At 40.8% G+C, this 72,089-nt stretch overlaps 1 protein-coding gene across 6 annotated transcripts; it reads right to left on the reverse strand.

Annotated features, from left to right (window-relative positions):
* Nucleotides 1–2,294: 2,294 nt before the first annotated feature.
* On the reverse strand, nucleotides 2,295–41,140 carry nags (N-acetylglutamate synthase). 6 transcript variants are annotated; one of them, XR_011883861.1, is made up of 10 exons: nucleotides 40,632–41,140; nucleotides 29,937–30,211; nucleotides 27,641–27,854; nucleotides 23,517–23,609; nucleotides 20,027–20,207; nucleotides 14,588–14,759; nucleotides 11,206–11,388; nucleotides 8,677–8,914; nucleotides 4,082–4,163; nucleotides 2,295–2,704 (listed from the first exon to the last, which is right to left on the reverse strand). XR_011883861.1 is itself a non-coding variant. In XM_072249215.1 (8 exons), exons 1-8 carry the CDS (start codon nucleotides 40,962–40,964, stop codon nucleotides 2,659–2,661), a joined length of 1,497 nt encoding a protein of 498 aa, XP_072105316.1. In that variant the 5' UTR covers nucleotides 40,965–41,140; the 3' UTR covers nucleotides 2,295–2,658. The 6 variants fall into 6 exon arrangements, 3 of the variants coding, with proteins under 3 accessions (XP_072105316.1, XP_072105314.1, XP_072105315.1); XR_011883863.1 differs by lacking the exon at nucleotides 8,677–8,914 and having other exon boundaries at nucleotides 4,082–4,150; XR_011883862.1 differs by lacking the exon at nucleotides 8,677–8,914.
* Between the last annotated feature and the right edge of the window lie 30,949 nt (nucleotides 41,141–72,089).

Below are 72,089 nucleotides of genomic sequence, written 5' to 3' on the forward strand. Positions count from 1 at the left end.
ACACTACCTTCCCTCAAGGTCCTAGGGAATATCCTGTCTGGACCTGGAGACTTATTCACTTTTATATTCCATAAAAGTGCCAGTACTTCATCTTCTTTAATCAGCATAGTTTCCATAACTTCCCTACCCGTTTCCCTTATCTTACACAATTCAATATCCTTCTCCTTCGTGAATACCGAAGAAAAGAAATTTTGTTTAGAATCTCCCCCATCTCTTTTGGCTCCACACATAGCTATCCACTCTGATTCTCTAAGGGACCAATTTTATCCCTCACTATCCTTTTGCTATTTATATAACTGTAGAAACCCTTTGGATTTATTTTCACCTTACTTAACTTGAGCATGACTTAAGGATTGAGGGCGCCCATTCAGAACAGAGATGCGAAGAATTTTTTTTAGCCAGAGGGTGGTGAATCTATGAAGTTGTTGCCACGGGCAGCAGTGGAGGCCAAGTCACTGGGTGTATTTAAGGCAGAGATTGATAGGTATCTGAGTAGCCAGGGCATCAAAGGTTATGGTGAGAAGGTGGGGGAGTGGGACTAAATGGGAGAATAGATCAGCTCATGATAAAATAGCAGAGCAGACTCGATGGGCCGAACAGCCAACTTCTGTTCCTTTGTCTTATGGTCTACTTGCCAAAGCAACCTCATATCTTTTAGCTTTTCTAATTTCTTTAAGATTCTTTTTACATTTTTTGTATTCCTCGAGCACCTCATTTACTCCATGCTGCTTATATTTATTGTAGATATCTCTCTTTTTTCAAACTAAGTTTCCAATATCCCTTGAAAACCATAGCTCTCTCAAACTTTTAACCTTTCCTTTCAACCTAACAGGAACATAAAGATTCTGTACCCTCAAAATTTCACCTTTAAATGACCTCCATATCTCTATTACATTCTTCCCATAAAACAAATTGTCCCAATCCACTCCTTCTAAATCCTTTTGCATCTTCTTAAAGTGAGCCTTTCTCCAATCAAAAATCTCAACCCTGGGTCCAGACCTATCCTTCTCCATAATTATATTGAAACTAATATTATTGTGATCACTGGACCCGTAGTGCTCCCCAACACAAACCTGTCACCTGACCTATCTCATTCCCTAACAGGAGATCTAACACTGCCTCTTCTCTAGTTGATACCTCTATGTATTGCTGCAAAAAACTAGCCTGCACACATTTTACAAACTCCAAACCATCCAGCCCTTTTACAGTATGGGCTTCCCAGTCTATGTGTGGAAAATTAAAATCTCCCACAATCACAACCTTGCGCTTACTACAAATATCTGCTATCTCCTTACTATTTTGCTCCTCCAATTCTCGCTCCCCATTTGGTGGTCTATAATACACCCCCATAAGTGTTACTACACCTTTCCTATTCCTCAATTCCACCCAAATAGCCTCCCTAGATGAGCCCTCTAATCTATCCTGCCAGAGCACCGCTGTAATGTTTTCTCTGACAAGCAATGCAACACCTCCCCCTCTTGTCCCTCCGATTCTATCACACCTGAAGCAATTAAACCCAGGAATATTTAGTTGCCAATCACACCCCTCCTGTAACCACGTTTCACTAATAGCCATCACATCATACTTCCAGGTATCAATCCATGCTCTAAGCTCATCCACCTTTCTTATAATGCTCCTAGCATTAAAATTAATGCATTTAAGAAATTTTCCACCTCTTACTCTCTGATTATCGCTAACAGTGCAAACAACTTTACTATTTTCTTTTTCTTCCTTCTCCCCTACATCTGTTCCTACACTCTGGTTCCCCTCCCCCCTTGTATCCAGTTTAAATCCACCGGAGCCTCTCTAGCAAACCTACCTGCAAAAATATTTGTCCCCCTCCAGTTCAGATGTAAACCGTCCCACCGGAACAGGTCTCACCTTCCCTGGAAAACTGCCCAATTATCTATAAATCTGAAGCCCTCCCTCCTGCACTATGTTTTCAGCCACGTGTTGATCTGCGCTATCTTAGTATTTCTAAACCCGCCTGCACATGGCACTGGTAGCAATCCTGAGATTGCTATCCTGGAGGTCCTGTCCTTTAACTTGGCACCTAACTCCCTAAACTCACCTTTCAGGACCTCCTCACTCTTCCTATCCACATCATTGGTCCCTACATGGACCACGGCATCCGGCTGCTCACCCTCCCTCTTGAGAATACCGAGAACTCGATCCGAGATATCGCGGACCTTGGCACCAGGGAGGCAACAGACCATCCGGGATTCTCGATCTCTTCCACATAATGAATAATAAATCAATGAAGCAAAGCTATTAAAAGTATAGATTGGAGTAAATTTTATTAGAGCAAGATGCAAAAAGTGCACAAATAGAGATAAGCACAGTCTTAAGAGTACAAAAGCCAAGGCTTGCATCATGTTTTACAAAGAAAAACTTGGAAAAATTCAGGTCAAGGGAGGATTTGTGGAAAGACAGAAAGTTAATGGGAGAGAGAATGAATTAATGTTTCAGGGTATCCCACTTTCAGGATTAGTGTAAATGGCAATCTCAAATTTCAATGAAATTGGTAATCTACCTAATTGATAATCCAAGATGCTGGCATCCTTATTTAAAAGGCCATCTGTCACTCCGGAGATCATTCTTCATATATTAAACTCCAGCATCACCTCTTTTGCTTGATGGTCTGGTAGGCTGAATGGCCTATTTCCATTTTGTTTGACCACGGTGCTGTGATCCTTCTTCAGAACTTGGAAAGTGAGAAAACAAGTTATTTTTGTGTTGTTGAGATTCCATTTGGCTCATTTATTAATGAGGGCAATTAGAAAGAAAACAGACCAAGGAACACATTAAGGTTGTTTAATTACGATCAGAGCTATTGCTCAGACGTGTAACCAAAAGAAGAATGTCAGAAATGCCCAGCAGCTCAGGCAGTGAGTAGAGAAAAATTGACTTGTTATTAAGATCTATTTGTCATATTGTTCCATATTTTATGGGAAGTTCCTGTGCACAAATTAGATATGATTCTGACACTAAATGATGATTACAGAAGTACTCTGCTGGCTGCATCTGTTTTGTGGAAAAAAAATCCCAATTCTTTTGGTGCTGAACTATACATTTCTAGCAATTTGGTCATTTTTTTTTCAAGGGAATCTTCATTTTTATGTGGTGATTGATACTTGGAGCTGTCCTTTTCCACAGAGTGTAACAGAATTACAGATTCAAGAAGGCAATAGTGCAGTCCACTCAGTCACAACTGTGGCATGAAAATAGTGAAAATAACTCCCAATCATTATTGGATACTTTGTGACCTTTCACCTTCCCACTATCTTTCCACTTGTGTATACTGACACACACAGTTAGCATTGCCACCTCTAGGGTGGAAATGATTTTTGAGACAGTAAGTGAGTGTAAGCACAAAGTATTATTAGTATTCCTTTTCTCCACTTTCTTAGTTTTTAGTAAGATGCACTTCCAATTTACAGATTAGGATTACAATCTGTGGGTCCTGGAAAAGAAATAATGGCAATTCCTTTTAGAGGCTTTTGTGCTCCATTTTATGTGCTAGCCTCTACTTCACCTAAAACTGAACAATTCCCTTAAAATAAGTAAGGACCAAGGTTTTAAAAAAAAATCACTATGAAGCAGCTAAAATGAGATCTGTTCAATATCGTGTAAATCCAGGGGATATGCATTTAAAATCTTCATTGAAAGAATGGAAAATTAGAGAAATCATTTTCCACATCTATTAATACTGATAGAATTCACAATTTTTTTAAAAAAAGGGCTGGATTTTTTTCTAATTGTGAAGGGCAAGGTCATAGGATTGAGATGTAACAATTTCAGAAAGCTGGTACAGATGGCAGTATCTTCTCTTTTACAATGCAATAACATTCTGGGACTTATAACCATTTAGTTAAAAAAATTCTTGATGTTTCATCTAATGCCTACTTAATTGTATTTTCCCACACATTTTTGAAGCATTCTTCCAGATGATAATAATGATTGGATATAGTATATATTTCATTAGTTTTATTATGGGTGGTGTTAGAGGGAATATTCAATGGAATGAAAGAATTATAGCAAGTGTATTTCGGACAAGAGAAAACAGATGTTTCTGACTTACGGAGAAACCGGCTTATGGACAGTTCTCAGGAACCCCTACGTAACCCGGGTTCTGCCTGTGTCTTTTGTTCTGCAATTAAAGACTGAAGAGTAAGGAAGGACATTAATTGGCAGTTTTGTAGGTCTAATCATATTGGCAACCTTCATAAAATCATAGTAAAGCGGGTGCTGTGCAATATTGGAGAGATTTTTTTAAAAAATCAATAAATATTTTTTCACATTTCATAGTGTCCATTACATCATGTCAGTCATGGGCTCTGGTCGATACTTAACTGTACCCAATTTTCTGTTTTAAAAAATCAGCACTGTTCCACATATCAGTTTATCCTTAATATGTGTTGCATAACAATGGTATTAAATAAAATCTATCCAAACTGTCCATTGCTATAATGCTGTGTTGAATATCTTCATTCACTAGATTAAAATATGGAACTGTAAACCAGTACTTTGAACATAACAATTTAAAATATTTGTATGTGTTTCTGCCTTGAAGTGAGATGTAAAAAAAATGACTAGTTTAAAAAAAATAGGCTTCTATTATTTATTTCTGCCACATTCTTGTTGCAATAATTTCATTTCTTTTGATTTGTACATTGAATGCAGAGAATTTAGACAGGGTTTTTGTTCTTGAGTGTTTGGCACTGTTCCTTACAAACTACACCTGTGGCTGCTGGAAAAGAAGAGACTCTGGCTTGGCTATCATACTTTAGATATTCAAATTAGCAGCCACAACAACCAAACAATATCTATGACAATTAATGGTAGGGTGGTTGTGAGCATCTGTGATTCCATTTACAGGAAATTGAGTACTTTCAGAACAATGTTTTAATGGCCTATGTATGGCAAAAACAACATTTAAGTGAAGAGGTCCATAATTTGAGGCAATGCAAATGAGTGAATTAGAGCTGTCATAATGGGTTTGGATACTGAACTGAAGAAAAAAAAAGTGAGATATCAAACAGTAAATTTCAGCCATGTAAACTGAAATTTCAGTGAAGCAATAACCAAAGAAGCCTGTGGTAGAAAGTCACTCTTGTCATCAGAATACCAAAAACACCTCTTTCTAACTTTGTCACTTCATGTAAATTACTTAAATACAAGAAAATTGCTCTGTGGTACAAGGTACAGAATTGCATACATTAAGGATTTATACCTTGACAACTTTCATTTTATACCACAGTGTACAATCTGCTTGTCATACATTCAAATGGCTATGTGAATGAACTGTTTATGTGGAAGCATAACCAATATTTAGCACAAGTTCTATGAGGCTAAAATCTGAAAACATTGGCAGAATAAAGCCTAGGATGTAGTGGTTCTTGTTTTTCCAAAAACGGGTTTTTTCTTCCATTCAAGACATCGAAAGATGATTTTTTTTTATTTTTAAGAAGAAAACTGGCAGTTTTAGTTATAGTAAAGAATAATGCAAAATCAAGCCTATAGAAAGGTATATTGGTAGAATAAAATACGTGATAAGAAACAGGAAACAGCCAGGTGTATCAGTATCATCTTTATTCATGTATGAGACCCTACCAGCAAATGATTGCTACTTAGTCACAGGGATTATTTCAATCAAAGACTATTATTCATGTACACTTTACAAGCAGGACAGTGTTCACAGCTAGACTTAAGGTATATCTCTCCCTTCTTTGCCTCAAGAGAAAAGGGGGCAATTGTAGGTTTGTTTCCATCTGACTATGATGGAAACAGTACAGCACTAATTAAATGAGCTATGTGACTCAAGTGGATTACACGTAAATGTATCCAAGCAGTGATTCACATACAGGCACTATGTTAATCTGGCCAATTTCCAATTTATTTTGTAAAGCAATTGTGTTTTTTTTCTCCAATTCCATGATATTGATACTTTTATTGTGGTACATTGAAGAAAATTATAATTTAGTCTGGAAGCACTTAGACAGAGGAGCATACAAATAAACATTTGTCCAGTTAAAATAAATGCGAAGGTTGATTAAAATATTTCATATAAGTAATTTATATTTGAAATAATTGAAATATTTCTGAATTTAATTTTCCTGAGATGTATCTGTCATTTGGCATGTAACTCTAATGTCTGTCAATATTTAAGTGATGTTATCTGTTACCTCCATGAATGTTTTTCAAAGTCAGTCCATTCTATGACTTATGGCCTTTTTATGTTTATTTTACTGTCTTGTGATACTGGACAAAAGTAGATTGCATCATATTATCAGAGATGTGGTGCTCAGTAATTTTACCTCTCACAAATCACAAATGGCATTGAATGACCCTAACCATCATGCTAACAAAATTACTTGAGGTTTCAATTTCTTTGCTAAACACACAAAGTATTGGCGACTAGCATTCTGCTTTCAATTCCATTAAATTCAATAGAATTGAGTGTTCAAGGCAAAGAAAAACCAACACCCAAGAATTATATACATATTAAGCATGGCTATCCATAGTCAATTTTCCCTTTGTGTATCTGAAAAGAATTAGGGCAGATGCATCCAATTTAAAAGAACTGACATTTGGAGAAACAGACCATTGGTTTTGTTACATTTTTAATACTATATAGCCACAGGTTATCTATTAACAGTGACCCACTGGAATCCACCATAATTTATAAAACTAGATAATAGCAAATTTATCTCTCAGCATTTTACAATTCCCAAATGTACTTTATATGTGGATATTAGATTCATAGGGTTATAAAACAGAGAAACAGGCCCTTTGACCCAAATTGTCCATGTCAACCAAGGTGCCCATGTGCAGCATCTGGCCCACATCCTCTTAAACCCTTCCTATCGACGGACCTATTAAAATGTCTTTTAAATGGTGTAACTGTAACCATCTCTACTACTAACACTGTTTCTGGCAGCTTGTTTCATACAACCCATGTTGGTAAGAAATAGCCCAAAGAACATTGTAGCAGTAAATACTTTCCAGTTATAAAAAATTATAAGGGTTCAACATTTCATGTTACAAAAGTAGTATAGCATTTGATTTTTTAAAGAATAGTTATATAGGAAGAAATTACATGGTTTATGCTGAATCCTATTTTTACTATATTAATGGACCGAATCCACATAAAAATAAATGCACCATTAATAGGGAGAATAGCTATAGAACTAGATTTTACATTAGAAGCAAATTCTCATAAATGTACCCATCTATGATCAGTGTACTAATACATAAATTAAGTCACTGCTATTACCACTCTAAGCACTCACTATGTTATTATTCTAGTATCTTCCATTAGATTACTAAAATATAGACCCTCCCTTCTCCCATAATAGATTTCCACTGTAGTGGTGTTTGTGATGAAAGCCCTCAAGAATTCAAAATTCAAAATATTATCACAAGGAGGTATCAGAAAGGAAGTATTTGGCAATTTCATTCATGCAATTAAAACTATGTTTCAATATTTTACAATCAAAATTTAAGACTTTGAGAAGGATTGCAGATACATAAAGACTAATTAAAAAAAACCATGAATGCTGGATCTAAAGTTGCCTTGATTCCAGCACTTGTGTATTCTTCCAAATATTTTACATTATATAACCAGTTTTGGCTCTGGTAATGGATTATCTGTACAAAAGCAGGCATGCAACTCAATAGTTTCAAAAGAATTTGCTTTTTGTTGAGAATACAGAATGTATAAAGCAGGCTGATCATGTTTCTAGGAAGTGATGATGAAAGATTTCCATCACCATGAAAATGGAATAAAAATGTTGCCACAATGAACTGAAAATCTGGCACAAACTGTTTAAATACACAATGCATCTAGAATTATTCTAGGACATTTATATAAGTTAACTGATGTTCCAATCCTTAATGCTAGACCACTTCCATTAAGAATATATAAACATGATGATATTTAGCTTCTACTTATAGAGCAAGAATATAGACGAGAGGCTGTTCCTTTGGAGAAAGGACATTTCAATTGATCATCCTGTGATCCTTCCCAGGCGGTACCTTTTTGATAAATGGCCCTTGTTCCCCATTCCCTGAAGCAAACAGGACCTTCCAGTCTACTTCTATCCTCTCTGACATTAGAAGGAGCAGCAAAACTAGATAGTGTTGTTTCTGAACAAAGCCAACTGTGCCTTTGAAAAGTACCAATGAAATTTGATCATCTGGGATCAGCCATTCTACACTCCCCATATAACTTTCCACCCACTAATGTCAGAATATAAAATAGGGTGTGAGAATGTCCAAATTAACTCGTAATAGACTGTACTTCGTGTTCAATCAGCCTGACTCCCCCGCTTTCAAAAAGAAATACTCAGTTGTTTTCCTGAACAATCTGATTGAGAGACATTTTGTCAGGTAGCCTATGCACTCCTTTCCCATTATAATAAATCTGTTTCAGTTAAGAAAGTTTACTTACTACTTTGCACTATCCTACCACTAAAGATCACAATCCTGTGTAGTTAGCTTTTAGACCATCACATTAATGGGAGGTTTCATCTGTTTTGGTTTTATTCACTTATGCTTTGCCAACTTAAGTGGAAATTTTCCCTCTTTTACCATTAGTAGTATTTGAAGGTGAACTTTTACAAAAGGAGGAGCGATTGCAACCATAATCTTTGCTAAAACTGAAGCATGTCTAACCTTAAAGTACAATTGATTCTTTGGACATAGATGGAAAAAGAATCCATTAAGTGAAGAGAGTTAGTTTTCCGTCATAGACGAGGTTTGCTCATTTACAGGCTCCTTTGATTTGATAAAAGAATCAGGTAAATTTTCTGCATAGTCCACCAGGCAATAAGAGTCACGCATATTTGATAGGCCATACCAAAATACTATCCATTGTCCAGTTGCAAAGCTTCCATCACATTGCTTGAAATACCTGCACAAGTGAAAGGCATCTAAAATTGGTTGTGCACTGAGTGACAATGGTAGCAATAAATTACAGTAACTCTTTAGGAAAAATATACATAAAGAGTAAAAAAATAGCATAAAGGGGTAATGGAATTTTTAAAAAAAATCAACACACACACACACACCACTATTGTGTAAGCCCAATGAGGATGTTTTCAATAAAGACAGGCATTTAATTTAATTGGGAAAAAAGATACATTTTAACTGAACCAACTAATCATGTTCTAATCAAGATAGAAAGAATTCCATGAATTTATAGCTTCAAATTTTTGCACTGAGGGATGCAGACAATCAAAGACGACGCAGTATCTACTGAGCCTATTCAACCATGGTGCCACTAGGGGCCTCTGTAAGTAGCCACATATTGGACTCTATGCTATATTGAATGCGAGAGCACGTGCACAGGTGGAGAAGCACAGCGGATCCTACTCTTAGTAATTAAAGCCCAAGACCTGTCTTAAGGTGGTTGTACAGATGGCAGACAAGGTTAGCCACAATTAAAAGAAAAATTGACACTCATTGCCATGGGTCATATACACTGAAACAGCAGTTGAACAAGGAACAAGCTGGCTGCTGGGAGTAAGGGTGTTTATTTTAGCTTAAGTATGTGAAAATTGGGAGAACACAAAACCTCTTTGTCCAGACTGATTTAACAAAGGCTGGTTTCAGATTAAGAACCCAATAGAGTATATAGATCCAGAAGCTGTCCAGACCTTTCTACTAAACTGAAAACATGAACATTTAGTTTTGCATACTGTGGTGTAATCATTTTACAAATAGGCCAAAATCTCAGAGCAGGTGGTCATCGTTTACATCTGTAAATTAGTTTCTATGGTATTTGGGATATTGGGTTCTCTCTTGGCTCTCAATTCCCTCTTATCTTTGCTAATGTAGCTGTACTTTATGCAAGTACACATAACAATTGGAGAATAACAGCAGCAGAATAAAATTAAGATATTAACAGAAGTATAAGACCATAAAATATAGGAGCAGAATTAGGCCGTTCAGTCCATCGAGCCTCTTCAACCACGTCAGCATGTCTCATCCATATCCCTCTCAACCCCATCCAAGACCATAAGAAGGTCTTATGTGGGGTTGAGGGGGAAATGGATCAGACATAAAGTAAGGAGAATGCTGACAAAAAACATCTGTGGTAATAAGAAGAAAGATGGGAAAGATATAAGGAGAATGGTAATTGTTGAATTGACAAGAGGTACATAGACATATGTCAATCTATGCATACAAAAACAGGCTCTGCAGTTTTCATTATTTGCCGTCCCAAATTTGTATAGAATTTTACATGTGGTATATACACGCATGTATTTTACGTCAAGCTACTGTTTTAATATTTAAACTTAATTTGAAACCAGATTTCTAAGAGAAATGTCCATCTGCTTTTAGCAGTGAGTTGTTGTATTTCTCATGGGTGTGAGCTAAAGAGAGCCAGAGAGCTTAGAACTGTAGAGGGTGAGAAAGTGTGACTAGCTGGGGTCTGGTGAGGTGGCTAGCTGGAGGGGTGTTGAGGTCAATCCCAAAGTACAATGAGTGGGGTCTAGAGAAAGTAACACAGCATCAGTAACACAGGGTTACTGATGGTAGCTGGAGGCAAACCAGACACCTACCTGGTCAATAGCACAGGAATGCATAGAATGGCAGCAACTGTTCTGAGAATCTATGTTGCTGGGTCTGATCTTCCACTCAGAAGGCTCTAGTCCAGGTGTGTTTTTAGTGTTAAACATCCGTTAAATCAGTTAAACTCATAGAGTGAGCTGGATCATGGAAATCAAATTTAGTTGCACTGGCTTTGAAGACATGTTAAACTCTGCCTACTCTCACACTTCCAGCGTACTTGCAACTGCCTTTCTGAATATGGTGGATGATATTGTAAAGCAACATGTGTATATGATCACACATAAAATTCCATTCAAACTAAACACTCAGGCTGCCAAATAAAGAGTGCTGTTGAACCCTATTTTATGTTATAATATATGGTTGAAGAAGTTTTAAGTTGATGTCTACACCATAAATCTATATTGCTTAGTTTGTATTAAAGAGTGCATTGGTGTTTGAGCAATGATAAATCCTGTTCTGCTTGGAGCTGTGTTACTTAAACTGACGAATCTCTAAACAAAATAATGGGCAGCTATCTGTAGGTTCTCTGAATAAAGTCTGGGTTACCTGAAACCATTCTGGTATGTAAACTTTGTGGCTGATGATTTTTAAAATAATATACAGTCAATATATAAATTACGAATTTACCAAGGATTGATTCTGTTTGTTGTCCTCGATCTCCAAAAAAGTGCCTCAAAGTCCTGCTGAATACATTCCCACAACATCAGACTGGTCCCTTGGCCGCGTTTACTTGTACTGACAACAAATTTATCAAGATATGGCATCCCATTCAAGACAGGTTCCGTGGTGATAATTGCAGCAGCACTGTACCTATGGGAACATAGAGAATAGCTGCATGAGCAATTCAAACCCATTCTTATGCTATAATTTATTGCAGCAAATCATGCCATATGCTAGAAGAATGCAGTCAAGATTTTGTCTACAAATCAATCTACTAATAACATGCCTAATTACATTTAAACAATAATTTGCCATAATTCTGCCTTTTTGAAGAATATTGGGACTGTTTTAAAGTCTGTCACTTTGCATTCCATGGAACAATTAATTATGTTTTTCTTTCTCTTTAGAATTTTCTCTACCACATAGCAAAGGTGATCTATGAGGATATCTGCAAAGCTGTGTAAGAGCAGATATTATGTCTGTCTGTTATGGGAATAATCAAATATACTGAATCCTTCCAAGTCAGTCTCCACACTGAGTCAACTAGTCTCAGATGGGAAGACAAAGGGGTCATCGCAGATTGGCCTCAATATGCCTGAGCTATTTGAAGGAGTGGGGAGTGGAGGTGGGGGAGGAAGCAACTATGGTCCTCATTTTTGATGGTCTTTTAGAAATTGTATCAGTGTAAATATTACGTGAGTAGGGGACTGCACTCAGTGGCAATGTAGTGTAAAACTGGAAAACGTATTTGACTTAATGACATAGCATGTTAAATAAATTCAGGGAAATCTGCCAACTGCATTGCATAAAATGACCTTGGCTTAAATTTGCTGATCCAGGCAGGTAAGGTATGCTAAACTGGCAATGTGTGATAGGTTGCCAAGTGTTCTGAATATGGATCCAGCATGGAAAATTCCATTGTGTATGAGCTCCAAGATATCTCAGGTAGATTGGAAGGAGGTAAAAGGGATAGAGAGGCCCAGCTATGGGAAATGCTGAATGATTTTTGGGGGAAGGGGTTGGGTAGGGACGTCTGAGCTTGAAATGGGCTTTGGGGGAATTTGGAGGTTATTTATCACCCTCAATGTACATTGCCCTCAGGACAGCTGCAATGGGGAAGAGATGGTCCCCAGTGCTTTACAGACTGTGGATTTGCTAAGTCGCTGTGGAGGCGGATGCAAAGGTTCTTGTCCCAGTTCATGCCCAGCAGCAGCTGTGTATCAGAGGACCCTCTGATCTCCATGCTGTTCCCAGGAGCAGACACCAAGACAGATATTAAATGCTGCTAGAAGGTAACCAATTTAACGAAGGATGCCCTTTGTCTGCCTGACAGTTGTTGGTCTTCCAGCACGGTTAGAGGTCTGTCAGGGAATGCTGCTGACGCCCAGGCTGCACAAGTATGTGCTGAGGGATGCACTGAAGTGCAACCAATGCAGTCTCTGTGGGGAAGGACCACAGTATAAGCTCCTTCTGCCACTGCACATAGAGGGACAGAGTTCAGTGTGGAAGTATTACCTCGGGGACCACGTAAGCAGTAATAGTGCTACGTTTGTTTGTTTTGTTTTCTTCAAAAGTTTACACTACTGAATGTAACATAGAAACATAGAAAATAGGTGCAGGAGTAGGCCATTCGGCCCTTCGAGCCTGCACCGCCATTCAGTATGATCATGGCTGATCATCCAACTCAGAACCCTGTACCAGCCTTCCCTCCATACCCCCTGATCCCTTTAGCCACAAGGGCCATATCTAACTCCCTCTTAAATATAGCCAATGAACTGGCCTCAACTGTTTCCTGTGGCAGAGAATTCCAGATTCACCACTCTCTGTGTGAAGAAGTTTTTCCTAATCTTGGTCCTAAAAGGCTTCCCCTTTATCCTCAAACTGTGACCCCTCGTTCTGGACTTCCCCAACATCGGGAACAATCTTCCTGCATCTAGTCTGTCCAATCCCTTTAGGATTTTATACGTTTCAATTAGATCCCCCCTCAAACTTCTAAATTCCAGAGAGTATAAGCCTAGTCGATCCAGTCTTTCATCATATGAAAGTCCTGCCATCCCAGGAATCAATCTGGTGAACCTTCTTTGTACTCCCTCTATGGCAAGGATGTCTCTCCTCAGATTAGGGGACCAAAACTGCACACAATACTCCAGGTGTGGTCTCACCAAGGCCTTGTACAACTGCAGCAGTACCTCCCTGCTCCTGTACTCAAATCCTCTTGCTATGAATGCCAGCATACCATTCGCCTTTTTCACCGCCTGCTGTACCTGCATGCCCACTTTCAATGACTGGCGTACAATGACACCCAGGTCTCATTGCACCTCCCCTTTTCCTAATCGGCCACCATTCAGATAATAATCTGTTTTCCTGTTCTTGCCACCAAAGTGGATAACCTCACATTTATCCATATTAAATTGCATCTGCCATGTATTTGCCCACTCACCTAACCTATCCAAGTCACCCTGCATCCTCTTAGCATCCTCCTCACAGCTAACACTGCCGCCCAGCTTTGTGTCATCCGCAAACTTGGAGATGCTGCATTTAATTCCCTCGTCTAAGTCATTAATATATATTGTAAACAACTGGGGTCCCAGCACTGAGCCTTGCGGTACCCCACTAGTCACTGCCTGCCATTCTGAAAAGGTCCCGTTTATTCCCACTCTTTGCTTCCTGTCTGCCAACGAATTCTCCACCCACACCAATACCTTACCCCCAATACCATATGCTTTAAGTTTGCACACTAATCTCCTGTGTGGAGACTAACATCCATGAATGTAAAATTTTTTTTTGCACTATTTCTTCCTTTGCATCTGTAATCTATTGTGAATAAAGTCTGTTTTTGGAATTTAAAAAAAACTTGCTGAAGCAGGTCTCACACCCATTGTGAAAGTCACCTTCTGCAAAGGTAGTCTGCACTATCTGCAGGTCAGCTAATTTTAGCAGAGATGCTGTCCAAACACGTGTGGCACACCGGTACATGTTACTGGGTATTTGTTAAAAGGCTCTGTGCTTGAGGTGCAACTTGCATAGATGACCCAGAAGTAACTTTTTGACCTTAATGAAACAAGCGATTAAGTACCCATTTCCTTGGTTTACATAATCAGAGCTGTATTGCACAGTGCACATCTTGTGCTAGATCTTGGAGTTTCTGGGCTCAGATTTCTTCTGCCCATGATAGATTTCAACCTGGATTTCCTCAATACTCCAGATTTACTATCAATCTCCTATGAGTTTTTTCACTTTCCAATTATTTCAAAGTTAATTAAAGCCAGATGCATTCATTTCACTAAAGGAATTAGAGAAATAAGAAAGGAATCAATTCACAAAACCCCGTTGGTGGCAAAACACTTACCCTTCAGACAAATAAACAGAATGTAGCTTGGGCTTTATTACTGAAATGTAGTCTTCATAAAGATCTTTCCCAAATGATTTATTGATTAGTGATATTAGACGGCTTGTGTCTATTTCATCAAGGTCTGTGTATCTGCGGATGGGTTCAGCATTTTTGAATAGAGTTCCAGCTCCTGAAACAAATTCAAAAAGAATGTTCAGGGTCAACATCTCTGATGTGATGGAAAGTAGTTAACTATCATTTTATCTATTTTTCTCAACATTTGTGTTGCATGATGGGCAACTCTTGCCCAGATAGCAACCACTCTTTCTGGTCACTCACGTTCCTAAAACGAGTCCAGTCTTGTCCCTGTAAAAGATGAACCATGCATGTTCCCAGAGATTGGTAGACAGCAAACATAAACACAAGACAACTCTTTCTCTCCAATTTCTAACTACCAGCCAACCCAGCAACCCAACTACCAGCCAACCCAACCCACTCTTGAGGAAGTGTCAGTGAGCCACCTTTTTGAGCAGCTGCAGTTGTGGTGAAGGTAATCCCACTATTCAGATAGGTAAAATATTCCTGGATTTGGATTCAGCTACTTGAAGGGGCAGCAACATAATTCTAAGTCAGAAGGGCTGAGTTGTAGGAGGGGAACATGCAGCTATGATGTTCTCATGTGCCTGCTGTCTCATTTCTTCAGATGATACAGACTGCGTGTATTTAGGTGTTGAAAATACCTCAGTAAATGGAGCAGTGTATTTGCATGTGTACACATTGGCCACAGGGTACTGGTGAAATGATGAATGACGTGCTAACCAAATGTGTTTTAGCAACAACCGATCTGCTAGAGGAACTCATTGGGTCAAACAGCACCTGGGAGAGGAAAGGAACTGTCGATGTTTCAGGTCAAAACCTGGAGGATTCCAACCATGTGTCATTGTGTCTCCAAATATGTGCCTTGTCTAACTGCTAACTTTGATGGCACAAGCATTATGCATTGCTGTGGAATTAAAACGGCTGGGAAGGAATGGAGAATACACCATTAACATTAGCGCAGCAGGGCTATTTTATCTGTTTAGTGATACAGCGCAGAGTAGACCCTCTGAGCCACGCCCAGCAACCACCGAAAAACCCGATTAACCCTAACCTAATCACAGGACAATTTACAATGACCAATTAATCTACCTGGTATGTCTTTGGATTGTGGGGATGAAACCAGAGCACCTGGAGAAAGCCCACGCATTCCACAGGGAGGACGTAAAGACCCCTTACAGAACAGCACCAGAATTGAACTATGAACTCTGGAATGCCCCGAGCTGTAATAGCCTCATGCTAACCGCTACGCTACTCACAGGGAACTTCGGTAATCAGCAAGGACATCCCAATATTTGGGGAAGATTGATATGACTCAATTGAAGTCCATTATATATATTCTTTCCAATCAAAGTGCAGGCATATGGCCTCATTCACTGTTGTAACCAAAAGTGGTTGTGAGGCCCAGCACAGACTGTACAGAAAGGGTTATCAGCTGGTGACTCTTTATATACACTCTGTTACTGTAGGGCAAGGGTCCCCAACCTTTTTTGCACCATGGACCGGTTTAATATTGACAATATTCTTGCGGACCGGCCGACCGGGGGGGGGGGGGGGGGGGGGGGGGGGGGGGGGGGTGTTCAAGTAGGGTTAAACTCACCTCTGCATGTCTTTTACAGTTAGGGTTGCCAACTTTCTCACTCCCAAATAAGGGACAAAAGTAGCAGTCAAATCCCGGGACACTTTACCCCAGGAAAGACTACCATGACCATGAAACCTTGCGCAGGCACCTGTGTGCGCATGTGCGTACATGCCAATTTTTTTCTCCCCACAAATCGCTTTTCCCTTCATCTTCCTGACTATACTGTACATACATTATTTCTACTTTATACAGGCTGTGTATTTATCATATAATTCCTGCTTTTACTATATGTTAGTGTTATTTTCGGTTTTATGTGTTATTTGGTATGATTTGATAGGTTATTTTTTTGGGTCTGGGAACGCTCAAAAATTTTTCCCACATAAATTAATGGTAATTGATTCTTTGCTTTATGCCATTTCGGCACAAGATGCTCTGCCTCAGCGGGGGAAATACAGGACAAACCAATTTAGCCCAATATACGGAATGTCCTTGGCAAATACGGGACAGTTGGCAACCTTATGTTCAAGTTCAACAGTGCGTGACAGGGAATGAGGAAAGGTGCAGCTGACTCATATCGTTTCCACGCAGCCCGGTGGTTGGGGACCTCTGCTGTAGTGAGCACACTGTAAGATTTTTTATTGGTTGTCTCTCACTCTAATGCACATAATGACCGATGCAAACTCTTTGCTGGTTAAAAGATTTAATAAATCCTCAAATAAACACAGCTAAGATACTGCTAGCCCTACAGGAACTCCAGATTATAAGTGGTTTCGCTGTTAAACACCAGGTCCATTTTAAGAAAAATATACTTGTGATATAACATAATGGTTTCTCTTTGGGTTTAATTAATTTCTACCCTTTCCTTGCATGTCATTACATCATGTGATAATGTAGGAAGGGAACTCAAAATTGCATTTTATTTCAGAGGTAGAATAGAAGATTAGGGAACTTATACCAGGGGACTCACCAGCGACACGTATGCTTGGATGCAATCTAGTTAAGGTTAAGATGTTGAAAGGATTTGGTCGTGTTTGAGTTTATAGTATATTCCAATTAAGTGTGTTAGAATGAATCAGGAATCCCAATTTGAAGTTGTAGATAAGCAGAGCAAGAGGTAGTTCTTTGAGAATAGTGGACACGTGGAGAAGACTGGCAACTTGTACAATAATCCCACTTCACTGAGTTCTTTCAAGCAATACTGGGCCTGTTTATTACCAGGAGGGAGATCACCATTCACAATTAAGTAAGATAATTTACCTTATTTTTACATTCAATTTGACACCCAGAAAATATCCAGCAAATGAGTTGATTCAAGGTTCTTGCTCCAGTTAATCTACCATAGGATTCACAAGTGGATTCACCAACTTAAATGCTGAGGAATTTCCGAATTTTTGCTCTGCACTGCACTACACCATACAGAGTCAGCAGTGGATCACAATGACACATTCCACATTCACTAGCAGTAATCTGTCAACAAATTCAGGACATTCATACTCACAAACCCATGTCTGTTTGGGTAAATGCAGGGAGTTTACCACAGACCTAAATCTGGGCCATTGGGATACATTGGTCATAGAGTAACACAGCACTGAAACTTGTCCATGCTGATCAAGGTGTCCATCTAAGTCAGTCCCATTTGCTCTTGTTTGGCCTCTATCCCTCTGAACCTTTCCTATCCATGTACCTGTTCAATTGCCTTTTAAATGTCATTACTGTGCCTACCTCAGCTCCTTTCTCTGACAGCTCATTCCATAGCATGTGTAAGTTGCCTCACAGGTCCTTTTTAAATCTTTCCATGAAATTTAACAGATATATTGATCGATGTATAATGCAATAAATTATCATGGTATTAGAATCTTTAATCCATTCCTCCCGGTACATGTGATCCTTCCCATGGGATGGTTTGGTCTGACTTGCCTCAGTGAACAGTAGGATGGTTGTGTTTAATGCTCCCCTATCAGGCCACTCGTTCCCATGTCCTGGATAGAAGCTTTTAACTTTGTATAACTCAACTCAACTATATTTATGCTTTTCATAATTCAGTGATTTATTCTACTTGGGACTGAGGGCTTGTAAGTTAGGTAAGGACTATTTTTTCTGGCTGAGGGTGGATAAACCTGAATGCAAATTCTGTTACCATTAGTAATAGAGGCAGACAGAAGTTAAACTCATTGCCATTAAATTGTACACTCAGTGGCCACTTTATTAGGTACACCTGTTCACCTGCTCCTTAATGCAAATTTCTAATCAGCTAATCAAGTGGCAGCAACTCAATGCATAAAAGCATGCAGACATGGTCAAGAGGTTCAGTTGTTGTTCAGAACAAACATCAGAATGGGGAAGAAATGTGATCTAAGTGACTTTGACTGTGGAATGATTGCTAGTGCCAGACTGGGTGGTTTGACTATCTCAGAAACTGCTGAGCTTCTGGGATCTTCATGTTCAACAGTAAATTTCATGTAAACTTTAATTTACAGAGAATGGTGTAATCAACAAAACATCCAGTGAGCGGCAGTTCTGTGGGTGAAAATGCCTTGTTAATGAGAGAGGTCAGAGGAGAATGGCCAGACTGGTTCAAGCTGACAGGAAAGTGGCAGTAGCTCAAATAACCTCTCGTTACAACAGTGGTACGCAGAAGAGCATCTCTGAATGCACAACGTGTCAAACCTTGAGGTGGATGGGTTAGAGCAGCAGAAGAATACGAACATACGTTCAGAGGTCACTTTATTAGGTAGAGGAGGTATCTAACATAGTGGCCACTGAATGGATGTGAAACTGTATTACTCAGATAAACTGTATGTTGCTCTAGCTCCAAAGCTTGGTTAAATAAGCTCAGAATGCTCTAAGTTTGTATTTGCCCATGAACTGGTTTAAGCTATATGTAAAAGAACTATCTATATAGCCTAAACAAAATTCTTTTACACTGTCTGGTCTAATCTCACTTTAAATTTCTTTCCTGCCAGCATAATTCTATTTGTATTTGATTGACATTAAGTAATGTACATTATTAACTGAACTCTCCAATAAAGTTGAGATAGCTGCATAATCAAATTTATTAGAAAACAATCAGAATTTTAACTAAAATAGGTAATGGCAATTGTAAACCAGTTTAGGTTTGAAAAATGCACACAGAAATGCTGCAGGAACTCAGTAGGTCAGGCTGCATCTATTGAGGGGAATAAGCATCTGACATTTTGGACTGAGACCCTTCATCAGGACTTGGCCTGAAATGTCAACTGCTTATTCCCCTCCATAGATGTTGCCTGACTTGCTGACTTCCTCCACTATTTTGTGTGTATTGCTCTGAATTTCATCAGCAGGTCAGGCAGCATCTATGGAAAAGAATAGAGTCAATGTTTCAAGCCGAGATCCTTCTTCAGGACTGAAGTTCTGAAAATGCTGAGTTCCTCCAACATTTTGTGTGTTAGTCTGGATTTCCAGCATCTGCTGACATTCTCGCATTTGTAATGTAAATTACTGCTACTGTAGGTAGGTGGCACTAAAATTAGGGGAAGTTGATAGGCTTATGAGAATAGATTACACGGAAGTATTACAAGGCTAGGGTTTGGACTGGTGGAACTGCTCTGACGGCCAGCAAACATTTGATGTGCCAGTTGGCCTCCTACTATGTTGTAAGTAAATATGAATGTAGAATCTATTAACTGCAAGCAAGTCATAAGCAAAAATCTCACGCATTTGTTATTCTACTTTATTTAAATATTTCCTCTTTCTATTATATGAATGTATAAATGTGGTAAGGGTCTTAATGATAATGGTACCTCTGTGACTGAAAAGCTCTGTGAGTATGGTGTTGGCCGATGTGATGACAGCAGAAGATTCTGATGGCATGTGGTTGAGCAGATCCATTATCACCTTGGCTTTCTGTTCCTCTTTATCACTAATCCAATTTGTATTCAACAGAAGATCTAGGTCAGATGGAAGATTGACCTGTCCCACAACCTGTACCATGTAAAAGAGCATAGTACCGAGAAGTTAAAGTAGGAGGGAACAAATGATTACGCTATAATATTTAGAACTTTGCTTTGCACCTGTAAATTGTTTGAATAAATTAGAAATGCTACACGATTGTTGTTTTGAGTCTTATGAGCCTAGTATTAGTGCCTATTTTTAATAAAGGTATTGAATCATATTTGCAGATGTTACCACACTGGGAGCACTATAACATGAATGCATCCCACTTATCCTTTCTTTAGGCACATACTGCTATTATGTATTGTCTACTGTTAATATATTTACATGAATAGTTTCAGAAAAAGCTAAGTGTTCAAGATCACGAAGAACATTATTTCATGGAATATTCAAGGACACTTTCAAAATTTTAGAAACGATAGATATACGTATTAATTATGAAGAATGTTAGAGGCAGATTACTTATTTGCCTGAAACTATTTTGAAACATTTGGTGTAGACAAAAGCTAAAAATTCAAACCAATCCTGAAATGAAAGGCACTTTATAAATAGCCTGAGAAGCTGAACATCACTTGGGGGGAACCTGGATTTTCCGCTTTTATTTCAACCTATACCACTTGTGCCAATATTTGTTGGCTCAGTAACACACACAAAATGCTGGAGGAAATCAGCAGGAGAGGCAGCATCTATGGAGAGGAATAAAGAGCTGATGTTTCAGAAGGGGGAAGAAACCAGAATAAGAAGGTGGGGGGGGGGGGGGAAAGAGGGGAAGGAGGACAAGTGAGAAGTTCATAGGTGAAACCAGGTGAGGGGGAAGGTAGGTGTGTGGGGGAGAGGGGATGAAGTGAGAAACTGGGCGGTGATAGGTGGAAATGGTAAAGAGCTGAAGAAAAAGGAATCTGATAGGAGAGGAAAGGGACCATGGGAGAAAGGGAAGGAGGAGGGGCACAAGGAGGAGCTGATAGGCAGGTGAGAGAAGAGAAAGGGTAAGAGGGGAGCCAGAACTCAAAACGTCTGCTCTTTATTCCTCTCCATAGATGCTGCCTGACCTGCTGAGTTCATCCAGCATTTTATGTGTTACTCTGGATTTCTAGCATCCGCAGAATCTCGTGTTTATTGGTGAAATTGCGCTTAAAATGATATAGAAAACTTCAAGGCTAAATGGAGAAATCTAGAAGTTTGCAAGTTCTTCATCCCTTTTCTAATTTAATAAACTACGTAGAATTTAATCTCTTTATTTGTTCTCCTTTAAACATTTATAAGGTATTAAATGTGAAGTTAAACTGTTTATGTTCAACTGTCACCATTGCTTATGTTTCTGTGGAAAAAGAGCCCGTTTTAACTTCTGTAAATCAAATGCTCATTTTAGTTTGTGGGACTACATTGGAAAACAGCATTATAAATATGTGTATCAGTGAATTGCCTTTCTGTTAGATATTATATAATGTATAGTTTAAGAAAGCTTTGTTAATGTCGCATAATAACAGGACAACATACAAATAGTTGGATGCATGTGAAACAGCAATAATGCTGGCTGACCATGTGAGCATGAAAACAAAAGATATCACATTATTGCGTAAAATAACAAGACAGTAGATTACTGAGAAATAGACTACATTACATAAGGCAGAAAAATGAGAGATATAGGTACATTAGGTAATAAATTACTGAGAAATAAATGATATTAAATATGATAGTAAATTAGATAAAATTATTAATATTAGGTTACAATGCAAATCATTGAGAATAAAGCATTAGATAACAAGGCAGTAAATTATTGAAAAAGAACATACATTAGATAATATCCACTATATTCCATCTGTTCAAAAATCCAAGATGTCCATTATATCTCAAACATGCCCACTACATGCACAAGGCTCCCTCACCCAAATGCGGCCATTACATCCACTTGTAATCAAGCTTGAATGCTACAAAACTTTCCACATTCTGCATGTCCTAACTGACTACTGCCATCAACTGTTAGCAACTTGCACCAACAAAGTGCCGACTGGGTGCCCAGCAATGTAAACCACATGAAACAATCCCGAAATGAAGTCACACAAACACAAAAGAAAATCTAAAGGGCTATTTAAAAAAAGATACATGCTAAAAGCTCCTCTTTGGAAAAGGGTGGCGAGTGTGTTTCAATTCTTGCCATGATGTTTATTTCACATTTAGCAGGTCTCAAACCTCACAAGTAACAAACATCAAAGTCTCATGGATACCAATATATATCCACTATTAAATAATCGTTTGCATTAAAAATTGAATAATTATTCTCAATGTTAAAAATCAATGAATTCACTAATACTTGCAGCTTCATCAAAATCATTTTTATCTGAAAAATGTCATTGGTTCCCTTTTATTTCCTGAGTACACATACAGAGCAGTATGTACTCTACCATAAAACTGTTCTGAAATCCCAACTTCTCTCATTTTTCCACATCTCACTGGTACACTAAGTGAAATGCTAGAGATTCTCACACCCTTGCATTTGACCTCTTTAATTGTTGCAAATGGTAAACACAGCTCAGACCTGTGTCCAAAGGGAGAATGGTATTATTAGAAGATCTTCCCCAAGACAGTTTCCCTGAACCATTTTGAAAGGCATTTAATACGGAGAGGCTTCTTCCCAGAAGGGAAGAGTGCGAAGCTCAGGCAGATTAGCAGATGTAACTGGAAAATGATAAATTAAAATCTGAAAACAATTGTTTAGCACTTACTCTCAATCATCTCACATTCTACCAACACCTAAAATGTTTGATATTTGCATTGTCTTGATGATCGCTTTGGTGACTTGCACAGACACCTGGAAAGCATTTTGAATTGTTTTGGATGTGTGGATTTAATTTGTTTAGTATGAGGATAAACTTTGGTTCTGTTCAAGCCATGCAAAGGTGGTGACACAGGATGTTTCCCTGTGCGTTTTCCTTCCAGAATGGCAGAAAAGGACATCCTGACTTTGACAATGTGCCTCACCTTCATGTTATAACTGAGATTTGGTCCTCCAAGGAACTGCCTCTGTGGATCTCAATGATTTAGAAAAAAAATACAAAAATAAGTGCTAATGTAAAAGATGGGAGGTATCATGGTTATCAAAACATTGGCCAGCACAATACTAAAATGGTCAAAAATTATGTGAAAGGTTACTGCTGAGTGGGACATGGAATCAGTGCACTTATGTGAATAATTGTACTCAGTCTTCCATTAGGGGCAAGTCCATTTGGCATTGGCAATACTGTTGACAGTAGAGGCAAAACCATCAGGGAAGAGGTGGAGTATATCCATCCAATCATCTTCTTAATGGACTCGTGCCCCAACTGACTCCACAAAACATACCTGTAGGCTCTCCACACAGCTGGTACCAAGAGAGATTGCTCGACGCTGAAAACGCCCATTGGCACTTGAAGCAGCGCTTTGACAACGACGGAACTGCAAAACAATTACAATGAGGTCTCCTTGTCTCATGAAGGCCAGCCTCAGAAGAGTATCTGAAACTGGCAATGCCAGGGAGGCACCTTTACACATGATGCTGGGAGTGGGTGGTTGATGCCAGTCTCCCAGTTAATGACCTGATCTTACTCTGAATGGCACAATTTGCCAGCTATGGAAATGAATAGGCCACCTTCTCGCAGAGGTACTGAAACCAGGACATGATGAATTATTACATAATGTTTCTATAACTGTCAAAATGGGACAATCTTGCAGCATTGAAATTGAATACTTGCAACTTTGTTGTACCCAGTGCCAGAATTAAGCATTTCTACATTAGATATAGTATAACTCATCACAAAGTATAGCTTCCTTTACTCTTCCTGAGCAAAGTGCTTTCTTTAATTCCAACTTCATTTCCCAAAGAATGTAATTTTAGCCTTGAAAAAGCCTGTAAGTTTAGTGACAAATTGTACCAAAGGGTGGGTACAGTGGTGTGGGAGCACCTTAACTCGAAATCAGAACAAGGATGATCATTCCCTTCAGAGGGAGAAGACATTCATCTGAATGGTTTGAATCAGTTCCTGAACTTGGCCACCTAAATCCCTGAACATAAGAAATCCTTGCACCACTGTTAAAGTAGAAGGAAAGTGTAAACAGAGTATTTATAGATATAATAAAAACAGCAGCATTCAAACATCAAGTGGTGACTTATATACTGTATTCTGGCTGGCGTGTGCTTGCTTGTCTCACTCTGCCCTATGCTATCGCGAGGGTGTGCCTCATCCCCACCAGGGTCTGGAAAGCTGTTCCTGAGCAGACGAGGAGCTTGTCGGCATGATCTCAAGCTGTTGTAGGCTTTAAGTGTGCAAGACTTTCACCATTTGTAACAAATAATCTACGCTACCTGGCAGATGGTTGAGACCACAGGCACTGATGATGGGAACCAAGAAATCTGTCAATCTGATAGAAAACAGCTAACTTCTGCCCTTGCCACCCTGTCCAGGTTGGCATCTCAGCAATTTCACTATCCTGCTGCAGAGCTATACCACACTCCAATCCCCTTTCAACTCTGGTATCCACTGACATAACAGCAACAGGGTTGGATACCAGATTCACGAATTTGCACTGAGACTCTTGGGCTTTACCAGCAAGGTCAACATTTAATTCCCATCCCTAACTGGTGAATATGCCTTACCCTCCTCAATCATTATACTTAATGTGGTGAAGGTGGAGATCTTGTACAGGCTGTGGCCTGCTTAAACATTTCACAGGACAGTTAAAAATCAACCATACTGCTGTGGATCTACAGTCGTATGAGGGCTAAATTGGGAAAGGTTGGCTGGATTTCCATTTCTTAAGAATATGAGTGAACGCAATAGGTTTTTGCCAGTATTTTCATGGGCACCATTTATTGATACCAGCTTAAAAAAAATCAGGTTAATTTATTCCCCAGATGCTGAGATCTGAACTCATTATTCCAGGTCTCAGCCCAGTATCTGAAACACCAAACAACACAATTGGTGTTGGCTCAACAGAACAATCATTTTGATGAGGTGTGCACAGGTGAATACTACAAACTAGTATATGTTATGCAAGCCTTTTGCTTCCAGGGCATATTTTTTTACGACACTCCAATTTCTTGACCAGAATATTTCTGGAGGAGTAAACGGAAGCTATAACAGGACATGATTAGGTGGTGAAACAGCATGCAATACAATCATCAAAAATTCATTGTGTAACATTAGTTGTACTCTAATACCAAATGAAAGTTAAGCACAGAGCAGGAATATTGAAAAAAGAACCAGAAATAACTGCATTTGGATATCTGAGGTTATTTACAAATAAAATCCAATTTTAGGCTCCATTGTAAAAGGTGTGGAATGGCCAAGAAGTACATGATGAGCCTTAAAAAGAAATCGGTCACTTGGTTACTGCACTTTATAGAAAGAATACTGAAATTGTAGAGGGCACAATAAACGTATCAGAAGGCCACATTTTTTTGAATGACATAAGACTATGAGACCAAAAATTAAAAGTGTTTAAAGATTCTGAAATGATGGGCCAACTGTTTGCAGTAACGAACGGACACGGATACAAAGAGGTTGAGGAATACAAGAACTACAGTAGAAGTAGGCTCTTCAGTTTAATGAAGCTGCTCCGCTTTCATTGCCCACTTTTCCAACCAATCCCCACATCCTACTATTCCTCTGATGCCCAAAATTTATCCACAGCCTTTTAAGAATTTGCCTCATCACATTCCTAATTGTTCAGTGACTGCATCAGTTCTAGATCCACTTAGAGCAACCAGGGCCTTGGAGATTATCCTAGCAATCACTCTCTTGTTTTGGAACCGTAGACAGCGTAAAGGTCATTAAACAGCAAGTTGTGCAGACGTGAAATTTGTTTTCAGGATCAGGAGTTGAGCCAGGGACTTGTCAATGTGCAAGTTTGAACCAGATATATAAATATGATGAAAGCCCCAAAGAAGTTAGGGAACAAGTTGGGTAATTAGGATTAAAACTAATTGCTCACTTGGAAGGTAAACACAGCCATGGTTTGTCTCTGTGTTGCAACTTCTATGTATTATTTGCTTGTTTGCCAACCTTAAATTTTTCTACAGAGTAACACTAAGCAGTGGAAAGGGCTTCTTTACTGTAGAAGTGGTTATGTGAGTGACTGGGTTCTACATCCACTGTCAATCCAATGCAGAAAGACTCCTAAACAGATGGCTGGAAAACATCCTAAAGAAAAATTGCATTCCTGAAAAGTAACAGTTTTTAATGAGATGACTCTCAGGCTGTTAGATTGTGGGAGTTTAGTGTATTTTTCAGATTCCTATTCTCATTTTAGTTTAAAATAAATGTGCTCACTCGTCTACTAAAATTATGGAAAAAAGGAAATTCAAAACATTGAACATAATTTAACATCTCAAATTCCTTCACCCACACTTTCCTTCTGCATTAACAAAAACAGAGCCACATCAGGGGTAGAAATCCAAGGGCATGTTTCATAGTTCAGTCAGGGAGAATCATTTGGGATTTCTGTTCTTACTGTTAGAACTAATGTTACAATGATTCCTACTAGAAGCAAATATCAAATTAGTATAGTCCTGGATTACTATTTGAAACTTCTTGCAAGGTTAATTTGGCAAAATCCAATTGTAATCCTGATCCTGGAATTCAAAGGATTTCCTTCTGATCGGCTCTGTAATCAGTAGTGTTGAAGAAAAAAAATTGAAGTGTTTCCTCTATTTCAGCTTTCACTTATTATTTTATAATACCAACATGGAAGCTAGGAAAGGTTTAAAGAGCACAAAGAAACAGGCCACGCATCCTTGATCTATGAAGGAACATAGTTTCTGTTGATTTCTGGTAAATTCCTGAGCCAAAACTTACCAAATGCTTTGAACAGCAGTTCTGGTATTTAAATTCTTAGCCAATGAATCCTATTTTGTTTTATTCTCCTAAGCATGTGACTTGTGGTCTTATTACTTGCTCTAAACATCCATTATTTTCACATTTTCTGTGTGTCTTTTCCTTCTTACCTGCAATGTTGTTTTCTCCTTAGTAAGATCTTACAATATTGGGGTTTCAAGGTGGCAGATGGAGGATGAAACTTTGTTAGCATGACATTCAAGATCAGAAAATATCATCTGTTCTGCACCCCACTCTTTAACTGACTTTGGGTACAGCATTATTACAGCTAAGAAGGCAGAAAAGGATGAAAAAGTCTTCTGCTCATCAATGGGTGACAGAGGAACAGAGCAACAGAGTGTAAAGGGGTCAAACTGATGTCAGATGAACTGACGAGATTGGGAAATGACAGAAGGTCAAAGGTGGAAGAGATACCACGTCTAATCAAGTCCAAAACGACTTCTTAATTGTTTAAAAAAAGATATCAAGTGCTTTTCTTGGGACCAAAAGATATTTACATTCTTCACTAGATGGTACATCAACTTATCATCTGTCCTTTATAGAATATTATAATGTTACAAATTTATGCATTGCACAAAGAAAAACTTTACTCACCTTTTGACTACTGTCCTGAATACCTCCCGAGTTGTTCAGAAACATCACTTTCAGAGGCTGCATTATCTTTGCAATATGTGCTGTGACACCCAAGGAATTTAAAAACACCAGTTGTCCATCAGAGGTCTCTCCCATGGAGCTGATTATAGGAATGTGACCTGATTCCAGACTCCAGTTTAATAGCTCTTCTTCAACTGAAACTACGCTCCCAAAACTGCAAAAGAAATCACAGTCAATCCATGGGGGCCTTGGTGTATAATATGGCAATCAAATCATTACAGAAACTTTTTTTTTTACTAAGATGAATACAATGGTATATTTATACTGACAGGGGGAAAAGAAGCTGATGTGGTCACAAACTGAAAACCACCTTTAATTTCAAGCAGTCGTCAGGTTATGACAGGATTTCATTCCTGAGAATGTTTGTAACCCAGACTTTAAGCTGGAAATGAACAAAATGTTCTGGTTACCTCATTACAGGAGGATATTTTTGCTTTTGAGAGGGTGCAGAGCAGATGCAGGTTAGAAAACATGTAAGGAAAGTTTGAGCAAGCTAGGGCTTTTCTCTTTGGAGTGAAGGAGGATAAGAAGTGATTTGATAGATGAAATGAGACATAGATTGAGTGGGCAGCTAGCACCTTTTCTCCAGGGCAGCAATGGCTAATACTAGGTGACATCCTTTTCAGATGAGTAGAGGAAAGTTTGGCGGGGGGGGGGGGGGGGGGTAGGTGTCAGATGTAGGTTTCTTTACAGAGAGTGCTGGTATAGGAGGAGACATTAGGGACATTTAAGAGACTCTTAGAGAGGCACATGGATGTAAGAAAAATGGAGGATCATGGGCTATGTAGGAGGGAAGGGTTAGATTGATCTTAGAGTAAGTTAAAAGGTCGGCATAACATTGTAGTCTTAAGGGCTTGTACTGTGCTGTACTGTTCTATGCATAGGAAAGGATCACAGAAACAGTCTTACGGATGAGTGAAAAGCGTAGAAAGAGCTGTCACTTGTCAGCCTCACTGACTCACTGAGTGAGTAAGTCTGATTACAGTCCCTGATTGTTGCAGATTGGTTGGAGCATTTGAGGAGAGTGGTAGTGCAAGGGAAGCCACGTGGAGGCAGTGCCTCATTCCATCTTGCAGAAGATGCCTACAGCACCGTGTTTAATCTCATCCAATAATGGAGACTGAAGTCACTTTTTGAGGAAAATGGTGAAGAGTACATATTTTCCCATAATTAATCACAAACAAAATAAGATGAAATGCACGACAGTTTTGAAGATATAAATTGTGCTTGATTATTTCCTTAGCAAGGAATAAGAAATCCCAATCAAAATGTAGGCCAGACACTTTGGAGCTCAGCTGTAATAGCTCAGTACTTACCACCGATAAAAGGTTAGCAGCCATCATTGAGAGGCACAGTAGGAATAGACTGTATGTGGTTCTGTGGAAAGGGCAACCATTCTTTCCCTATTGAGGTTGGGGGTGGGGGTAGGGGTAGGGGTAGGTATGGTGTAGAGAAGGACTACTTCTTGGTACCTCTTCTTTTCTAATATCACTAAGGTAGGTGCTACATATACACTCTGCACAACTGGAAGTAATAGAACCAAATTCATTTCTTATTAGCCATTTTATTGGATACACCTGCATGTTAATTCAAATATCTAATCAGACAATCATGTGGTAGCAACTCAATGCATAAAAGCAAGCAGAGGAAATCAAGGGATTCAGTTGTTGTTCAAACTGAATATCAGAGTGGGGAAGAATTGTGATCTAAGTGACTTTGACTGTGGAATGATTGTTGGTGCCAGACAGGGTGGTTTAACTATCTCAAAAACTGCTCAGCAGTCTCTATAGTTTACAGAATGGTATGAAAAACAAAACAAAAATGTCCAGTGACCAGTAGTTCTGAGGATGAAAATGCTTCTTAATGGGACAGGTCAGAGGAGAATACCTGACAGGAAAGTGACAGTAACTTAAATAATCATGTGTTAACAACAGTGGTGTGCAGAAGAGCATCTCTGACACACAACATGCTGAACCTTGATGTGGATGGACTACAGCAGCAGAAGACCACAAACACACTCAGTAGCTACTTTGTTAGGTACAGAAGGTAATAAAGTAGCCCCTGAGTGTACCTTGTGGTTTTCAATTTTGTGTTATATGCTAAGGACTTCACAGTGAGTCATGACTGTGACCAGTTTAGTGATGCTTGGGTTTGACATTTCTTTGTTGTGTATACAGTCTTTCCTTAACAAATCACTGATATCTTTGAATTTAGCTCTTTCATAAAACACCTGTACCTATTAGGAGACGAAGGCTTTCCTGCTTGTAACAAGGCCCCGCCATTAAAAAATGGCATAGTAACAGCTGAATTCCTGTGCAGAGCATCAGTTAGGATCCTGCAATTCCTGAGTAATAAGGATTTCGTTTCTATAAATGAATCTGAAGTTCCTTCATCGTACTGAGAAGATAATCCAATAACAACAACAGGTTTCATGTCCATACGTTGGAGGAATGCCAAGCCGAATGCCAAACTGGACACCATCTCTTTTGAGCAAAAGATGTCTTCGTCCACCTAATGGATATAAAGATAAGGTTAACCAATATGACAGATCAGTTCTTGGATAGTGTCTGAAGCACTTCTGTTTTCAGAAATTGAACTCTCTGCATATTTAGCTTCCTCTTTACACTGGCTGTTTGTTTTTTTTAAAACCATAGGTCATGTGAATACTGGGTCAGGTCTAGATAGTTGTTATGTAACCTCATCATGGTGTCAAAAATCCATTTGACTTCTTAATGGGTTGCTGTACCTGCATGCTAACGTTGCCTTTTGTGTGCAAGGGCACTTTATTCCTTTTCAATGCAAATGTCTAATAATTTATCATCTTCTGAACAACATCTCTTTCCTCTTCTTTCTTCCAAATGAATAATCTAATTTCCTGATGTTTTCTTTCATGGGCCGCTCAGCTACCTACTTAAATGAGTCTCTTCCTCTGCAGACTCTGTCTGTCTCAAAGCCTGCTTTTTCACACAACTTTGTACTATCAGCAAACTTGGACACACTGTGTTCTGCCCCTTTTATTAACTTAATAATATAGATTATATGCATAAAGTATTTCTACTGATCTTTACACCGCCCACTATTTTTGGCACTTTGACTGATTCTCTGTCTGTGTTAGTATTACCCACAATTTAGTGCATCTTTATCTGTGTAACAATCATTAATGTGTCTTATCAAATTGCTTTGGAGGATCCAGATATGCATTGTCTCCCTTTTGTCTGCTCTGCAAGTTTCACCCTCGAAAGGTCTGGATTGGACAAACCACGTTATCACAGTTTTTGACTATTTTGCAGGTGTACTGTTTTCATATCCTTACTAATGCGTTCTGGAACTTTTCCACAAATGGTTAGTGGTTTCCTATTTCCTCTCCTGAGGTACTACTGTAGTCTTGGAAAAACAGCAACCAATTTCCCACAAACAGCAATGAGATAACAACCATATAATCTTGTTTTCTATTGAAATGTCACTGCAGGGATAAATATTAACCAGTATGTCATGAATATTCCTTGCTGAAAATGTCTGTGGGATCTTTTGCACCCAACTGAAGACGGGTCTTGATTTAATGTCTCAACCAAAGGTCGGTGCTTCTGACAATGCAGCTATGTCAGTTTTGCATTAGACTTTTTGCTCAATTCCTCAGAGTGGGGATTGAGTTCATAATCTCTGATCCAGAGGCACAAATACCATGGTTTGAGGCGTGGCTGATGCTCCAAGCATCACCGAGCAATGTGTGGCATCATCCAATTTTCTGCTCTATCCTGCTTCATTTAATTAATAAAGCACAAATGGAGATTGTATCTGACATACACTCTATCATAATTTATGCCAAGCCCAAATGCAGATCAAAGTAAAACTGAACATTAACCTTCAAGCCAAAATAGTAGCTCATCAAATGTAGCACGTGTTGTTGTTGTTATTTCTATTTCCTCTTATGTCAGCATTTATGTTAAAGCATAAATCTACCAATGCAACAAACTGAAACTTATTTCTGTAATTGAAATTTCCAGCACAGTACTACTTTTGACTGGATATGTTTGTTACTCAGAAAGCTACAAATAAAAATTTAAGATAGGCAACTGGTTTTGGAGGACATAAACAACAAGCATATGAAAAATCTATCACTTTTAACTGCGGATATCCTATGGTGCTTTGCTCTGAACAGCTAGCAGTTCTAGTGTGATTATTTATTGTGGGCTCACAAATGTACTTTTGAAATGTATGACTGGCTCAATGTTTTCTGTTTATGTGAAGTCCATGTGAAGGATATGGGCTTTATACATATATTCTTTCACAGGAATGAATTTCAAGGCAGTAGTCTGGCTATGCCACTATTGTTACTGCACAGATTTGTCGATCAGGTTTATGGTGCCACTATTACAACGCAGGAGACATTCAGCTCATCAGATCTACCCTGGCTCTCAGCAGAGCAAGTCCATTAGTCCCAATCCCCGACTATCTGTTGGCTCCTTATTGCCCCCTCACATGTCTATCAGCATTCCTTATGAACTCTTTCCAGATATTTGGTAACTTACTCTGCAGTCAGTAATCAGGTAATTATAGCAAACATAGATACCATTGCTGGTTATCTATATGTTGGTTGCCTTTGCAGAATATCTGCAAAACGTTCACTTTTTATCAGTTTTCAGTGTTGTGCAATTATTTTCTCAATACTTCTCAGCTGTGATCAAACATTTAAAATCCTTTGAATCTGGTTTATACAAACTATAATAATATTTTTCCAATTCAATCTTACTGAGCTGTTATGCAAAATGTATTGACTAAATGCAATGATAGTTATATTTTTCTTTCTGAAAGGACGGCGTCAGATTGGATTCTACATTTCTGAAGTGAAACAAGTTTGGAGTTTCCTGTCGAGTTTTATTATTAGGTTCGGGTGCCACAGTGCAGTTGGTGCAGCTCTCTCACAGTTTCTGGGTCCCAGGTTCAAACTCGACCTTGGCTGCTGTCTGTGTGGTGTTTGTATATTCTCCTTGTGACGACATGGGCTTCCTCCAAGTGCTCTGCTTTCTCCCACAACCCAAGGACATACTCATAGGTTAATTGGTCACTGTAAGTTACTCATTAGTATCAGTAAACAGCAAAATCAAAGGCGAGTTGATGGGCACGCGGGAGAGAAGAAGGTGAGGTAGACATGCAGAGAACTTCTGCCGGAGCAAGCATGAATGACAGGCTGAATATTCTCCTCTGTTGTACCACAAATCCATGAGCTATTTTGGCACATGACAATGACTGGTTTTTAAATAATCAGACCCTTTGCAGAATAAGATTTCAGCATGAATTCTAAGGGCATCTAGGTGAACATGCAAGCATGCAATATTCTGCAAATCTGTAAGTTAATACTCAGACATTTGCTTGGTATGTACTTTGAGTCCTTGCCTGAAACTCTTACTGAAGATGTCAACATATTCTTTACCTGCCATATTGCTGGTGCAGAGTCTTCACATGATTATATCATGGGGATGCCCTCATCCAGTAATAAACCAGCAACCATTGACAAATTAATCAGGAGGAGAAGATAATCAGGGAGGAGATACTGGAGCCTGAGACACACTCAATGCTTTAGGAACAGCTTCTTACCCTCTGCCATCTGATTTCAGAACGGTCCATGAACCTAAGAAAACTACCTAACTATACCTCCATTACACTGAAGTGCAGCTAATGGACCGCCAACATACAATGCTTAAGACAAGTGCATCACCCACATCTTCCTTTTCATTGGAACATTCCAGATGATTGTTGATACCTTCCAAACTTGTTGAAGCAGTGAAATTGTTTCATTTTCACTCCTGGCTGTTTCCGGTAACTCTAAGCCTGAATGCTGGAAACTGTGCTGAGCAAAACAGTTCTGAATTGTCTTGCTGCTTATTTCTCACCAGCTATTAGAGACAAAAATCACTGCTTTCTGAGCACACACACAACTGACACTATTTAAAAACTGATCGCTTTAAACATGATGTAGTGTCTATCAGCCACGTAAGAAGTGCACATGACTGACACTATTTAGAGACTGTTCAGCAGCAGTCTCTTGCCCAAATTAAGCAGCATATTGTCCCAAATAAACAAAGGGATCCTGGCTATTTTCTAGATTTAGTTTTTGTTCTTTAACAGTTGGTCCCCCCCTCCAAAAAAAAGGCTGCCTCAATTAACTGATTGCCCAATTAACCAGAATCCACTGTATTTATCAGCCTATGTTTGGCAATCTTGCCAAGATGCAGAAGTTCCCAATAGCACTCCAATGTTGAATTTTCCAATAATTTATGCTGGGAAATCTGCTACCTGATCTCACAGATTGAAGCCTGTACAGTATCAGGGAGTCCATTCATCTGAAGAGTAATTATAGAACTATATGGTGTATCATTTTAGTTAGTGTTTTAAGAGACAATCAGAGACATGGAACATTTTGTGCCGAGGCAAGGATGTTGCTGGCTTTCCAAGTAGACAGGACAGGACTTGTTCTCGCCTGCCCATATCCTTCCATTACATTACGCAATCTCCAGTTGCCTTACAGGGTGTTATTCTCTAACTCTGGGGAATGTCTGTATAAGCTTGTGAAGTGGAGTACAATAGTGTGAGTATCAATAAGGGTTTCTGTCAGTAAAGAACAAGCCCGAACTTGGACTGTGATTATGGACAGAAAAATTTAAAGTTACGAGAAAAAGACATTCTAGAGCAAATAACTTTAGTTTTGGGATGATGTTAATAGTCATGTATAGCTCAGTGTTCCTTACATTTCAATTATCTTGTTACAGGGAGAAGGCAGAACAATGGGGTTGAGAAGGATAATAAATCAGCCATGATCAAATGGTGGAGCAGATTTAATGGGCCAAATGGCCTAATTCTGATCCTATGTCTTATGGTCTTGTACTATTCTAAATGTGTATTTTCTTATGCATACAAAACTTACTGTAAATTGTGATACTACTGCAATCAGTTGATTTTAAGGCTTTCTTTTCCTCTGTTGCAGTTTGATAAGTTAAGCAAATTGCATAATGCATTATGTGACGGGTGGTATTTAGCACAAAAGGAGTAAATCTATGAGTTTGTGCCCTGTCAACTGAAGCAAATTATACAAATTAATGACTGTGCAGAAATTCCAAAATTATGCATCAAAGCACATTCTAGAGTGAGCTGCAAAATTGATTTTGAGATAATCATAAACAGTCAGTCATGCTTCCCTTTATGCTGGAAAGGGCTGGAGACCCATCATAAGATGACCCTCGAAGGAGTGATCTCCACCATGCATGTGAATCCCCACAATTTTAGAAGAAATGCGATGTTCTTTTGTGATATTTGGGAGTGATTTCCAAAGCTGTGTGGATATCTGCAGTGATAATGCATTTCATGTGGAGTCTGAGTTCTTTAAATGAGAAGACAGAAATAGAAAAATGTAGCAACAAGCTACTTAAGTGGAACAGGAATTAATCCATTCATGTATTATAATTGGAGCAGTCGGATGAAAGGGATTTTAATCTGTCTCCTGGGTCTGACGCTGACTACTGGAGATAACAACTGAAGGAGTGGGTAGGTTCACTTCCACTGGGGACTGTGATTTGCAGCATCTTCTGGGGAACTACCTCTCTGACAAACTGTCTTTTGTAGGCTGTGCTGATGCTTCCCTCTCCTGCTTAGTCAAGAGATTAGGCTCTGTATCCTCTTGTTCCCACTGTTCTTCATGGCCCTTAAGCTCCTGGTCTTCTTAAGAACATAAGACATAGTTGCAGAAGTAGGCCATTCGTCTATTGAGTCTGCTCTGCAATTCAATCATGCCTGATTTATTTTCCTCTCAAACCCAGTCTCCTGACTTCTCCCCTTCTTCGATGCCCTTACTAATCAAGAACCTATCAACCTCTTGAGTTAAATATACCCAGTGACTTGGTTTCCAAAATCACCAGCTGCAACGCATTCCACAGAATCACCCCCCTCTGTCTAAAGAAATTCCTCCTCATCTCTGCTCTAAAGGGGTGTCTTTCTATTCTGAAGCTGTGCCCTCTGGTCCTAGACCTCCCCCACTATTGGAAACGCCCTCTCCACACCCACTCTATCTAGGCCTTTTGATTTTCGATAGGTTTCAATGAGATCCCCCTCCCCCCCGCAATTCTCCTAAACTTGAGTGAGTAGAGACCCAGGACCATCAAACATTCCTCATACATTAACTGTTTCATTCCCGGATCATTCTTGTAAACCTCCTCTGGACCCACTTCAATGCCAGCACATCCCTTCTTAGATAAGGGGCCCAAAACTGCTCATAATACTCCATAAGTGGTTGCTCTTCCTTTAACATGGCTGTTGTCATCAGTTTGGAAGATGGTACAGCATTTAGCATGTGACAATGAAGTTGTTGCAATGATGTGCAGTGGACTGCGAGATGCTCTGAACTGATGCAGGCAGTGCATTCTTCTTTTCTAGAAATCAATGCTGTTTACCACTCCTACCTTTGCCTACCACAATCCATCCATGTAAGCCATGCTTGCTGATAGAAATGTCCAGTAAACCAGTTTCCAACAAGATGAAGGAGTCATGTGTTCTTCCATTGTGAGGAAATTTTCCTCAGCATTCACAAGCATGAGGATGGGGAGACCCTTCTCTTTTGATGAAAAGGTCCATGCAGTCAACGTTGTGAGAAGCTGGCCACCACAGCAAAGCCAGTGCACAGGGTGCCACCTATTCTTCATTAGAATGAAAGTAGATTAAATAATTTCTTCATCATTACAACACCTGGATGACCTCTGATATTGTGCTGAGAAGTAAATAGGGAAAAATGACAATTGGTGAGGAATTTAAAATTCAGTATGAACTTGACCACCGTAGTGAGGGCGTCAGATCCTGCTGTCCTCCTGCAGAATGTGATATATCTCAAGGATGCCAGCCTTGGCAAATCTGAGCCAGTATATGGCTCTTTAAAGTCAACATAGGATCTTTAAAGACTCTGGTTAAATTCTTCTACAGATAGGTATGTCACTGACTCGTTCCAAGATTCTTAACTCACTTTGAGTGAATAGTTATGGACACACAATCCTTCAATAGAACAACTACCAAAAGCAGTGTCACTACTGAAATACCAATGCAATTAGAAAGTTGGCTAGAGACCAACTTCCTATTGGCTGTAGCACATCTTGTAGATTTGAGAAGTTATTTATGCAATTTGCAGTTATTTCCAAAATTGACCAGCCAAGACTTTAAATGTCTTGCACGTTCTTTTAAAGCTTGGGAACTATCATGATGTGTTACTACATATTAAACTGTTTCACAATGGTCATAGTTTGGAGCTTTCAATTCTAATGTACATCAGTGCAGACAGAAAAGAGCATTACACAAAGTAGATACAATAAGGTCTGATATTCTAACATGGAACCTGGGCCTTTGTAAATGGCCTTCTGCAAATGAATTCCTAACTTCCTCATCGGGAGACCACAGTCAGTGAGGATCAGTGATAACGTCTCCTCATTGATGATCAACATAGACTTGCCGCAAGGATGCATGCTTAGTCCATAGGTTCAGCAACAGTTATTACCCCTCAACCATCAGGCTCTTTAACCAGAGGGGATAACTTCACTCAACTTCATGCCCAGTCACTGAACTGTTCCCACAAACCATGGACTCACTTTCAAGGGCTCTACATCTCATGTTCTCAATATTTATTGCTTATTTGTTTTTAATTATTATTACTTTGTGTTTTTTCCTCTTTTTGTATTTGCACAGTTTGTTGTCTTTTGCACATTGGTTGTGGGTATGGTCTTTCATTGATCCAATTATAGTTATTGGACTTATTGATTATGCCCACAAGAAAATGAATCTCAGGGTTGTATATGGTGGCATATATGTATTTTGACAATAAATTTACTTTGAACTTTGATTTTACACTACTTATTTAATATTTTATTGTAATTTTATGTTTTTGTACTGTACTGCTGCTGCAAAACAACAAACTTCCCATCACAACAAACCAGATTCTGTTTCAGAAGTACCCAGACCAGTTTTGCAACTGTCAAGATTTCACTTGGAAATGTTTACTCTCATGATTTATTCCATTTAACTATATATTATTTGTATGTGTATTACGTACACATACAATTGGGGGGGGGGGGGCGGGTGAGGTCTGGGCCTGACGTCCCGCTCACCCAGGGAAAGTGAACGTGCAATGAATCGCCTCTCCTTTCCCAGTGCAGTGATCGCCACGTGGTCACTGTCTGGCCTGCTAGGCAGAAGGCCACTGCAAATGGCCTCTCCTACATTACTGCGTCCGTAGCAACACCTTCTCGTCGGTGCCCCCCCCCCCCCACCGTTTCCACCGAGCTTGCTACGTCATGGTGCGATCGAGTGTCCAGTGGTATAACTGGATGGGTAGGCCGGGCTCGTGAGCCTTGGCTGGCGGCCAGCCTAAGAGAAGGAGAACTCTGAATCCAAACCCCAGCAGGTGGGGCTCATTAGCCTCATCAGACCATCCACCCAGGAGAAGGACACTCCGACGTAACTCCTACGACCCGGAGACCTCGCTGTCACCGTCCCAGCTTGCGAGGCTATGGCAGATGAACCCCGGTGTAAAGGGTGGGGCCGGTACCGCGCGCACTGCACTCCACCTAAAATACCACTGCACAGGCCGAGGGACACGCCCACGTCTACGACCATCCTACCGCAGCCACTGTGGCCAGGCCTGCCTGCCCTGTATCGGCCACATCAGCCATCAGTGAGTCTGCAGAAGACGTGGGCAGCCCCCTTCCTAAATCTTTGCTCGTGAAGCCAAGCCATGATGTTGTAAGATTAGACTATAAAAGCCAGCAGAGTGGGACACTGTACTCCAAAGGTTGCGATTGACTACAGCAAGTTGATTCCACCACTCAACTTCACTTACCCCCAACACTGAACAGGTTCCATAACCTATGGACTTAATTTCAAGGCTCTACATTTCATGTTCTCAATATTTGTTGCTTATCTGTTTATTACTACTTTTTCCTTCTTTTTCTATTTGCAGTTTGTTTTTTACACATTGGTTGTTTGTCTATGTTGTGTGTGGTCGTTCATTGACTCTGTTGTTTCTTTGTATTTACTGCGAATGCCTGCAAGAAAATGAATCTCCAGGCAGTATATGTTGACATACTATAAACGTGAAAATCTGCAGATGCTGGCAATCTAAAGCAACACACACAAAATGCTGGAGGAACTCAGCAGGCCAGGCAGCATCTATGGAAAGGAGTGAAAGGCCCAAGTTTCAGGTTGCACCCTTCATCAGAATGTCAGTCCTGATTCAGAACTCCACATCAGAAAGGTCTCGGCCGGAAACGTCGACTGTTTACTCTTTTCCATAGATGCTACCTGGCCTGCTGAGTTCCTCCAGTATTGTGCGTGTGTTGATATGTGTCATATATGTACTTATATAGTGGGGTGTCAGGGAGGGGTAGCACCTCTGGTGAGGGAACATGTCACGTCCTTTTCAAGGTAGTTAGTCCACCTTTGGTCCCCACCTGGCACTCAGCTCTCACCTGTGGCTCCCCGTAGCTGTTTGCATGCAACAGCGGCCACACCCCGGGCAACGGCTTTGCCAAGCCGGCTAAACCAGGTAAGGGTAGCCGACGGGTCTCAAACCCTCGGTGAGATAGGGAGTTGTCTATCCCAGCATGTGAAGACAGACTCCGGCGGATTGAGCGGACGAGACCAATGGAAGGTCCAACGGTCAAGAAGGCAGTCTCTGCAAGTGTCGTGGAACGTGTAGAGCAGGACAAGACACAGAAGACGTCCTGGTCATCCACTGCACCTAGTCCCATCTCCAGCCGTCTCGACTCTGTCTTGCCACTGGATCCAGACGGGAATTGGGAAGAGAGAGTGAGGCTGACGCTGCACAACTCTCCCTCACTTAAATCCAAATCACGCGCTAGTCTTGACACCATCAATAATGGTGTTGAGGTCCTCATCGACGTACGATGGACGAACAACAATAATACATTTACTTTGAGCTTTGTAAAGTATCACTGTAAACCCAATTCAACTCACAGACATGAACTCAAACACGAGGAAATCTGCAGATGCTGGAATTTCAAGCAACACACACAAAAAGTGCTGGAGGAAGGGTCTCCGCCCAAAACGTCGACTGTACCTCTTCCTATAGATGATGCCTGACCTGCTGCGTTCACCAGCACTTTTTGTGTGTGTTGCAGACATGAACTTACTGGGTGTGATGAGATTTGGGCAGAATCAGAAGTCTCCTAGTCTGATTCTTTTCACTGAATGCAATAGGTCTGAATATTAGGCGCTCTGTACGGCAGTCAGACGACTGGCTCCAGTTTGTCTGTACAGTAGTGCGCGGAATTGTGATTCTTCCAATAATCCGCCACATAGCGCACATTTTTATTTCTCATCACCTTCTTCTGCCAACATCCCACCCCTGACCAGCATCGCCCACTCCGTGTCTATCACTTAACAGGTCCCTGTTCAACGAGGAAACGGAGGAGAGACAGATCTAAGTCTACTAGCTTTCTCGAACCAATGCAAGATATGGAATCGCTGTCGACATCCACTCCTCTCCTCTCTCTCCCTTACCCAGTTCTGCTCAAAGCTGAATAGGTTGTGCGTTAATTCAGGATGCTAACAATAAATTGGAACGAGCGCAATTAAACAATACTAATATTTTTAAAAACTGAAAGCAAAATGGAGGCAAGACAGTGATTATTTTGGCCGCATGGTCATGACTACAAGTAATTTTAGGTTTGATGTTATGCAAACTAGATGTCCTTATTTGCAAACAGTGAAGCAAATTTCACAATTTCCTTGGGATTCAAGAGGCTGTGGACGCTAAAATCACAATTTTCCAACAGCATCCTGTAAACTGAAGGTAAAACTTGAAAGTAACAAGTAACTGCGGTCATTGGCCCGAATCCAGGGAAACCCGGGACTCTGCTGTTCCTGGGCACTAGTTACTTACTTCAACCACGGCGAAGAGTTTGTTGCTGGTGCCTGCGTTCTGGAACTGAGTGAGCCAGTACCGCGCTTCCCTGGGATCGGCGCCGATCTCGTTCAGGAACATTCTCACGTCCTTGTAGACCAGGGAGCGAGCGATCTGGTGGTGACTGACCAACGGCACAGTACGATCCACCTCTTGCATGGGAGCGCTTCGCAACTTGCAATGCCGGCCGACTTTCACTGCGCTGAGCTGGCGGAGCCCCGGCCCGCAGGAGGAGACTCGTTTGGAAGAGAGGAAGCGGCCTGCTCTGGCCACCGCACGGGTGCCGACGGACGCCGAAGTCGCTGTAGCCATTAGCAGTCCTGACCTGATTGATGCCGGGTCCCGCAGTTCCGAATCTCAAACCGAACGGGTCCCAATAAGAGCGCCCGTGGAAACTGCTCAGCTGTCAATCACTGCGTGTTGAGCAGCAGCAATCACCTGGCGCCAGGGGGCTGGGCTCTCGACGCCACCTATCCAAACCCCAGGCTGTTTTTTCACTGTTGGAGTCACACACCACCACGCTTCCACATTACTGCCGCCGGGAAAAGCCTGGTTTAATTGCATACCTTTGAGACAAAAGACCCGCCTTCCATCGGAAAAAGCAACAAATAATCTGCTGCAGGAACTCAGGGGGTCAGATTGTTTGCCACTTCAGATTTCAGCATTTGAAGTCTCTATGTTGCCCATTCGTAATGCGCCTTTCAATATGTAAACAAAGTACTCCAGAACATTAGAGATATTGGTTTATTATCGTCACATGTGCCGTGAATCGGTGAAAGGCTTTTGGTAGCATGTCAGAAACTTGCGTCTTTAACACTGAATCAAATATATGATTAAGATTGAATTTACAATATGATTAAAATTGATTGTGCTGAGTACAAAATCACCAGAAACAATTCAAGAAAAAAAAAGTCATGGCCGGAATTCAGGTCCTGGTACACAGTGAACTGGAATTGTTGATGCAGTGCAAACCAGGAAGTAAAGTCTAATCCAACAATTTGCTGGAGACACGAGAGATTCTGCAGATGCTGGGAATCTTGAGAAACACTCGCATAATGTTAGAGGAATTCAACAGGTCAGGGAGAAAGGAAATGAACAGTTGATACTTCAGTCCTGATGAAGGATCTCTGCCAGAAATATTTCCTTCCATAGATGCTGCCTGCCCTGCTGGGTTTCTCCAGCATTTTGTGTCTGGGTGTTGATTGGATTTCCAGCATCTGCAGATGTTCTCTTGTTTGAAGCAGTGTGGGGTAGATTAGAGAGAAGTAGGGAGCCACATGGTGACAAATCCAGGAAAATCAGGGATGTGGTGCCCACATAATGAACAGAATTTACCTAGCTTTTATTTTCTAAAGTTGCTGTAATTTCTCTAAGGTTTTTAAAAATTTGCTTTATATGCAAAGATTGCTTATTTGGACCTTTTATTTTTACAGTTAGCATCAGATCTCAGTTTGCACAGTGCTTCCAAGTCTGACCATCCTTGCAGGATCATGTAACTTGAGTTCAGTGCACTAGTACAATGCTGTGTCATCTTGGCACACGATGCACAAGTCCGTGGTGGTGGGGGGAGGGTATGGTAGGGTTTGGAGCCTCTGGAACATTGTGAAGCTATGTTAGGGCACATTGCACAACTTTGCCGTCCTTTCACTGGTAGCACAGCTTATTATTCTTATCAATTTAAGCAACAATGTCAAAAACTGGTGTAACCAGAGCTGGCAATTCCCAATACCAAAGGGATGCCTGTCACAAGGGGAAGGGGGCGCGCTGGTAGCGGACCCAAATGCAAGACACAGACACTGAAGTACAAGGAACAGGACTTGACTAGAGTAGGGACGTGACAGGATACAGACAAGGAGCAGGGACAAGAATGCAGACTTGGGCTAGGACATGGAATAGACACAGGGAACCCAGACAAGGAACTATGAACTAGGAGTCTGGGCTTGGACTCCAAGCCAGAGACTGGACAAGGACCCAGGACCTGGGTCTTGCCTTGGGCTCAGACCCCAGAACTAGGCAAGGATGTGACATAGCTACCGGGCAGGACGGGGCTGGGCCTTGGCTCTTGAACTTGGAGCCAGGCTGGGGCCGTGGCTCTTGAACTTGGAGCCAGGCTGGGGCCGTGGCTCTTGAACTTGGAGGCAGGCTGGGGCCGTGGCTCTTGAACTTGGAGGCAGGCTGGGGCCGTGGCTCTTGAACTTGGAGGCAGGCTGGGGCCGTGGCTCTTGAACTTGGAGGCAGGCTGGGGCCGTGGCTCTTGAAATGCAGAAGCTGATAATTCAGAGGCTGGAGCCCGGAGACAGACTGGGAACTGTACATCAACATAGAGCTGGGACGTGTACTTCGAAAAGCCAGGACTCATCTTTAACATGTCACCAACATGAGACAGGACAGTACATAGACATAGAGCTGGGACTTATCCTTAGACAAGCCGGGACTCAACTTCTCCACACCAAGGTGGGATAGGACCATCCATTGGGTAACAGCAGAACAGCCGGACTTACCCAACAGAGGCAAAGACAAGACAAGACAGGTTCCCCCCCCCCCACCCCTGCAGGGCAACGGCAGAATGGCTTGACTTACCCCACGGAGGCAAGGACAAGACGAGACAAACACCAAAGAATAAACAGTTCCATCTCTGCTTCAGGGTTGCTCCAAGTCTCAGTTCAGCCAGCAACCTCAGCTGGCTATGGAAACAGCTGGATCCCTACCTAGCTCGGAGTGGCTGGCAGCCACTCAGCTGGCCTGGGAAACAGCCAAATCCATACCGCAAAGACAGCTCTGACTACCAACAGCAAGGCTCCATGAAACAATGGTTCTCCAACGCGGCCTAAACATAGAAAATAGGTGCAGGAGTAGGCCATTCGGCCCTTCAAGCCTGCACCGCCATTCAGTATGATCATGGCTGATCATCCAACTCAGAACCCTACACCTGCCTTCTCTCCATACCCCCTGATCCCTTTAGCCACAAGGGCCTTATCTAACTCCCTCTTAAATATAGCAAATGAACTGGCCTCAGCTGTTTCCTGTGGCAGAGAATTCCACAGATTCACCACTCTCTGTGTGAAGAAGTTTTTCCTAATCTCGGTCCTAAAAGGCCTCCCCTTTATCCTCAAACAGTGACCCCTCGTTCTGGACTTCCCCAACATCGGGAACAATCTTCCTGCATCTAGCCTGTCTAACCCCTTTAGAATTTTATACGCTTCAATCAGATCCCCCCTCAATCTTCTAAATTCCAGAGAGTATAAGCCTAGTCGATCCAGTCTTTCATCATATGAAAGTCCTTTCATCCCAGGAATCCATCTGGTGAACCTTCTTTGTATCCCCTCTATGGCAAGAATATCTTTCCACAGATTAGGGGACCAAAACTGCACACAATACTCCAGGTGTGGTCTCACCAAGGCCTTGTACAACTGCAGTAGTACCTCCCTGCTCCTGTACTCGAATCCTCTCGCTATAAATGCCAGCATACCATTCGCCTTTTTCACCGCCTGCTGTACCTGCATGCCCACTTTCAATGACTGGTGTATAATGACACCCAGGTCTCGTTGCACCTCCCCTTTTCCTAATCGGCCACCATTCAGATAATAATCTGTTTTTCTGTTCTTGCCACCAAAGTGGATAACCTCACATTTATCGACATTAAATTGCATCTGCCATGAAAAAGATGGCAAGTGGCCACACTAGCCTTCCACTGGCAGGTTGCTCCCAGGGAATCTTCACAAGACAAACCAGCAGCTCACACTTCCTTGAGTTTTTACGGCAGTTGGCATCCACACTGTTGCATTAATGTCATCTTCAGGATTTATTGTCCCTCATTGTCCATTCACTTTAAAGCCGTCTTTCCAGTCCCATCGCCCTTAAATAACTAAACAACCATTTCCTCCCCTGATCACTCTCCCCACATTCCAATAACCCTTTAACACTGTTCTCTACCAGTCCTATTTTGCGTAAATGTTGTAACATTTGTTGCCTTTCCTGTGCAAATTTCCAGCATGAAATAATGATATGCTCTACTGTTTCAGTCTCCTGACATAGATCGCAAAAACCTATTGGATTTATGATGGCCAGAGTGTCATTAAGGTTGCTGTGCCCAATTCTCAGTCTACTTATAATTACTTGCTCCTTCCGCTTTACTCCCCTACTTCTTCCCATATCTACTCTGTTCTGAATTGAATGTAAATGTCTTCCTTTTACTGCTCTATCCCAATGCTGCTGCCACTGTTGATTTAATCCTTCTCCACACTGTGCTCTTCCCCTCTGATTTTGATAGTTTAATATTGACCTCCATAGATCCTTTTTTGACTGCTGTTTTTGCCAGCCTATCTGCTGTCTCATTTCCCATAGTACCCACATGTGCTGGAACCCACATGAATGCAATATTTTTGCCTTGTCTAGCCAGTCTTGAATTTGCAAACAGGATTTCATAAAGTAGATCCTGGTGACCTCTAGCTGTACCCGCCTTAATGCTTGCAAGGGCCAATACAGAATCGTTCCATATCACAATATTATTACAATCAACCTGCTCACTCCATTCTAGCACTAACAATATAGCAAACATTTCAACTGCATATACACTCAAGCAATCAGGTGTTCTCTTGCTAATTTCCACTTGATAACTTGGTACAACAATTGCAGACCCTGTTGCACCTGTTTCTGGATCCTTTGATCCATCCATAAAAACCTGTATGCCTTTATATTTACATTCCCTATACCTATGATATTCACGAGTATATCAGCCATCTTATTACTGTGCTTAATCTTAAGCAATTCCAAATCTACAGAGGGATTTTCTAATACCCAGAAAGGTCTGACAAACCGCACCACACTTGGACAAAACTCCTCATCCTCATCCACCATACCCTTTTTGTAGGATGAGCAGCCCACACTCAACCCCAAGGCTACTTATATTCCAAGCCCCAAGATGGGAATCAGGTGCCTATGATTAACTCAATCAAAACAAGGGACAGCTGGAAGACACGGAGTACTGAATTCATGGACTGGACCGTGAACCGGAATGCAGACTTCACGGACTGGACCATGACAATGCCGGCAAAAGAAAAAAAAGTGCTGAAGCAAAGGGCTCAAGGTGCATCTATATAGAGAGAAAAAAGATAACTGTTCCTTAACCAAGGGATACTTGGACTAAATAATAATTAGACATACAACCATTCACATTTACTAAATGTTTTCTTTACATTTATAGTTTTAATAAAATCATACTTGGAATAGTGTATTTTGTTTTATTCCCAGACTTTGTTCTCAGAAGAATGCTATTTTTCTCTATTACAATCCATGTGTCAGTGGTTTCACTCTTGTCTCCTGATGCACAAGTTGAGGTTCATATATATACTCTGCATTAAGCAGAAAAAGTACACTGATGCTTTCGTTAGAGGTGCTGACATTTAGATGAGACATTGAATGGGTACTATTTGCCCATTAAATCGGAATTAAGAGATTGTTTTTGCTGGTGTTTCCAATATTTTTCTACACCACCTTAAATACTATCTTTATCTCCATGCTGTTTGTGGTACCGTCCTGTTTGCTGTTCCTAGGTAACAACTGTGATTGGACTTCAAAAATATTTACTTAGTTATAAAGTCCTCTGGGGTGCTACGTTAAAGGTGAAAAGTGAAGATTATCAATTCAGTTTGTTACCCTTTTAGAGAGAAGTCTTGGCTCCACTTAGTGATACTCATCCTTCTTCGGCTGTCCATCGATTTCAATGTTGACTGAGGCCTGGGCAAGGTTGTATGGAAGACCGGCAGTTGCCCATGCTGCAAGTCTCCCCTCTCCACACCGATGTTGTCCAAGGGAAGGGCACTAGGACCCATACAGCTTGGCACCGGTGTTGGCGCAGAGCAATGTGTGGTTAAGTGCCTTGCTCAAGGACACAACACGCTGCCTCAGCTGAGGCTTGAACTAGTGACCTTCAGCTGCCTTAACCACTTGGCCACGGGCCAACACTGGTCTCGTGGCAGTTATCTTGTGACTTTGTATCAGACCTGGGGTGTCCCAGGAAGCAGGGGGGTATGGTGATATTCACCCATACCATAGGCAACAGGAATTCCAAATGCAAGACAAATCTAATCTGACTAATTACTGTCCAATGAGTCTATCCTCAATTATCAGCAAAGTGATGGAAGGTGTTATCAACAGCTTTGTCCAGTGACACTTACTCTGCAAAGCCCTTTTTGGGTTTTGCCGGAACTACCTCAGCTCTAGATCGCATAACAGCCTTGATCCAAACAATGGGCAAAGGATTGAATACCAAAGGTAATGTGAGAATGATGGCCTTTCAAGGGAACCTTTGACTGCATGTGGCATCAAGGAGCCCTAATAAAACAGAAGTAAATTGGGTAAAATTGGAATCAGAGTTATACTTCACAAAAAAAGTTTGGATGTAGTAAGGTAGTGTGGCCGTTAGCATAGCACTATTACAGCGCCAGAAATCACTAATTGGGGTTCAGTTCCTGCTGATGTCTGTAAGGAGTTTCTACATTCTCCTTGTGACTACGTGTTTCCTTCGGGTGCTCTGGTTTCCTCCCACATTCCAAAGAGTTAGTGAATTGTGGGCTTGCTACATTGGTACAGGAGCTGTGGTGACACTTGTGGGCTCCCGGACAATCCTTGCTGATTTGATTTGACACAAATGACACATTTCACCTTATGTTTTGATGTTTCGATTTACATGTGACAAGTAAAGCTAATCTCAATCTCAATCATCTCATCTCTGGACAACACTGAAGGCCCTCAGGGCAGTATCCAAGGTCAATCCATCATTATCAATGAACTTCCTTTGATCATAAGATCAGAAGTGGGAGTATTGGCTAATGATTGTACAATAATAAATCTCACTCACAAATGAGGTGGTCAATGCTTACATGCACAACATTCAGACAATAGTCATAGTCATATAGTCATACTTTATTGATCCCGAGGGTAATTGGTTTTCGTTACAGTTGCACCATAAATAATTAAATAGTAATAAAACCATAAATAATTAAATAGTAATATGTAAATTATGCCAGGAAATAAGTCCAGGACCAGCCTATTGGCTCAGGGTGTCTGACCCTCCAAGGGAGGAGTTGTAAAGTTTGATGGCCACAGGCAGGAATGACTTCCTATGACGCTCTGTGTTGCATCTCGGTGGAATGAGTCTCTGGCTGAATGTACTCCTGTGCCCATCCAGTACATTATGTAGTGGATGGGAGACATTGACCAAGATGGCATGCAACTTGGACAGCATCCTCTTTTCAGACACCACCGTGAGAGAGTCCAGTTCCATCCCCACAACATCATTGGCCTTACTTATCAAGAGCTGATAAGTAGTAAGTAAAAGTTGTGCCAGGAATGTGGCAGGTATTAATCTTTTCTAATAAGTGTTTAACCATCTACCCTTGTCAATCAATGGCATTAATGTCACCAAATCATCTATCATTAATATTCTTGGGATTACTATTGATCGTAAACTCAGACCAAAGAATATTGCAGCCACAAGCCCAGGTCAGAACTTGATTATCCTGTGGTGAGTGACTTATTTCCTGACATGCCAAACCCTTTCCACCATCTAGAAGGTGCAAGCCTAGAGAATGATGGAATAGCCCCAATTGCCAGGATGAGTACAGCTCCGATGACACTTAAGAAACCTGATACCGCTCAAGTCAAGGCAGCCTGGTGATCGCTCCCCATCCATACCCCTAAGTATTTGTTCCTTTAACCACCAGTGCATTGTGAGTGTGTACAATATTGTTGCTCACCAACAATATTTCCAAAACCCCAAGACTTCTACTGCCACGAAGGACAAGGGATTAGTTGTTCCCTTTCAAGTTGTACACCACCCTGGCTTGGAAATATATAGCTGTTTCTTCACCGTTACTCAATGTAGATCCCTGACAACTGAGGAATTACCTTCATCAGAAGAACTGCAATTGTTCACCATCACCTTCTCAAGGATAGTCAGAGACAGGCAATCTAAACGTTCTTTCTCTTCATCCGTGACCGCAGTCTGTACGACCTGGAAAGTGCCCTGCAATTACTTGCTTCATCTAAATGATACATCTCTCAAATCCTCTACAATCAAGAAGGACAAGAGCAGCAGGTAGTTGGGAAGAAGACCATGACCTTCATGTCCCCCCCCCCACCCCAAGTTGTACACATCCCTGGAATTGAAAGTTTAACCTTCATCCTTGCTAAGATCTGGAAGTTTCTACCCACCAACGCTGTGGAAATACTTTCACCAGGAGGCCTGCAGTTGCTTACGAAGCCAGCTCAATCTGACTTTCTTAAGGCCATCTGCGTATAGACAACAAATGCTGCCTGGCCAGCGATGCACAAATCCTGCAAAATGATTAAATATCAGTTATACGCAATTGTATTATGTGTGCCATACGTCAGCACTCATAATCCAGAACGGTCATGAGATCAGCTTTCTGAGATAGAAAGTGACCTCGAAGTTCAATTTGAGTTCAGTGCTGAACTCAAGCTTTTCTTTGAGTGTTTCTGAAATTGCAGGACAGCTGAGCGAGAACGTTGCTCCTGCAGGATGAATTAGTAAGTGGCTTGTGTCTGTAAAATCACAATGGGGATAAGATGTTGTGTGTCACTCCTTTTGCAGGTGTCTCAGAGTCATACAGCACAGAAACAGGTCCTTTAGCCCAACTCATCCATGCCCATCTAAGCTAGTCCAATTTGCCTATGTTTACCCATATCCCTATAAGCCTTTCCTATCCATGTACCTGTCCAAGTGTTTTATAAGTGTTGTTATTGTGCTTGCCTCATGGCAGTCCTACTGGGTGAAACAGTTGCCCCTCAAAGTCCTATTATTTTTTCCCCTCTCATCTTAGATCTATGCCCTTTACTTCCTGATTCCCCAACCGCAGGAAAAGACTGAGTGCTTTCGCCCTTTCCCTTCCTCTCATGATTTTATACACCTCTTTAAGATCACCCCTCAGCCACTTTTGCTCCAAGGAATAAAGTCCTAGCCTGCCCATCGTCTCCTTATAGTCAATTTCTTCAAATCCTAGCAACATCTTTTCAGTACACTTTCCAGTTTAATGGCATCTTTCCTGAAGTGGTGTGTTTTTTCCCCTTATTCCACTAATTTCTCCTCCAATGAACGTGGAATCATCTCTTTATTTATTCACAATTTTTTATGGCATTTTTGGCCACTAAGTTTTGAGGGGCAACCTACTGGAGCCATTCTATTGGTGGTGTGGTGACTGGGATCCCAGTTTGGGTCAGTGTATTTGAAAATTGTTTTGCAGGCAGTGATTGGTCATAGCACTATTGTTGATGCAAATTTTGGCTTCAAGAAAATCTCTCTTAACAGAAAGCATGTAGTAATTTACTCTCAGAAACATGGACAGAATGCTTACTGCTATATTAGTGCATTTTTAATAACTTTTCCCCACCACTACTTGCCCTGGCTTTGTATGATAGGGAATAAGAAAAGGAAAAGGAAAAACACTGAATTATAACACTAACTTTTCCCAGCGAGTAGTGAATCTGTGGAATTCTCTGCTCAATGAAAGAGTAGAGGTTACTTCATTAAATATATTTAAGACACAGATTTTTGCAGGGGAATTAGGGGTTATGGGGGAAAAGCAGACAGATGGAGCTGAGTCCGCAGGAAGATCAGCCACGATCTCATTGCATAATGGAGCAGGCTTGATGTGCCAGATGGCTTGGGCCTGCTCCTGTTTTTTATGTTCTTATAACATGGTCAATGTTCCTTTGAGAGTTAACAATCAGTTGAGGATGGAAGTATTGGGTCATCAAGTTTACTGAAAGCAACTGATTAAGAGGATTTGAATCACAATGGGATTATTGTGTAGCTGCTTCGTGTCTAAAACTCAGGCTTAGATCCTACTTCACAGTAGGTGTTTTTAGTGTTTAAATGTCCCATTTTGAAATGATTTTTAGCCCTCTTACAACACTCTCTTTCCTCTCAAACTGCTGAAATTGTGAATGTGAAACTGTCAATTGCAGAGGTTTGAGCAGAGATTACAGTAATTTCTCCATCTAGTTTTCCTCAGGTTCTTTACTCTGACCTGTGATCTCAGTTTACCTCTTTGTGAATCTTTGCAAAGCATGAATGCTATAGCCATGCCTTGTTCACACATACGATATTAGTATAAATTGATAGTTTGTCAATTAAAAAATGCTTCAGCAGTTATTCCCATGAAATTATAAACATCAACTAAAAAATTCAAATCTATACTATTACCAAATTTTTGCCAAGTAAAACCTGTTCAAATCCAGATATTGATGAGTTGCATTCCTGGGATAAAGTTTTTAAAATCAACTCAGAATTCACTAAACCTGTGAGAAAATAGTAACACACATCAAAATGATAACATTGATACATGATAAAGTAATGTTTCTTTTTCAAATCATTTTGTTGCAAGTAAGAAAGAATTTATACAATATTCATTTCCTTGTTTCCCTTTGGATAAAGCATTATCTTTTTTGCTATCAGGTTTAAGTGTGGAATTTTGTTCATTGCGCAACACATATTAAAGTCCCCACTTCCTGTGGACAAGTGTAAATGCAATCTTAAGGATGGAAGTATGGAAGCAAGTCTAAATTAATGATTGACACTCAGGAATGTGTGGAAGTCACAAGTCCTTTATAATTAAATTCCAGATTTACTCTAATTTTACCTGAACATCATCTTGAAATAATTGCACATTCAAAACATTAACTTAAGAAGGTGATTGCTAAAATGAGAAGTCTCATCTAGCTAAGACTAAAAAGAAGAAGGAATATTCAGTGACCGTTTCTAATCAATGAAGTTATGGATAATGCTAATGGTAAGGTTATTGAAGTGGACAGGGAAAGTGGCTTCAAGATAGTAAAGATATATTACTGGGCAGGGAAATTTTGACATGTTTTAAATAGCTAAAAGGTGCAGACTTGTGTTTGAAGATGTTTTTTCTACTTCCAAGAAGTCACCACAGTTTTAAAGTAAAAAATATCTTCATAAATTGACAGGTGGTTGGAAACTATCATCTTACATTAAACATAAGTGTTGCTTCTTCACGCAATCTATTTTTATGACACTTGATTAATTTCCAGCTTACCATATTTCATAGCCACATGAATTATCTTAACCTGCAATAATTAATCAGAACACCGTTTGTGCAAAATCATCTTGATTATAAATAAGAAATATAAGAAATGTTTGTACTGCTACTCCTAAGATATAATTAATGCATTGAATTCTTTGCCAAGACAGATGGAAACTTCTGACGTAATGTGCCAAGTTTGAGAGACTGAGAGCAACCAGTATCAGTTGGCTTACTACATATCACAGTGAGCCAGAACATGTAATTTTAGATTTGCTTAATATGCCAACGATCTTGAAGCTGCATTCAATCTACTTTAAAAATGGGCTTCAGAAGAAAAACATAACTTAAGTAATCCTGATAAGGAAATGCAAAACCTTTAAAACATACGATCCCATGTATGAATGGGTAGTTTTTATTGTGGAAGTTTTGTTATAAAGAATCAGAAGTTATTCAATTAAATTTATTTCATTACTAATTTCCTTTCTATCTAAATTTATGTGTGTCACTTTTAGTTTTATTTAAAAAGGTAGAGGATTTTCTATTGACCTTATCATGTTATTTTATTAAAATGTGTAACTAAGGAAACAGCCCAAAACCATATTATGAAAAATTAAACTCTCCTGTGCTGATTGCATATTTTCTGGTGAATGTAAAAATCTCAACTTTTTCTAGGTAGGCAATTATATTTGTTAAAACTGCAGATCAGCCTTTCATTACTCATCTCTTTCTCTTGATAATAATTTACAAGCCTTCCCATGAGACTAGATTAAAACTGCTTCATATGTATGCTTTTTCTTTAGTAGAACCAGTGTAGTACCCTTTACTATTCCTAATCTCAACCTAGATGGACTCAACATTCTGCTCCTTAGATCTTATATCATCTCATACTATTTCCCTGATCTTATCTTTAATTAACTGTGCTCTCCTACCTCCCTTCCTTCCTGCCTATCCTTTCATATTACCTGATACCTTTGGGTATTTAATTCCTAATCACCTCTACCATGCAACCTCATTTAAAAGAGTTGCCCGGAGATTCAAAGATGTAAGAAAATTAGTACAGGGACTGATTTCCACACCTGGCTGAAGTGTCCAAGGGTCATTAACAAAGAGCCAATGAGCTGCAGATACCCAGTGGGCATCTGGCTCGCTTTGTCGGAGAGGTGGGCTGAAAAATCAGACCACTGTGTTGCCAATGCCATTGCGCAACTTTGTCTGTAAAGAAAGAGAATGTGGGAGGATTGAGAAGGATTGTTAGCATGAGAGATGGCAATCTGCAGAAGCAAATGGACAAGAGCTTGGGTGGGGGGGGGAATCAAGATATTTGGGTAGATGTGGATGGATTGAGTGGGTAGATGATGATCACCGACAATCAGTGAATGCAGTGGCTAGATGCAATCATTCCTACAGTTCTGATTGAAAAGCTCCAGAGCCTGGGCCTCTGTACCTCCCTCTGCAACTAGATCCTCAACTTCCTAACCAGAAGACCACAATCTGTGCGGATTGTTAATAACATCTCCACCTCACTGGCAATCAACACTGGTATACCTCAGGGATATGTGCTTAGCCCATTGCTCTACTCTCTCTACATCCATGACTGTGTGGGGAGGCACAGCTCAAATGTCATCTATGAATTTGCTGATGACACAACTATTGTTGGCAGAATTTCAGATGGAGAAGGGGGCGAACAGGAGCAAGATATTTCAGTCAGTTAAGTGTTGTCACAGCACCAACCTTGCACTCAACATTAATAAGACCAAAGCACTGATTGTGGACTTCAGAAAGGGTAAGACAAGGGAACGCACACCAGTCCTGAGAAAGGGATCAGAAGTGGAAAGAGTGAGCAATTTCAACTTCCTGCGTATCCGTATCTCTGAGGATCTAACCTGGACCTAACATATCAATGCAGCTACAAGGAAGGCACGACAGTGGCTATATTTCATTAGGAGTTTGAGGAGATTGGGTATGTCACCAAAGACACTTGCAAATTTATACAGATGTACTGTAGAGAGCATTCTGACTGGCTGCATCACCGTCTGGTATGGGGAGGCGGAGGGGGCTACTGTACAGGATAGAAGTAAGCTACAGAGAGTTGTAAACTTAGTCAGCTCCATCATGGGCACTAGCCTCAGTGGTATTTTTATTTATTTATTCATTTACGGGATGTGGGTGTCGCCAGCTAAGCCAGCATTTATTGCCCGTCCCTAGTTGCCCTTGAGAAGGTGGTGATGAGCTGCCTTCTTGAACCACTGCAGTCCCAGAGGTGTAGGTACACTCACAGTGCTGTTAGGGAGGGAATTCCATGATTTTGACCCAGTGACAATGAAGGAATGGCGATATGTTTCCAAGTCAGGATGGTGAGTGTCTTGGAGGGGGATTTCCAGGGGTGGTGTTCCCAGGTACCTGCTGTTCTTGTCCTTCTAGATTGTGGTGGTCGTGGGTCTGGAAGGTGCTGTCTTAGGAACTTTGGTGTGTTGTTGCAGTGCATCTTGTAGATAGTACACACTGCTGCAACTCTCCGTTGATGGTGGAGGGACTAGATGCTTGTGGAAGGGGTACCAGTCAAGTGGGCTGCCTTGTACTGGATGGTGTCAAGCTTCTTGAGTGTTGATGGAGCTGCGCTCATCCAGACGAGTGGTGAGTATTCCATTACGCTCCTAACCTGAGCCTTGTAGATGATGTGCAGGCTTTGAGGAGTCAGGAGATGAGTGACATTCCTGGCCTTTAACATGCTTTGGTAGGCACGATATTTATATGGCTAGACCAGTTCAGTTTCCTGTCAATGGTAACTCACAGGATGTTGATAATAGGAGATTCAGTGATGGTGTTGTCACTGAATGTCAAGGGGTGATGGTTAGAGCCTCTCTTGTTGGAGATGGTCATTGCCTGGCAATTGTGTGGCTCAAATGTTACTTGCCACTTGTTAACCCAAGCCTGGATATTGTCCAGGTCCTGTTGCATTTGGGTATGAACTGCTTCACTATCTGAGGAGTCACAAATGGTGCAGAACATTGTGCAGTCATCTGTGAGCATCCCCACTTCTGACCTTATGATGGAAGGATGGTCATCGATGAAGCAGCTGAAGATGGTTGGTCCTAGGACACTTCTCTGAGGAACTCCTGCAGTGATGTCCTGAGGATGAGATGATTGACCTCCAACCACCACAACCACCTTCCTTTGTGTCAGATATGATTCCAACCAGTGGGGGGTTTTCCCCCTCATTCCCATTGACTCCATTTTAGCCAGGTCATCTTGATGCCATGCTTGGTCAAATGCTGCCTTAATGTCGAGGGCTATCACTCTCACCTCACCTCTGGTAGTTAGCTCTTTGGTCCATGTTTGGGCCAAGGAGGTGATGAGGTCAAGAGCTGAGTGGCCTTGACAGAACACAAACTGTGGGCATCTGTAAGCAGATTATTGCTGATGATTGAGAGTAGGCTGATAGGGCGGTAATTGGCTGGATTGGACTTGTCCTGTTTCTTGTGTACAGGACATACTGGGCAATTTTCCACATTGCTGGGTAGACACCGGTGTCGTAGCTGTACTAGAAATGCTTGGCTAGTGATGCGGCAAGTTTTGGAGCATAAGTCTTCAGGACTATTGCCAGGATCTTGCCCGGGGCCCATAGCCTTCACAGTACATATCCAGTGCTTTCAGCCATTTCTTGACATCATGTGGAGTGAATCGGATTGGCTGCATACTGACATCTGGGGTGCTGGGGACTTCTGAAGGAGGCCGAGCTGGGTCATCTTCTTGGCACTTCTGACTAAAGATTATTACAAATGCCTCAGCCTTATCCTTTGTACAGGTGTGCTGGGCTCCTCTATCATTGAGGATGGGAGTATTTGTGGAGCCTCCTCCTCCATTGAGTTGTTTGATTGTCCACCACCATTCATGGCTGAATGTGACAGGACTGCAGGGTTTGGGTCTGATCCGTTGGACAGGACATCTTCAAGCAGCAATGCCTCAGAAAGGTAGCATCCATCATTAAGGACCCCCATCAGCTTGCTTTCATTGCTACCATCAGGAAGGAGGTACAGAACCCTGAAGGCACACACTCAACAACTCAGAAACAGCTTCTCCCCCTCTGCCATCTGATTTCTGAATGGACATTGAACTCATGAACTCTACCTCACTATCTTTTTATTACTGTTTTTGCACTACTTATTTACTTTAACTATTAATATATACTGTATACATACTTACTGTATTTCATGTTATTTTTCCATTGTTATGTATTGCAATGTACTGCTGCCACAAAGACAACAAATTTCACGACATCTGCCGGTGATATTAAACCTGATTTTGATTCTGATTCTGTTAGAATAGCAATGCTAAGCAGCAACTGATGCAGGTGGGGTAATGAACATTTAAGCTTCCACAAGCAAAAAAGTATATTTTGAGCATTCACTTCGAGCTTACTTCCTATAACGTGTGTTCGTTAGGCTGCACATACATCCAAGTTCATTCATAGATTTATACAGCATGGACACAGGCCCTTCGGCCCGATTTGCCCATGCTGACCAAGTTGCCTACCTGTTGTCTACCATTATAGTGGCAGGGGAGGGTGGTGAGGTCTCAAAACTTCAATTCACATTCAAATACAGGATCAGGCATCTCTTTCATGGCTTGTGCCACACACTAGTCAGAGTAGGCATAGCAGAATGGTTAAGATGAATGTATGGCTTGAGCAGTAGTACAGGAGGGAAAGTTTCAGATTCTTGAGGCATTGAATCAGTTATGGGAAGGTGGGATCAGTACAAACCAGATAGTTTACACCTGGCCAGGACTGGCATCAATGACGTAGGGGGATTATTTGCCAGTGCGGTTAGGGAGAGAATATGGCAGGAGGATAGGAATTAAATATCCAAGGGTATCAGGTAATCCAGAAGGATAAACAAGAAGATATGGGAGGTGGAGTAGCACTTTTAATTAAGGATGTCATGAGGGTGATAGTGAGAGATGATGTAAGATCTAAGGGGCAGAATGTTGATTCCATCTGGTTAGAGATTAGGAATAGTAAAGAGGAAAGAAATCACAGGTAGGAGTTGTCTATAGGCCACTGAATAATAACATTACAGTGGCACAGCCAATAAACCAAGAAATAACTGATGCATGTAAGAATGGAACAGCAGTTGTCATGGGGGACTTTAACTTGCACGTAGATTGGGCAAATCAAATTAGTTGAGGCAGTCTTGAGGAGAATTTCATAGAACGCATCTGTGATAGGAATACTTTCAAAGAGATTTTTCAGAGTGCTCAACAGAAGTATAATGCTTTTAAGAGTAAGGACAGTATGTGTTGGGACAGCCAGCCTTGGGTAACTAAGGAAATAAAAGAAGGCACGAAACTAAGAGCTCATGCATACAAAAATTGCCAATACGAGTGGGAAACAATAAGATAAGGAAATCCTTAAAAAGTAACAAAGAGTTCTTAGCAAGCAATAAGGAAAGGGAAGATAGATTATGAAAGTAAACTAGCACAAAATATGAAAAAAATAGAAGTTTTTTAATATTTATATAAAACAAAAGAATGGCTAAAGTGAATGTACAGTGGAGCTATACATTTTGTGAACCCTGTAGAATTTTCTCTATTTCTGCATAAACTTGATGCAAAATAGAAACATAGAAAATAGGTGCAGAAGTAGGCCATTCGGCCCTTCGAGCCTGCACCGCCATTCAGTATGATCATGGCTGATCATCCAACTCAGAACCCTGTACTCAGAAGCCTTCCCTTCATACCCCCTGATCCCTTTAGCCACAAGGGCCATATCTAACTCCCTCTTAAATATAGACAATGAACTGGCCTCAACTGTTTCCTGTGGCAGAGAATTCCACAGATTCACCACTCTCTGTGTGAAGGAGTTTTTCCTAATCTCGGTCCTAAAAGGCTTCCCCTCTATCCTCAAACTGTGGCCCCTCGTTCTGGACTTCCCCAACATCGGGAACAATCTTCCTGCATCTAGCCTGTCCAATCCCTTTAGGATCTTATATGTTTCAATCAGATCCCCCCTCAATCTTCTAAATTCCAACGAGTACAAGCCCAGTTCATCCAGTCTTTCTTCATATGAAAGTCCTGCCATCCCAGGAATCAATCTGGTGAACCTTCTTTGTACTCCCTCTATGGCAAGGATGTCTTTCCTCAGATTAGGGGACCAAAACTGCACACAATACTCCAGGTGTGGTCTCACCAAGGCCTTGTACAACTGCAGTAGTACCTCCCTGCTCCTGTACTCGAATCCTCTCGCTATAAATGCCAGCATACCATTCGCCTTTTTCTCCGCCTGCTGTACCTGCATGCCCACTTTCAATGACTGGTGTATAATGACACCCAGGTCTCATTGCACCTCCCTTTTCCTAATCGGCCACCATTCAGATAATAATCTGTTTTCCTATTTTTGCCACCAAAGTGGATAACTTCACATTTATCCACATTAAATTGCATCTGCCATGAATTTGCCCACTCACCCAACCTATCCAAGTCACCCTGCATCCTCCTAGCATCCTCCTCACAGCTAACACTGCCACCCAGCTTCGTGTCATCCGCAAACTTGGAGATGCTGCATTTAATTCCCTCATCCAAGTCATTAATATATATTGTAAACAACTGGGGTCCCAGCACTGAGCCTTGCGGTACCCCACTAGTCACCGCCTGCCATTCTGAAAAGGTCCCGTTTATTCCCACTCTTTGCTTCCTGTCTGCTAACCAATTCTCCACCCACACCAATACCTTACCCCCAATACCGTGTGCTTTAAGTTTGCACACTAATCTCCTGTGTGGGACCTTGTCAAAAGCCTTTTGAAAATCCAGATATACCACATCCACTGGTTCTCCCCTATCCACTCTACTAGTTGCATCCTCAAAAAATTCTATGAGATTCGTCAGACATGATTTTCCTTTCACAAATCCATGTGGACTTTGTCCGATGAGTTCACCGCTTTCCAAATGTGCTGTTATCACATCTTTGATAACTGACTCTAGCATTTTCCCCACCACCGATGTCAGGCTAACCGGTCTATAATTCCCTGGTTTCTCTCTCCCTCATTTTTTAAAAAGTGGGGTTACATTAGCCACCCTCCAATCCTCAGGAACTAGTCCAGAATCTAAAGAGTTTTGAAAAATTATCACTAATGCATCCACTATTTCTTGGGCTACTTCCTTCAGCACTCTGGGATGCAGACCATCTGGCCCTGGGGATTTATCTGCCTTTAATCCCTTCAATTTACCTAACACCACTTCCCTACTAACATGTATTTCCCTCAGTTTCTCCATCTCACTGGACCCTCTGTCCAATACTATTTCCGGAAGATTATTTATGTCCTCCTTAGTGAAGACAGAACCAAAGTAGTTATTCAATTGGTCTGCCATGTCCTTGCTCCCCATAATCAATTCATCTGTTTCTGTCTGTAGGGGACCTACATTTGTCTTAACCAATCTTTTTCTTTTCACATATCTATAAAAGCTTTCACAGTCAGTTTTTATGTTCCCTGCCAGTTTTCTCTCATAATCCTTTTTCCCCTTCCTAATTAAGCCCTTTGTCCTCCTCTGCTGGACTCTGAATTTTTCCCGGTCCTCAGGTGAGCCACTTTTTCTGGCTAATTTGTATGCTTCTTCTTTGGAATTGATACTATCCCTAATTTCCCTTGACAGCCACGGGTGCACTACCTTCCTTGATTTATTCTTTTGCCAAACTGGGATGAACAATTGTTGTAGATCATCTATGCGATCTTTAAATGCTTGCCATGTGATCAGATCTTCACGTAAGTCCTAAAACTAAATAAAAGAACCCAATTAAATAAATGATGCAAAAAACATTATTCTTGTTCATTTATTTATTGAGAAAAATGATCCATTATTACATGTATTTGCTGGAAAAAGTATGTGAATCTTTGCTCTCAGTCAGTGGTGTGATCCCCTTGTACAGTAATAACTTCAAACAAACGTTTCCGTTAACTGTTGATCGGTACTGTACATCAGCTTGGAAAAATTTTAGGCCATTCATCCTTACAAAACTGCTTCCACTCTGAGAAGTTGTTGGGCTTCTTTGCATGAACTGCTTGCTTCCGGTCCTTCGACAACATTTCAATAGGATTAAGGTCAGGACTTTGACTCGGCCATTCCAAACACACAAATTTTATTCTGTTGATAATTTACTTTTTTCTTTTGGATCATTGTCTTTTCGCATTGTCCAACTTCTATTAAGCATCAGGTGGTGGACTGCTACCCTGATATTCTCCTGTAAAATGTCTTGATACAATTTTGAATTCATTGTTCCCTCAACAATTGCAAGCTGTCCAGGCCCTGAGGCAGCAAAGCAGCCCCAAACCATGATGCTCCTTCTGTCATGCTTCACAGTTGGGATGAGGCTTTGGTGTTGGTGTGCAGTGCCCTTTTTCCTCCAAACATAGCAATGTGCATCTCTGCCAAAAAGTTCAACTTTTGTCTCAGCTGTCCACAGAGCATTGCCCCAGAAGCGTTGTAGAACATCCAGGTGGTGTTTTGCAAACTTGAGACATGCCGCAATTTTTTTTTTTTTTGTGGAACATTGGTTTCCTCCGTGGTGACCTTCCATTCTCGTTCATTGTTTTTCTTATAGTGGACACATGAACAGAGCCTTTAACAAGTTCTAGGGATTTCTGCAGGTCTTTTGTTGTTAACCTTCAGTTCTCTTTCACCTCCTTCAGCATTGCGTGTTGTGCTCTTGGTGTGATCTTTGCAGGATGCCCACTCCTAGGGAGAGTAGCAACAGTACTGAGTTTCTTCCATTTGTGGATCATTTCTCTTATTGTGGACTGATAAACATTCAGGTCTTTAGAAATGCTTTTTGTAGCCTTTTGCAGCTTCATGCATCTCTACAATTCTTCTTCTAAAGTCCTCTGAAAGTTGCTTTGATCGATGCATGGTGCATGTAAACAGATCTTTCTTGAGAAGAGCAGGCTCCGTCAGTAACCTGACTTGGTGTGTCTCTTTTATAGAGCAGGGCACCTCTGCAACCCACAGTTCCAATCTCATCTCATTGATTGGAACAAGTATAATTTTTTTTGCGCTATTTATTTAATTGGGTTCTGTTTATCTAGTTTTAGGACTTATGTGAAGATCTGATCACATTTTAGGTTATATTTTTGTAGAAATAGAGAAAATTCTACAGGGTTCACAAAACTTTCTAGCACCACTGCAGGCCCCTTGGAAGATGAGGAGGAATGAATATTGGGTATTGTGGAAATGGCCAAGGCCTTGAACAACTATTTTGTGTTGGTCTTTACCATGGAGGACACATGCCAAAGAGAGATGTTATGGATGCCATGGAAAATGAGGACCTTGATACAATCACTGTCACTAAATAGATAGTGATGAGCAAACTAGTGGGCATAAAAGTAGACAGGCCCAGGGATCCGATGGGATTCATCCCAGGGTACTGAAAGAAACAGCGGAAGTTATAGAAGATATGTTTGCGATAATTTACCAAAATTCTCTGGACTCTGGGCAGTTCCCGGTGGACTGGAAGACAGTGAACGTCACATCTCTGTTTATAACGTGATGAAGGCAAAAGATGGGTAACTATAGGCCAGTTACCTTAATGTCTGTAGTAGGGAAAATGTTTGAAGCTATCATTATGGATAAAATAGCAAGATATCTGGTATAAGTGGTTCCAACAGGCAGACACAGCATGTACTCACAAAAGGCAGGCTCTGTTTGACAAACGTACTGGAGTTCTTTGAGGATAGAACGAGCACAGTGGATAGAGGGGAACAGGTGAATGTTGTATAGTTGGATTTCCAGAAGGTGTCACATAAACACTTATCCATAAGATAGGGATTCATGGAGTTGTGGGGACTGTATTAGCATGGATGGAAGATTGGTTAACCAATAGAAGGCAGAGAGTTGGGTTAAATGGGTATTTCTCTGGTTGGCAGTCAGTGGTGAGTGGATTGTCACAAGGGTTGGTACTGGGCCTGCACCTGTTCACAATATACATTAACAATTTAGAGGAGGGGACTGAGGGTAGTGTATCTGAGTTTGTTGATGATACTACACTGAGTGGAAAAGCAAATTGTGCGGAAGCTGCGAACAGTTTGTAGAGAGATAGAGATGGATTAAGTGAGTGGGCAAGGGTCTGGCAGGTGGGGCATAATATTAGTAAATGTGAGGTAATACACTTTGGTAGGAAAAGTAGAAGAATGGATTATTATTTAAATAGTGAAAGATTTCAGCATGCTGTTGTGCAGTGGGACTTTGGAGTGCTTATGCATGAATCTCAAAAGGTTGATTTGCAGGTGCAACAGTTATCAGAAAGGCAAATGGAATGTTGGCCTTTTCATTGCTAGAGAGATTGAATTTAAGAGCAGAGTACTGGTGCTTGGAGCACTGCTTTCAGTTCTGGTCTCCTTACTTAAGGAAAGACATATAGGCTTTGGAGGTGGTGCCAGGTTGATTCCAAAGATGAGGTGGTTAACCTATGAGGATACATTGATTTGCCTGGGATATATTCACTGGAATTCAAAAGAATGAGAGGACATCATCCAGAAACATGTACAATTATAAAAGGAATAGATAAGATTGAGGCAGGAAAGCTGTTTGCATTGGTTGGTGAAACTAGACATAGCCTCAAGATTCGGGGGAGTAGATTCAGCACGGAGATGAGAAGAAATTGCTTTTCTCAGAGATGAGTGAACCTCTGGAATTCTATGGCCATGGAAGCAGTAAAGCCTACCTCATTAAATATATTTAAGACGGATAGATACTGTAGATAGATAGTTAGATACTTTATTGAACCCAAAGGAAATTACAGTGTCATAGTTGCATTACGAGTGCACAGATGTACAAATATACAAATATTAGAAGAGAAGTAAGAAAGAATAAAAAGTAAGTTACCTCAATCAGTCTAACAGGAGGGGGTCATCACTTCCCTGGCTATAGGTTGACTCATTATAGAGCCTAATGGCCAAGGCCATGAAGACTTCATATAGCGCTCTTTGCAGCAGTGCAGTTGTCTTAGTCTATAACTAAAAGTGCTCCTCTGTTCAGCCGAGGTGGCATGCAGAGGGTGAGAAACATTGTCTAGAATTGACAGGATTTTCCGTAGGGTCCTTTGTTCTTCTACAGCCTCTAGTGTGTCCAGTTTGACTCCTATAACAGAGCCAGCCTTTCTAATCAGTTTATTGAGCCTGTTGGCATCACCTATGTAGAGGCCATTGCTCCAGCACACCACTGCATAGAAGAATGTACCAACAAGAACAGACTGGTAGAACATGTGAAGGAGAGGCCTGCATACTTCAAAGGACCTCGGTCTCCTCAGGAACTAGAGGCAACTTTAGCCCTTCTTGTACACAGCCTCTGTGTTGGTGCTCCACTCAAGTCTGTCATCCAGCTGCACCCACAAGTACTTGTAAGACACAGTTGGATGGATTTTTGCACAGCAGGGGAATTAACGGTTATGGGGAAAGGGCAGGTACAGTAGGTGCGGCTGAGTCCATGGCCAGATCAGCCATGATCTTATTGAATGGTGGAGCTTGCTCAACGGGCATGATGGCCTAGTCCTGCTCCTGTTTCTTAGGTTCTTATGTTCTTAGATGCCTAATATTATGTCTACACCAAATTCATAATGAGTGTGCATTTCCCTTATGCATAATTGGAGGCTTCATTGTTTTATTTAGCAGCAGAAAAGAGGGCTGCCATTTAACTTCTAGACTAACATTTTTAATCTTTATAATTAGGTTTGTTGTCTCTGGATGAAGGCCAGGACATTTGACGCATAATAACCCAACAACTCTTTATGTGACACCAGGCATTTTCAGGGCACTCTGTTGTTGGTCAAAATTTAACTAAATTACCATAACCTCAAAAAATACACAGTTGGCATTGATATGCAAATAAACGGAGCCAGTCAGACCAGAAGGACCTGAGCTTTGATTCCTATAGCATACTGTTGAAGCTCATCTCAGCAGTTCTGCCATCATTCTCTCTCTGATGGCTAGGTACTTGCCTCTCATAAACTGACGTAGAAGTTGTTTGCTCATGGGAACTGTGTAACAAAGTTTGACTAGCTTTGGCAGGAGTAACAGTATCTCTCTCTTTCCCTTTCCTTCCCCTGTCTCTCTTTCCCGTAACTCTAACCACATCATCGTCATCAGTAAATAGTACAACCAGTCAGTCCATCTAAAGTTTGCACAATATCAAAACTGAACCACCATTCCATGTTAATCATCGACTTACTTTTTGTCCTAGTGTGAGTTATGAGCAGCATTCACAATTACCAATAAATCAGATACTTTTTGCACATTAGTATCCACAATACTTGATCTGCAAATCAAAATTAATATATTTTTAATAGAGTATTACTTTATTTAAAATGTTGAATCAGAAATTGAATTAATTTATGTGAAAATGAAAATAATTTGTTCGGCAATCTATTTCGAAGTGCAGTTGCTGTATGAACCCCTGAAATTCATCAAACTGCGTTGCAGCCTTTTCTTTTTGCTTGAAGAGGTAGTGTGAATGAAAGGAATTGCATAATTTACTCTAATACCATGCAAAACATACACAATACACAACATCAAGAATTTTAAAAAATGGAGGGAAGCTAATTTTCAGCAAAGGTTGTTTTTTTTCAAAATCATAAATGGTTCCATAATTAGTTCAAGATGTGAAAGGGAAAGAGCAGAATAATTAAGTAATGGAAACCTGAAGTGCTCAAGAAAACTGAATTAATTAATTTTCTACTTAAATATCCAAAGTATCTGAAGAATTTATAGTCCAGCCCCTGTGGCTTGGTCTTGGAAAGATCCTTGGTGACACTTACTCATTCACTTCATGGAACGGAGGTTTGGAGACCTAAGTTCCTTAGTTTGACTCTCAAAGATAAGCTATGGATTGCAGACATCAAAGTTGCTGGTGAACACAGCAGGTCAGGCAGCATCTCTAGGAAGAGGTACAGTTGATGTTTCAGGCCGGGACCCTTTGTGGTATGTTAAATACCGGGTGAATGAATAGTCTTTGGAGTACTGCAAATCTGTGTCTTTGCTGTTGCTTTGCTGCATGCTTGAGTGCTCGGTGGCGGGTGCCATTGCTTTTTTTTGCTGGTGGGGGGAGAGGGGATTGTTGTTTCCTGCCGCTTATGCACGGGAGGGAGGGGAGCTGGGGGAGGTCTTTGGGGTTCTAACATTTATCTGTCATTCATTCTTTGGGGGCACTCCTCCGTTTTCATGGATGATTGCAAAGAAAAAACATTTCAGGATGTATATTGTATACATTTCTCTGACATTAAATGTACCTTTGAAAGCTTTAAAACCATTGGTATGGAGGAGCCACTGCACAGGATCAGATGAAACTGCAGAAAATTGCAAACTCATTTTAATTCATTCCTGGGATCTCGGTGTCTCAGGAAAGCCAGTGCTTCATTCATCCCTAGTCTCTCTCCAACAGCTGATACAGTCTGTGGTGAACAATGCTGTTACGATAGATCCAGGTCAAGGATGTCTCAGAACGGGTACAGAACATTCTTAAGGGAAAGAGCGAGCAACCAGGGGTCAAAGTCCATATTGGTACGAGTATAGGAAATGAAACAGTATATTACAGGAACAGGCTCTTCAGACTACTGTGTACATATTGACCATGAAACCTATTTAAACTAATCCAATTTGTCTGCAGTGAACTGTGTCCGAAATAGAATCAGAATCAAGTTTAATGTCACCAAAGCATGTCGTGAAATTTGTTGTTTTGCAGCACCAATAAAGTGCAATACGTAAAAAAAATTACTGTAATTTAAATTGGAAATACACACTCAGTGGTCACTTTATTAGGTACATCTGCCTACTCGTTAATGCAAATAACTAATCAGCTAATCATGTGGCAGCACTTCAATCCATAAGATAGAGATAGAGATAGATAGATATTTTATTAATTCCAAAGGAAATTACAGTGTCACAGTCACATTACAAGTGCATAGGTATATAAATATTAGAAGAGAAGTAAGAAAGAATAAAAAATATGTTGCCTCTAACAGTCTAACGGGGGGGGGGGGGGGGCGGTCTTCACTTCCCTGGCTTTAGATTGACTCATAGAGCCTAATGGCCAAGAACATGAATGACCTCATATAGCGCTCTTTGGAGCAGCACAGTTGTCTTAGTCTACTTTTAAAAGTGCTCCTCAATTCATCCAAGATGGCGTGCAGAGGATGAGAAACATTGTCCAGAATTGCCAGGATTTTCTGTAGGGTCCTTTGTTCCACTACAGCCTCTAGTGTGTCCAGTTTGACTCCTATAACAGAGCTAGCCTTTCTAATCAGTTTACTGAGCCTGTTGGCATCACCCATGTTGATGCCATTGCCCCAGCACACCACTGCACAGACTGGTAGAACATGTGAAGGAGAGGCCTGCATACTTCAAAGGACCTCAGTCTCCTCAGGAACTAGAGGCAACTCTAGCGCTTCTTGTACACGGCCTCTGCGTTGGTGCTCCACTCAGGTCTGTCATCCAGGTGCACCCCCAGATACTTGTAGGACCTCACCACATCCACATCCTCACCATCAATAGTAATAAGGAGCAGTGCAGGCTTGGTCTTCCTAAAGTCCATCACCATCTCCTTTGTCTTACTGATGTTGATCAGCATGCACCATTTGACAAAGTCCTCCACCAGGGCCTTGCATTCATTCTCCCGTCCTCTCTTTATACACCCAGCTATTGCTGAGTCATCAGAGAACTTCTGCAGATGACATGACTCAGTGTTGTATCTAAAGTCTGAGGTATACAGGGTAAACTGGAAGGGAGCCAGTACAGTACCCTGTGGGGCCCCAGTGCTGCTTATAGCCATGTCTGACACACAGCTCTGAAGCAGCACATACTGTGGTCTGCCGGTCAGGTACTCCATTATCCAGGATACAATGGAAGTACCAACCTGCATTGAATGGAAATTTTCCCCCAGCAATGAGGGCTCTATGGTGTTGAAGGCACTTGTGGAATCAAAAAACTTGATCCTCACAGTGCTGCACTGCTTATCAATTCCAATAGTTGATCCAGAATACACAAATCTGGAGATAACCATGGAAATCATTGGTGGCTACAATTACCTGCTATGGGGTTAAGTACATTTAATTCACTGGAAGGAAAAACAAAAGCATGTAAATAACTCATACAAAGAAACAGCGATGGTGTTCAAGTCTTAGATGTGGTAATATTTGTCTGTGTTTGCTTCTCCTTGCTCTTACTGATGGGGGTTGAAAGTTCTGAAGGTACTAGAGTACAGTTTATTTTCTATGTAACTAGCAAATGTCTTTGTGCCTGCAGCTTCTCATAATGCCTCTGCATTAAAGGGCTGTGCTTGAATTTGAGTATGTTTTTGTATGGTAGCTAGGTTACAGAGCATAGTTTCAAATACCAACATAAAGAACTACTGGAGATATGAAAGATTTATGTTTATGTTATCATATTTCCACATCATTATAGTACCTTATGGTATAAAAGGAGATCCAAAGTCTATGCTGGTTCACAGAGCAATCCCATTCCTTGTACCTATTCTTCCAAGGTTCCCTGCATGTGCTTAAATATGCTAATTGATTGATAAGATTGTGATAATTAAAATAAAGTGGCGGTAAACAATGTACAGGTAATTAGTTTATTATTGTTGAGGTACTGAGACACAGTGAAATACTTTTGTTTGCATTGTCATCCAGACAGATCATTCCATCCGTAAATACATTGAGGGAGTATAAATGGAAGAAAAAGCAGAGTACAGTTACAGAGAAAGTGCAGAGCAGCTCGTCAAATGAAGTGCAAAGGCCACAGCGAGGCAGATCAGGAGATCATCTTTTTAGTATGAGAGGTCCATTTTAAGAATCTTATAACAGCAGGATAGAAGCTCTCCTTGAGCCTGGTGGTATATGTTCTCAAGCCTTTATATCTTCTGCCTGATGGAAGTGGGGAGAATAATTTTCGCCTAGCTCTTTATTCTGAACAAAAAACAAAATGGAAGCACCTGGGATCAGGCCTCACCTAATCACGGTTATCTGTCGCATTTTTCTTCCTCCTTCATTCCATCTCTATCCATGATGAGGTATCCCTTAGCTTCAGACTGTCACCATCTGTGTTTCACAATCCAATCTTTGTCACTTTGGCAACTCAATCTCAGGCTGGATGCAAGCTTGAGGCTCGGAAATTGGCTGTGATGTCATCTCCTGTCATACTTAGGACCTCTGGATCCTTCAATAAAATACAAAGCTTTTGGTGGTGGGGGTTCTGACAATTTGTTAGTACCAGTCTCACAACTCCATCCCATCACGAAGAAAGCTATTATGCTATTAAGTACTATGTGCTGAGGCAATAAGTGAGAGTGTGCTTTCAATTCCATTTCCTTGCTACAGTGGGTTATTCGCCCAGTCATGATGTGTGTTGGCAATATTGGAAGCCAAGTGAGGAGAAAAGACAGGCTCTCATGTAGGGACAGCAATGAGAGTTGATTCATGATCATTCCAAAAGAACAAGAGTGCCTGAGCTGAGTGACACTACGAGAAGTAACATTCTCAAAACTGAAGTTCAAAGTGAAATTGATTATCAGAGTACATGCATGTCACCACATACAACCCGGACATTCTTTTCCCTGTGGGCATACTCAGCAAATCTATAGAATAGTAACTGTAAGCAGGATCAATGAAAGATCAAGTAGAGCATGGGAGGCAACAAACTGTGCAAATACAAATATAAATAAAAATGCAATTAATAACGACAGCATGAAATAACAAGGTAAGAGTCCCTAAGGTGAGGTCATTTGTTGTGGAACATTTCTGTAGATGAGTGTAGTTATCCTGTTTTGTTCAAGGGCCTGACAGCTGAAAGGTAGTAACTGTTCTTGAACCTGGTGGAGTGAGTCCTTGTACCTTCTACCTGGTGGCAGCAGCGAGAGAAGAGCACGGTCTGGGTGATGAGGATCTTTGATGATGGATGCTGCTTTTCTACGGCAACGTTACACGTAGATGTGCTCACTGGTTGGGAGGGTTTTACCTGTGATGTACTGGGCCAAACCCTCTACACTTTGTAGGATTTTCCACTCAAAGGCATTGGTGTTCCCATACCAGGCTGTAATGTACACTTCCCACCACACATCTATAGAAGTTTTCCAAGGTTTTTCATGACATGCCAAATCTCTGCAGGCCCCTTAAGGAAGTAGAGGTGCTGCCGTGCTTTCTTTGCAATTAAGTTTCTTTGATGGGTCCAGGACAGGTCCTCTGAGATAATGACACCCAGGAATTTAAAGTTACTGACCCTGTCCACCTCTGATGTTCTGATGATTACTGGTTCATGGACCTCTGGTTTCCCTCTCCTGAAGTCTACAATCGGTTCCTTGGTCTTGCTGGCATTGAGTGAGAGGTTGTTACTATGACAGCACTCAGCCAAATTTTCAATCTCCCTCCTGTATGCTGATCCATCACCACCTTTGATTCCACCCACAACAGTGGCGTCACCAGCAAACTTGAATATGGTGTTGGAGCTGGACTTAGCCCCACAGTCTAGGAACCTACGATTAGCACAAATTGGACGTCTGCTTAAATAATACAAGTAACACAGAATCTCCAGGCCTTTCAAAATAAACTTAACAAATTTAAAAAGAAAGCACCAGGAGACCGCATTACAAAGAGCAAGTCACTTGAGAAGAAACACAAGGAAAGCTAAACATTTACCGACTCGTTAAGCAACAATTAACCAGTTCAGGTGCTCTGAACACGTGGGAGCCCTGCACAAGCCCAAAGAGCTCATTACATCCATCAAGCTTTCATTTCCAACAGCTGCCACACGGGCTGCATAGGGAAAAGAGGACCCATTGCTGAGTCATATGAAGGAATTGTCTTGACACTAAAGATCTGGAAGACGAAGATCCTTGACCAGCTTACCCCCACCACACAGCACCATCCTGACAAATGAGGTACATGAAAAGATCTGAGGAAACCTGAGCCAGTTTCAATATTTCAGGAGGGTAGAGATTGAAGATGAGATTCACCATCATCTCTGGTGCTCTAGCAGAACCTCCTGTGAACGAATGCCTAAACCACATTCCCAGCACTAAGCTCATGATCTACCAAGCTGCATTGATTTCACCTTCCTGCATGCCTTGGCAAACTACAGCAGGCACCTTGGGAGAAGAATCCCTAGAGCTGAAGTGACAAAATAGGTCAAACTCACTCTCAGGATAGGCCCTTGCATCAAGGCTCAGATCTCAGCTAACTGCAATGGAAGAGTCTGCACGCCTTAGACTAAACTCTAAAAACTGTGATTTTGCTTTACGAGTTTCCAAACGTCATGGAAATCCTTCTAGCAGATTCTCAAAGTCTTCTTGGGGAGGTATAATATCCTCATTGATTCATTAGAATCCCTTTTGTGTGACATCACAAGAAGGAGCATCTGACAAGAGACCATTTACCCCAGTTATCCAGGATGAACGCACTTGGAGAGATGTGAAAACAATGCATGGTTGAACAGCCCGTCCACTGCTAGGTCAAGCATCACTTGGCCCACCTGCAGCAGGGTCTACAGTTCCCACTTTGGGCTCATCAGCCCCCTCGGAGCTACATTGCCCTGATGAAAGCAAGTCATCTTTGATCCCAAGGGACTGTCTAAGAAGCAGCAGCCTACATGGTACCAAGGGAGGAGGGAAGGATGGAAAGATGTGTTGTGTCAATCCATATAAATCCTGTCTACTTACAAAGGAATCAGTCTTACAAAAAAAGGAAAGTTTTCTTTTATGTAGCTTTTCTTTTTAATATAGAATTACAATCAACCTCTAAATATCATAAGCCCTTACTTTGGACTGAAGCTCAATGTGTGGACTCAATTGGTCCGAAACAAAAAAAAAACAAGAGCACTGGAAGAACTCAGCCAGTCAAGCAGCACCTGTGGAAAGAGAAATTAGTTCAAGTTTTGGGTCAGTGATCTTTCCTCAACAATTTCCTCTCCTAGCATTTCTGCTTTTGTTTCAGATTCTAACATAGGTAATTTGATTTGTCTGATCTGTTTGATCTGGGCTTTGGTAAAGACTGTAGCTTTTAATTAAACACTAGTCTGTTTAAGGGACGCCACATTCCAAAGAGTTCATTTTACGAAGTACTGCTGAAACGACTGCTTCCTAATCTTGTTTTGTTCCGCCTGACTTGTCTTTCAGTATAACGCCATAGCTAATAGGGCTTCATTTGATGTTGTAATGAAACATCACAAGACCATTTCAATTCTCACTCCTTTTTGTGGTGTCTCCTGTTAGTAACTGTAAAGCTAAAAGACTCCAGCGAGGAATTCAAATTCATGATTGTGCATGTAAACTTATGATTTCCAGGACACCCTTTTATTTTTCACTATTTATATAATTTTAGTTTAGTCATATGAGAATGTTTCTCAAATCAAACAGTGCCACAAGGTGGCACTCAAATGAAGTTAAAATGCACATATACCCAAGTTTCTTTGCATTCAGTTTTCTTAAGTTATGTACGGCATAATCAGCCTGGATGGCAAGCAAACAAAGTTTTTCACTGCATCAGGGAAGAAGTTTTATTAATTTTTGAAGTGAAAATTAATGTTTCAAAGAAGTTACTAATATTAGAATGCCTTAAATATTTAAGATGGAGGCCAGTTATGCCATGACAGTTTAAGTTAATTCACATAGTTCTAGCCTAACATTTATGTTGGCTAGTGGCGGCATAAACTGTTTCAGAACCACTTAACGAAAAAAGGCTTTATGGTCAGTTCACATTAAGTACCATTTCTGAGAATGCAAGCATGTATAATAAAACCAGTTGTGCCACAATGTCCATAAAGCAAAATTGTAACTGCAACTGCCTACCGCTTTTATTGTGTAATATGTTGTATATTAAATATTGTTATACTATATTTAATTATATGTCTGAGGGTGGAATAAAAATGGCATCAATGTAAAATATCAGTTGTCAAGATGCTCATTAATTTGATTTTATGCCATCCAAATTTACAATCTATTCAAGGTGCAAATTAAACTTGAGTTTAAATTTACTTTGATTGCTTGTGTTTTTATCTCAATCTTTGATCTTTTGTTTTCAGAAGAACATTAGCAGGATACTGATTTACTGCTTTTCTAAGCAAAGTGAGAAGCAGTAAGGATTTGCTGATTTAGACAAAAGAAAGTGGCAGAGACCTTCAAATCTCAATAAAACAGAGAAGGCAGGGATATAGGGGTTAACTTTATTGTCGCCGAACTATTGACACTAGAACATACAATCCTCACAATGATATTTGATTTTGCGCTTCGCGCTCCCTGGAGTACAAATCGATAGTAAATATTAAAAATTTAAATTATAAATCATAAATAGAAAATAGAAAAGGGAAAGTAAGGTAGTGCAAAAAAAAACTGAGAGGCAGGTCCG

Source organism: Mobula birostris, chromosome X (genome assembly GCF_030028105.1).
Source record: "Mobula birostris isolate sMobBir1 chromosome X, sMobBir1.hap1, whole genome shotgun sequence".
In the NCBI taxonomy this organism is placed as follows: Eukaryota; Metazoa; Chordata; class Chondrichthyes; order Myliobatiformes; family Myliobatidae; genus Mobula; species Mobula birostris.

What these genes read in the sequence shown, in the direction of transcription:
- nags (XM_072249213.1), bottom strand. Translation starts at nt 40,964, where the DNA reads ATGGCTACAGCGACTTCGGCGTCCGTCGGCACCCGTGCGGTGGCCAGA. An exon ending in AAGCCTTCGTCTCCTAATAG is followed by an intron (nt 27,855 to 29,936) that starts GTACAGGTGTTT and finishes TTTCTTTTGCAG; the next exon opens with TTTTGGGAGCGTAGTTTCAG. An exon ending in GCTGTGTGGAGAGCCTACAG is followed by an intron (nt 20,208 to 23,516) that starts GTATGTTTTGTG and finishes TACATGGTACAG; the next exon opens with GTTGTGGGACAGGTCAATCT.